This window comes from Nansenia antarctica (assembly GCF_963989245.1).
Source record: "Nansenia antarctica genome assembly, chromosome: 7".
NCBI lineage: Eukaryota > Metazoa > Chordata > Actinopteri > Argentiniformes > Microstomatidae > Nansenia > Nansenia antarctica.
In genome coordinates this window covers 7,750,529-7,818,455 of record NC_137677.1, presented here as the reverse complement: position 1 = coordinate 7,818,455, position 67,927 = coordinate 7,750,529, and the positions used below count along the sequence as shown (strand labels likewise).

General features: G+C 45.3%; 6 protein-coding genes across 6 annotated transcripts in view; 2 read left to right on the top strand and 4 right to left on the bottom strand.

Annotated features, from left to right (window-relative positions):
- The window catches only part of ap3d1 (adaptor related protein complex 3 subunit delta 1), a 35,963-nt gene extending 30,456 nt beyond the window's left edge, over nucleotides 1–5,507 (bottom strand). Inside the window, exons 1-3 of the mRNA XM_080537109.1 lie at nucleotides 5,377–5,507; nucleotides 797–892; nucleotides 116–197 (exon numbers count right to left, since the gene is read on the bottom strand). Coding sequence (XP_080393235.1) covers nucleotides 116–197; nucleotides 797–892; nucleotides 5,377–5,472 — 274 coding nt within the window. The 5' untranslated portion in view covers nucleotides 5,473–5,507. The remainder of the gene's footprint in view (nucleotides 1–115; nucleotides 198–796; nucleotides 893–5,376) is intronic.
- Nucleotides 5,508–8,204: 2,697 nt separating this feature from the next.
- On the bottom strand, nucleotides 8,205–15,283 carry hdgfl2 (HDGF like 2). The gene is made up of 16 exons (XM_080537094.1): nucleotides 15,192–15,283; nucleotides 14,379–14,455; nucleotides 13,643–13,781; nucleotides 13,119–13,409; nucleotides 12,729–12,851; nucleotides 12,525–12,608; nucleotides 12,131–12,365; nucleotides 11,661–11,751; nucleotides 11,228–11,519; nucleotides 10,968–11,101; nucleotides 10,750–10,817; nucleotides 10,311–10,381; nucleotides 10,008–10,109; nucleotides 9,703–9,859; nucleotides 9,396–9,561; nucleotides 8,205–9,183 (listed from the first exon to the last, which is right to left on the bottom strand). The coding sequence occupies exons 1-16, from the start codon at nucleotides 15,261–15,263 to the stop codon at nucleotides 9,099–9,101; spliced, it is 2,187 nt and encodes a 728-aa protein (XP_080393220.1). The 5' UTR covers nucleotides 15,264–15,283; the 3' UTR covers nucleotides 8,205–9,098.
- Nucleotides 15,284–16,916: 1,633 nt separating this feature from the next.
- On the top strand, nucleotides 16,917–24,559 carry ubxn6 (UBX domain protein 6). The gene is made up of 11 exons (XM_080537099.1): nucleotides 16,917–17,109; nucleotides 17,394–17,542; nucleotides 17,753–17,805; nucleotides 18,398–18,529; nucleotides 18,782–18,879; nucleotides 19,005–19,080; nucleotides 21,061–21,151; nucleotides 21,367–21,586; nucleotides 21,915–22,045; nucleotides 22,508–22,656; nucleotides 22,932–24,559. The coding sequence occupies exons 1-11, from the start codon at nucleotides 17,021–17,023 to the stop codon at nucleotides 23,055–23,057; spliced, it is 1,314 nt and encodes a 437-aa protein (XP_080393225.1). The 5' UTR covers nucleotides 16,917–17,020; the 3' UTR covers nucleotides 23,058–24,559.
- A 973-nt stretch (nucleotides 24,560–25,532) lies between these two features.
- chaf1a (chromatin assembly factor 1, subunit A (p150)) lies at nucleotides 25,533–37,275 on the bottom strand. The gene is made up of 14 exons (XM_080537096.1): nucleotides 37,105–37,275; nucleotides 36,803–36,862; nucleotides 36,437–36,681; nucleotides 36,210–36,270; nucleotides 35,886–35,954; nucleotides 35,575–35,792; nucleotides 35,153–35,327; nucleotides 34,770–34,856; nucleotides 32,296–32,400; nucleotides 31,332–31,572; nucleotides 29,965–30,109; nucleotides 29,225–29,552; nucleotides 28,470–28,557; nucleotides 25,533–25,760 (listed from the first exon to the last, which is right to left on the bottom strand). The coding sequence occupies exons 1-14, from the start codon at nucleotides 37,189–37,191 to the stop codon at nucleotides 25,630–25,632; spliced, it is 2,040 nt and encodes a 679-aa protein (XP_080393222.1). The 5' UTR covers nucleotides 37,192–37,275; the 3' UTR covers nucleotides 25,533–25,629.
- A 6,147-nt stretch (nucleotides 37,276–43,422) lies between these two features.
- Nucleotides 43,423–48,512, top strand: scamp4 (secretory carrier membrane protein 4). The gene is made up of 7 exons (XM_080537107.1): nucleotides 43,423–43,464; nucleotides 44,321–44,360; nucleotides 44,504–44,632; nucleotides 45,529–45,685; nucleotides 46,640–46,741; nucleotides 47,051–47,168; nucleotides 47,636–48,512. The coding sequence occupies exons 2-7, from the start codon at nucleotides 44,354–44,356 to the stop codon at nucleotides 47,816–47,818; spliced, it is 696 nt and encodes a 231-aa protein (XP_080393233.1). The 5' UTR covers nucleotides 43,423–43,464; nucleotides 44,321–44,353; the 3' UTR covers nucleotides 47,819–48,512.
- A 923-nt stretch (nucleotides 48,513–49,435) lies between these two features.
- LOC308162945 (semaphorin-4E) overlaps nucleotides 49,436–67,927 on the bottom strand; it is a 19,883-nt gene continuing 1,391 nt past the window's right edge. The window contains exons 2-15 of the mRNA XM_080537093.1: nucleotides 63,331–63,742; nucleotides 62,530–62,672; nucleotides 60,108–60,170; nucleotides 59,678–59,776; nucleotides 59,177–59,276; nucleotides 58,634–58,744; nucleotides 58,024–58,175; nucleotides 56,930–57,102; nucleotides 56,556–56,712; nucleotides 55,505–55,727; nucleotides 54,013–54,128; nucleotides 53,519–53,688; nucleotides 51,836–51,888; nucleotides 49,436–51,237 (exon numbers count right to left, since the gene is read on the bottom strand). Of these exons, the coding sequence (XP_080393219.1) occupies nucleotides 50,465–51,237; nucleotides 51,836–51,888; nucleotides 53,519–53,688; nucleotides 54,013–54,128; nucleotides 55,505–55,727; nucleotides 56,556–56,712; nucleotides 56,930–57,102; nucleotides 58,024–58,175; nucleotides 58,634–58,744; nucleotides 59,177–59,276; nucleotides 59,678–59,776; nucleotides 60,108–60,170; nucleotides 62,530–62,672; nucleotides 63,331–63,439 (2,442 nt within the window). The 5' untranslated portion in view covers nucleotides 63,440–63,742 and the 3' untranslated portion in view covers nucleotides 49,436–50,464. The remainder of the gene's footprint in view (nucleotides 51,238–51,835; nucleotides 51,889–53,518; nucleotides 53,689–54,012; nucleotides 54,129–55,504; nucleotides 55,728–56,555; nucleotides 56,713–56,929; nucleotides 57,103–58,023; nucleotides 58,176–58,633; nucleotides 58,745–59,176; nucleotides 59,277–59,677; nucleotides 59,777–60,107; nucleotides 60,171–62,529; nucleotides 62,673–63,330; nucleotides 63,743–67,927) is intronic.

The following is a 67,927-nucleotide window of genomic DNA, read 5'->3' as shown; positions in this document are numbered from 1 at the left end:
AGCATGTCAGTCACCTGACCTCAACCGAGCAGCGTTTCATACCAAAAGACGTCCCCACATACTGTACACACACACAGGAGAGAACCTCGTCTCCTCACGCCCTCCGTCTCCTCACCTTGTAGGTGAAACTTGGAGGAGCTCATGACTTCGACGATGTTGAACGCGGCCCAGCTGACGTCATAGCCCAGCATCTGCAACTGTTGACGCACACGGAGAAATTCAACTATTAAAACGTGAACTAAACGTACGGCCTCCGTAATTATTGTTCTACCTCCCCTTTCTGTCATTGTCTTTTTAAACAATTTTGTGCTTATATAGTGTTGTTTTATTATATTGTTGTTCTTATCTTTATGTCCTATGCACCGACCACACCGAGTCAATTTCCTGTATGCGTGAATACACTTGGTAATAAAAAGAATTCTGATTCTGCATTAGACCGTCCCTGTGTCCAGAGAGCTCACAGACTGAATGGATGAGCAAAGAGCCCTTACACTCAAATGTAAAAGTGTGTGTGTAGGCCCGGACATGGCTATATTTAGCAAACAGTGTTTCGGTGTTTTTATGTTTGTGTCTGTCTCTCTGTGAGCAGGCCACGGGGGCGTTACTCACTACAAGCCCGATCCGCAACATACTGTGTCAGTGGTGCGGATATTCTATTTTGACATTGCCTTTTTTTCCACCACTGTTTCAGCAACTATGGTGTATGCATAACCAGGACTAGCACAGCACAGATCAGCTCGTGCTCAGCTCTCTCCGGTGTAAATTGGGGTTAAGTGAAGGGGTCCTGGTGTCTTACGTAGGTGAGCTTGCAGACAGCGTTGGCCTTGACGGCGATGTTGTCCTGCTTGAGCTCCTGCTTGATCTCATCGATGCAGGTGGAGATGTACTTGGCCTGAGGGACGCACAGAGAAAGACAAGAGGGCACATCAGACAACAGAGCAACGACACAACAGCCCCACTTAATGGTAAATGGTCTGACTTATATATCGCCTTATTCCAAAGCGCTTTGCAATGGCCTCTCATTCACCCGTTCACACACACATTCACACACCAATGGCGGCAAGCTATCATGCAAGGCGCCGGCCCGCTCATTGGGAGCAATTTGGGGGTTAAGTGTCTTGCCCAAGGACACTTCGACATGTGGCCAGCCGGGGTTCGGACCGCCGATCTGCCAACCTTGCGATCATTAGACGCCGGCTCTACCTCCTGAGCCACAGCCGCCCCCCACATGATACCAGGTCTGGTCTGGCTGGAGAATGTGGAACAGGAAGAAGGGGACTGACTGTATCATTATGACAGACGTGACATTTAGCCACGCTGTGTATTTTAGTCAGGGCCTAAATCTCTGGAATCAAGGGTAAAAAAACTACGCTTTAGATGGTGTTTTTCACTCGTTGGTATTTTCACAGTATGTCTAAGCGCTGGACGTCGTTTGAATGGGTTAGCGAACGCAGTTGTTGCTCGTGCGCAACGCTGATTAAAAACCTTCATGCACCTCTGCTGGAGAGAGATCTGAGTTCCATCTTCAGATAGAGCAGAGGATCGTTGGGGAAATAGAACCACACATGCGCGGGCACACACACAGACACACACACAGACACACTCACACACACACACACACACACACACACACACACACACTCACACTCACACACACACACACACACACACACACACACACACTCACACACTCACACACTCACACACACACACACACACACACACACTACACTGCAAGTGTGCTGGTCATGTGTCTCCAGTCATGAGACAGCAGCACAGTGACAGGAGGTGGAGGGGGGAGGGGGGGGGGGAATTGCATTCTGCACATTAGACTCCTGCTGGAAGGCAGGCAGAGTGAGAGAGACACAGGATCACCAGACCTCCTCCACCACCACCACGCTTTTCTATCGCATTCTTGTCCGAAGGCTGATTCAGTTTCCCATAACTGGAATAGTTGTCCCATGGCCAAGGCCAGGCCTTCATTCTGCCCACACAGCAGGTTCTACCGGAGGTACGGGGGGGAGACAGGGGAGGGGGGAGACCTTCTCAGAGAGACACACACCAATATAGGAGGTGTGATATTCTTCCAATGAATGAATGAGAGAGGGAAATACCTAAGTAAGCGTCACGGTCGGTTTACACCTAGTGCCTATATTGACACAATATAGTTGGCGGAAAAAAGTATTCAACAACCTGGGGAATCTTATGTAAATTATACAAGTTTGCCATCAGACCTTTTGGGGATTTTGGGGCTGGTCTATACACTGGGGGAAGCCTGAGGAGATGGAGCGGGTTAGCCAGGCCAATATCCCTCAGCACACTCACACTATGTGAAAGGCAAACAGAGCGAGTTCATGGGAAACTGTGGGCAGGCCCGTGAACGAGTGGAACACACAGACACACAATTAATATTTCAGTGAGCCTGTCAACTGTTGGCTGGGTAACCTACACCTTATCTAGGGGGAGAAAAAGTCTCGGGTTACACACAGGGAACAGCACCAGCACCATAACCTGAATTAAACGATAGCGGACTAGTACTAGTACTAGGATTCATGACAAATTATTAACCTAAAGCAGAGTGACCGGTAGAACTCTGTCGACACCACAGCAAGTGACTCAACATGACGATATTCAGATGTCTAAAAAACGCCAATGCAGAGGAAGATCTAGACGCAACATCTTGGCCTCGATTCTCATTCAAACTGTGAGGAGGAGGACGCACGCAGGCTTCTCTCAGCCGGATCTGTAGTATCTACCATGATATCCACACGTTCCATATGTCGCCATAACAACAGTGCACTGCCCTCTATTGGGCCTGTAAGCCCCCCCCCCCTTCAGATGCTGCTGCTTCTGTGATGATCGTATTATCTGCTGCACACATTGTCGGTGACATCATGTCTCCACAAAGATGTGACATTGTGGAAAACAGGGCACACCTCCGATCTAAGGAGCAGTCATCTTGAATAAACAATCAATAGGGAACCTGACACCTATTCTAAACAAGGAAATTGGAAATTAGCCTAGTTCACTGAACGCTCAAGCTTTCCACACTTCTCATATTTACTAATGTAACGGTGATAACATGAACTGGTTCAATATTGCTATTATAGCAAGTTATAGCCTATAACTAATAAACCAGTCATACTGGAAGTAATAATGGTGATCAAATATAGGCTAGACTACATTGTAAACAGTGGGATTCTGTCAATGCTCACAATGAATGACACTGTTGAGCTAAGGCACAATGTGGCGATGGTCACAGGTGAAATTGGATGTTCATGACAAAGTGAGGCCATTAGCTTCATAACAAGGGCCTCTGTCTAGTGTTGGTGATGAGGAGCTTCCCTCCATCCACAAAAATGCAACGTTGTCACTGACACATTGGGCGCGTTCGTGAAATACGCTCTGGGAATCTGATCAGCACTCATGGAATGCCTCTGGTCCAATCAAATGACTTGGTCCCTTTATGACGTTGAACCCCATTGTGCGCTCCGGCGCTCTCAGAGCGAATTTACGAACGTTGCCCCATTGTATAGATGGAGACTTCAGACTAGAACGTCGTCAACTCCTTGTTAGCACGTCCCTCTTAATGTTGAGGACTTGGGTTACTGCAAAGAGAACACACACCACCACTATGAAATATTAACCGTTATACGTATAACTAATCCTCCTTGTAGAGTCATCATCATCATCATCATTGATATGATGCGTTTTGTGTAGATATGTGCAAGATGCTGTGTGCCTATCAAATATTGCAATACTCATTGTGTAACCTTAAACATACTTTAAGTGTGTCCACTCTCAGGACATAAACTGACCACTCTGAGTCAGCATGCGTTTCTGTAACTGGACCTGAGCCAAATATAGAGATGGGGACCAGTTGGGATATAAGGACAGGGGAGCCTTGTGGTGGTCAGCCAGGTGGTAGACTTATATGGGTACTGGGGTCAATAGATCAGTATATTTGGGAACGAACGGTCAGCTGACTGAGAGTCAGGTAACTGGTGACCGGAACAAACAAACCGTTATGGTAGGGAAGCAGAGGCAAGCTAGCTTCTAACTTTAGTATGTAAACATGTATGACGGGTGACCGATGATTGGCAAGGGACAGCTGTTTCCGGTGTCAGCGGAAAATCTAGCATATAAGGCCGCTACAAAGTGTCATTAGGTGCGAGTCTCTCACCGTTGCTTGCCGTGTGTTGAGAGAGGCTGGCCCAGCGCTGTGTATGGAATAAACTATTATCTTAATTGTCTATCTCGAGCATTAATTAATTATCATAAGGAAGCAACACCTCTCGGTCTCCGCCTTCATCTGACATTCATCTTATCAAATATCATCCTCGTCATCATCATCATCCTCCTCCTCATCATCATCATCATCCTCCTCCTCCTCATCATCCTCATCATCATCCTCATCCTCCTCCTCCTCCTCATCATCCTCATCATCCTCGTCATCATCATCATCATCATCATCCTCATTCCTCATCATCATCCTCATCATCATCCTCCTCATCCTCATCATCCTCCTCCTCCTCCTCCTCCTCAATGTCATCATCATCCTCCTCCTCATCCTCATCATCCTCCTCCTCCTCCTCCTCCTCAATGTCATCATCATCCTCCTCCTCCTCCTCCTCATCATCATCCTCCTCATCCTCCTCCTGTTCCTCCTCCTCCTCCTCCTCATCCTCATCCTCATCACAGGGCTCTCAAGTCTCACGCATTGGGCGTGAGACACACGCATTTCAACCCGTTCACACGCTCACACGCCACACCTTGTCTCACGCCCAATGCGTGAGACTTGAGAGCCTTGATCATCATCATCATCCTCGTCATCCTCATCGATAACAAAACTGCCCACCAAAAAGTTGAATCATGATTTGTTCACGTTGAATACTATTGAAGGGGCTCGTATCAACTGTTTACATATTGGGGAGGGGGGTATTAGGTGGTTAGCTAGCTGCCACGAACCCAGGGCAGGTAATCAAGCTCATTAGCCAAGCTGAGACAGTCAAGGTACTGGAGATGGGCTAACCCGCTAGCGCCCAGCTTTCAATTTCTGGGCTGGCGTTCGTAAACTCCCTCTGACAGCGCCGGAGCACACGCTGGGTGCAACGTCACAGAGCGACCGAGTCATTCGATTGGACGAGAGGCACTCCGCGAGTGCTGATCAGATTCCCACAGCGAATTTATTTTTAGCGAACGCATCCTCTCTGCCGAATGTTAGCTTACCCCCGGCGACCCGCTACACAGGGGCTAGTTGGATAGCTAACGCTATTTGAGAAACGAAATGTGTGTTTTTGAGCTGCGATAAATCCCAGATGGATGTCAAATAAGACATTTCTCTTAAATGAAAACACAGCTAATCGTCTTACTAACCTCATCTTCCTTGTGGTTCCTGATGCCACGTACTAAATCCTGGAGGTTTTTATCGAACATCCGATCGATGCTCCCTTTGACGATCTTCAGAGCCATGGCTGGGCTGTCACTGTGGGGTCCCGGGCTGTCAGACGTGTGTGTACGGTTCTAACCGGTCCACTAGACAAGACAACAGTCTCTCATCCACCCCCCAAATGTTGACTTAATCCCCGGCCAGAGAGAGGCGAGGCCAGATGGGGCTGTCCTGTCCTGTCCTGGGCTGTGCAGAGACACTGCCAGTGGATAATCAGTCTAGGAAATGGCTGAACAAAATGGCGTCTGAAAGTCAGCTGACCTGATTGGCTGTGTTCGGAATGGCATACTAGCATACTGCATACTAGCATACTCAATGAGTATATACTGCATACTGCATACTCAATTAGTATATACTGCATACTAGCATACTCAATGAGTATATACTGCATACTAGCATACTCAATGAGTATACTGCATACTGCATACTCAATTAGTATATACTGCATACTAGCATACTCAATGAGTATATACTGCATACTAGCATACTCAATGAGTATATACTGCATACTGCATACTAGCATACTCAATGAGTATATACTGCATACTAGCATACTCAATGAGTACATACTACATACTGCATACTAGCATACTCAATGAGTACATACTGCATACTAGCATACTCAATGAGTACATACTGCATACTAGCATACTCAATGAGTATATACTGCATACTAGCATACTCAATTGAGTATATACTGCATACTAGCATACTCAATGAGTATATACTGCATACTAATTTAATTAATTAATTTTGCCATTTAGCAGACGCTTTTATCCAAAGCGACTTACAATTACGAATTACAGGGACATTCCCCCTGGAGTAACTGAGGGCTAAGTGCCTTACTCAAGGGCACACTAGTAGTGGTGTGGTTTCAGGCGGGATTTGAACTCACAACCTTCCGATCACAAGTCCAACACAAGTCTATCCACTAGACCACCACTACCACTACCCCTATACTGCCATACTACCACTAGACAGGATATCCTCACTTGTCAGTAAAAACACACTGAGGACCCTATCAGGAGCTCTCATTCAATGTCACTTCGACTATGCCGTAACATCATGGTACTATAGAACCACAAAGGCCCATAAAACAAGACTCCAGTCCAGACAGCCCAAAATAAACTGGTTAGGCTTCTGCTAGGCCTCAACCCTAGGACACATCTAACCGCTGCTCATTTTTTGAGCCTTGATTGGCTACGTGTAGTTGACAGAGTGCAGCAGCTTGCACTGGGCCTGGTCTTCAAGATACGCTACACCACAAAGACACCCAAGTACCTGTCAACATACTTCCTAAAAGTGAACAACGTCCACACATACAACACCAGAGGAAGCTCCACGAACCACGTTCAACCGCGTTGCACCACAAACAAGGGGTTAAACTCGTTTGCAAACTATGCAGTAAAAATGTGGAACGCCCTTCCTATAATCTTAAAGGAGTGCAAAACACTGCCCACCTTCAAAACCACTCTCAAAAAACATTTACAGGAGGCTGCAATCCGTAACTGGACCCTCTAAATCAAAAATCAGATTAAAAGACCCGAACTACCCACTGTACATACTTTGTGTTTTGTCCCCCGCCCCCACCTGTGGTGTATGTCCCCACCTGTCCTACCCGCTGTACATACCTTATGTTTTGTTGTATTGTTCTTCCCATGATGGATGTATGTTTATCTTGTAGATAGTAATAGTTATTTGTCTGTATCATGTAGATAGTACTAGGTTTTTTTGTCTGTCTTACATGTAACGATGAATTGAGAATCAAGGACCCCAATTGAAATAAGCCAGTGGCTTTCTTGGGTTTTTATCCTATTAGTTGACCTTGTATGTAATATGTACTTTCATGTACCTACTTCTGCAAATCTTCTAATAAAGTTTTCAATCAATCAAAAAAAAGACCACCACCACTACCCCTATACTGCATACTAGCATACTCAATGAGTATATACTGCATACTACCTACTAAATTCAGAATAAGTAACCGAAAACCAGCCGACCATTATGCATTATGTTTAAATTTCTCGCATACTCAAAATCTCGCATACTGTACAGTTCGAACGTACTACATACTCAAAATCTACGTCATATCTAGTATGAGTAGTATGCTAGTACGCTATTCCGAACACAGCCCTGATTGTATTATGTGGGATTCTCATATGGGATAGATGAATCAATGAATAGGAAAAAGGTTGGTGCGCACAGCCTGAAGTGTGTGTATGCACTTATGTCAATGAGTTGTCAGTGTTTTTGCTTATATTAATAAGACATCGATGTACTGTAAATGTCTGTTTGCAATGCTCAAGCTTTGATCCATGTTAAATCCACCTATTTCCCACCACCACCAATATATTTAGGTTGGGTGGCCAAACTCTATGCACTGTATAAGATACTGACTTATATATGTCAGTATCTTGTACAGTATATATATATATATATATATATATATATATATATAAAGACACTGACAGCCGTCATTTTCGTCATGACTAGTGTGCATGCATAAAATGGCATGCTGTGTAATCTAATTTCCATGCTCATACTTAATGACTGGACCAAAAGGATGCGACACAACCGACACAGCAAGCATAACATCCTCACCATAGAGGCATTATGGTTTTGCCTCTATTCTTATGCAGTATAGAGAGAATATAGGTACATTAACACAACCTGTGTGTGTGTGTGTGTGATGATCAAGAGACAGAACACTCATGATCAGGACCACCATGCTGAGATTTTTTATTCAAGTCTCAACTAAATGATACAAATGATTTTACCAATTTACATATCACTAAAAACACTGTCATTGTATGTGTGACAAGCAAATGTGAAATGGGATCCAGATGACCGCGATTTTGAAACAGTTTCTTACACAATTTGCGATAAAGATCATATCATTCACTCTGTACACAATGTATATTATACTCCCATTCAATATGCAGGTTATTGAAAAGCCAATGAGGGGAAAACAAGATGACAGGCATGTAATTCCACAGCATTAAAGTCAAAAGTAGATGCGATATCTGAAAACATATCGGTTATAAAAAAGTAGGTGGACCTCAGTTGGAAAACATTTGATGTGTGACTCCATTCAATGGCTTAATAATTCATGGTGAGTCTGGATTAATAAGAAAAGACCAGATAAAAAAAAAAAGGGTAACCAACAATCAACACTCAAAAGAAGAAGCACGACTCTGTACCACACTCATACTGTCCCAACACACTTTACTCTCCAGAAGTTCTATACAGGCTCTCGTATAGTGAAGCCGACAGATGATTCACGCGACTGCACAATTATTTTTTAAAGCAGAACATTCATGACATGACTCCACTCTCCCCCCCCCCCCCCCCCCCCCCTAAATTCCTGTTAGAAGTGCTAAAATGGAATCTCTCAATATACATACAGTATGAAAAGACCAAAGTTAGAGTTCATGACGGAGAAAAATAAAGGCGGGGGGGGGGGTAGCTTGAGAGGAGGAGGTGGGAGGTGGGGGGGGGGATAAGGGACGGGCCAGGTGTTGTATAAAAGGAAACATACAATTGAAAAACAACAACGAGGTCGTCAGCACAGCGCCACGGTTCAGAGACTGGTGAGCTTTTCCTTTTTTGTTGTGGTAAACAATTGTACTCCTTTTTCCGTTAGGCTTCTTCAACTCTCTGCAGACAGAGCCGGCATCTGGTTCGTTTCATCATCAGTGTGCGTCTGCTGCTCAGCAGGGCTGACTGGACTGGCCCTACCATGGAGAGAGAGAGAGAGAGAGAGCGCAGGTAATCAGAACTAGCGCCACAAATAAAAGACGGCACCACAAACGACAGAAAAAGATACATGCTAGAATTCCCCCTCCATTTTGGTGTTGAGGCAACCGATATATCGTGATACAACTATAAAAACATCAGAAAGTCAATTAAAACAAAGATGCAATGCATAAAAAAATCGGATGCTTACCTGTTGGGGCTTGAAGCTGTATGCTCATCATTTCCCTCCTGGACAGGTGACCTAGGTGACTTAGGGGACTTAGGGGACTTAGGGGACTTAGGGGACTTAGGGTTGCCCTCTACCTCTGAACCTTCATTTTTCGGGAGTTCCGATTCGCCGTTCACAGGTGTCGAATCTGAGGAAAGACGCAAAAATCGATATATTGATATTAAAGCGCAAAGAAATGATGGGAGTAAAATAAGAACAACATTTTCAATCTGTCATTAGCCAGTAGTGCCCGAAATAATGCAAATATGAGAGAATAGATAAGAATTACCGCTGTTCTTTGTCTCCTCCTTTCGATCCTCCTCCTCGCCATCGGCTTTGGGTTTACCTGGCACTGGTTCTGCCTTGCCCACAAACTGGAGTTTTAGCTTGTTGTAGACCAGGCTGGCCTTCTCCATAACGGCATTGCTGGCCTTGTATCGACGGATCTGTAACGTCAATCGAAACAGAGCTTTAAAAAAAGAACCGCGTCAGCAGAGTTCATACAGGGATGGAAGAAAAACAAGGTATGAGATTATATGTAGAACAATGTTAATTCCCATTGACAGGTTGTTGTTTTTGTGGGGGGGGGGGCACCTTTTTGAGCGTGGCGATCACGTCAGAGTTCTTCTGTAGAATGTGGCAGGTGACCTGCACAGCCTCGAGCTCGGCCAGGGCTTCCAGGCAGCCCTCAATGTTCTGTAAAACAGACAACATGACAGCTACAGGTCTCCACAGAACAGCGTCAGATATTAGATGCATTGTGACATCTGTCATAACATTTCTGTTGTCTATGATTTTTTTTTTTCTTCTTTTATTCAATCATTTTACCGGGAAGTCCCATTGAGGTCAGGGGAACTTTTTTGTTGTTGTTATGAATAAATGAAGCAAGCCACTCACTGGGTTGTCCACCTTCAGTGCAAACTTAATGTCGCTGTGGAGCTTCTGTAGCTTCTCCTCTGGTGACAGCTCTGTACACGTGCGCACACACACGCCGACAGACAAAGCGAGAGCATGGAAAGAAGGAGGGAGATATCATTTTAGCTTTGCATCAGTGCATCTGACAAACCGTTACACAGCGGTAACACCATGCAAATGAGTTTTCACATGGCCAATAGACAGAATAGAATAGATAGAATAGAATAGACTTTATTGTCCTTGTACAGTTGCCTATACAATGAACTTGTAGTGGTTCTTCTGAAGGTGCAAAAACAGAAAAACATATTCACATATTCACAAACATATACACATATAACATATCACAAATATTACACACTAGACACAAAGACAGGGCTTTCAAATGGACAAACTGAACTCAATAGTTAATGTGAAGTCGGACCTTTTTTCTTCTCAACTTTCTTCTCTGGAGGCCTCTCTGGTCGGCGTTTAGGTTTCTCTGGCTTGGGCCTAAGGGAGAGGAGGGGGTGAGTGATTTGCATGCATACATTTTATTTGGTATGTTTTAGGGCATTTATGCTTTTATTGGGGGATGGAGATAACACCTAATCTAAGATGTTTTATTCTAGTCTCTGTCCGGTTCCGTTAATATTCGTTTACCTCCTCCGGGACCGCTCCTCTGAGCGCTGTGGTTTCCTCTGCTTCGCCTCCTTCTCCTTTTTGTCTCTCCGGTCCTTCTCTTGCTTTGACCTCCCTTTCTTCTGGTTGTCTGAACGCTTGGCCGACTTTTTCACCTGGACAAGGGACAGATGTGATGTAACATATCTAAAATGGCTGTTTACTGAAACAAGAGTAGAGAGAGACAAGCGACATCTAACAACATCACCTCTCAATGTCACATCCACTGCCCTTCTCTTTACCTCAGGTCCAGAGTCTGAGTCAGAGGGGGCAGGGATCGGCGCCGGCGGGGGTTTCTTGGACTTTTTCAGCGGGTGTTCATCCACCCCCTCGTCCGAGCTGCTGTCGCTGCCGCTGTCGCTCCCTTTGTCTTTTTGCTCCTTTTCCTTCTTCCTCTCCTCGTCCTCCTTCTTCTCCCTCTCTCGTAACCGGCGCAGCTCTTCCGCCTCCTCCTTCTTCCGGCGCTCCTCGATTTCCTTCCGCCGCTCCTCGTCTCGTTTCTTCCACTCGCTGATGCGGTCCGGCTCGCTGTCGCTATAGGAGACGGTACACCATAGGGGGACCGTATTAGGTAGCCCCCATTCATAACATACTTATTTATTCATAGACACCATTCATGACGCGTCAACAGAGCAGAACCGACTTGGGACAGACAATTAGGGGCCGGCCGCTGACCTGTCGCTGTCTGAGGAGGAGGTGGGGGGTCTGGCAGGTTTGCTCGGGGGGGGTTTGGCTTTCCGTGCTCTGGGCTTTGGTGGAGGCCTCTCTGGAAGGGGCAGAGAGCAGAGGACACGAGGTGACACAGTGACATATACAGTTATCTACCATCACCTAGGTGACACAGTGGCATATACAGTTATCTACCATCACCTAGGTGACACAGTGGCATATACAGTTATCTACCATCACCTAGGTGATACACTTACCCCCCACTTTGAGTGGGTAATGAACAATGTGCAATTGGTAGTGTTTTTTCAACATCTGCTCTCCCAGTTTAATTTTTTTCCCTACAAACTTGTGATTGGCATTTATCTAAAGGCCTGCGTACCGATAATACCACACAGCAACTTAATAACTGGTTAACTGTAGAAGAAATATGACAGATCGATCTTTTCCCGGGGGGCCAAATATTCCCGGAAACTCACCTTTTTTCCGTGCTTGGGGCCCCTTCCGCGGAGGCGGGTCTGAGTCGGAGTCGGACTTTGAGCCAGACTTGGATTCTGACCCAGACAGGGCAGGTCGTGGCTTCTCGTCCTCCTCTGAGTCACTCCCACTCCCACTCCCTTTCCCTTTCCCTTTCCCTCCTCCTCCTCCTCCTCCTCCTTTCTGCTCCGACTGAGAACCGGAGTCTGAATCAGAGTCTGAGCCAGACGAGGCCTTCTGCAGCCCACACAGAGAGAGAGAGAGAGAGAGAGAGAAAAAAAATAAAAACACCATGAGAGGAAAGTCACACGAGACTCACTGAGTTCCAGGCGTCCTTGGTTGAACCTCCGAGGGCTGTGTTCTGTGTTCTCACGCTAGGCTGTGTGGACGCCTCACCTTCTTCTTTCCTCTGCCGACAGCAGCTTTCTTCCCGCCTCCTCGCCCCGCTGCTGCTGATGACTTCTTCTCAGGTGTGAAGTCCTACAAGGTCAAACCAGAAAAACACACATAAACAATCTAGTTTGTGATTGTGACGCAATTGTGAACTGCTGGGGTAGAACACACAACTATGTGTGTGTGTGTGTGTGTGTGTGTACTGACCTGGTCACTGTTCTTCCCAGAATCCGAGTCACTGGGGGACGGGTCTGGCTCCGAGGGGGAGCCGCTCTCCTCTCCGTCCTTCTCGCTGGACGAGCCCCGGGCCTTCTTCGAAGGAGGGGGGCGCTAAACGACAACAGCGGAGATTGAGCGGAAATTACATACTGTTCATAGTCTCGCTTTTTTATACATGTTAGAATAAAGTTCTGATCATATCTCATATCTGATCGTATCTCATATCTGATCATATCTCAAGGTTTTGGCCTTTTTCAGCACTTTTTGGCAGTTATACAGCATTGAGGAATGTGTTGAGTAACGCCACTTCAGAGAAAAGACTGTTCTGTACGGTGGCCCTTAGGTTCCAAAGACACTGACGATGGAAATTGCAATCACCTTGGCAGCAGGGGGCTTCCTCTTCGCACCTCTTCCTCCTCCTCCTCCTCCTCCTCCTCCTCCACCTCCACCTCGTCCTCCTCCTCGTCCACCTCCTCCTCCTCCTCCTCCATCTTCACTTCCGGAATCAGAGTCAACCTCACTCGCTGTGTCGGCTTGTTTACGTTGTTTCCTGGGCACCACAGCTTTAGCTTCCTCATCATCCTCATCCTCATCACTTCCTTTACCTCCTCCTTCTTCTTCAGCTCCTCCATCATCATCATTGCCTTCACTGTCAGAGGAGCTGTTAGGCTAGGGAGAGAATAGAGGTAATGCCACACACACAAGTCATCAACTTGGAGGTCTTATTTTGGACAATAAGTTACCGATGTAAAAGAAGCATACAGAAAAAAAGAAAGAAAGCAGGGATAACAACACTATCAGGACACAGGGCACACAGCGTAAATAGACTAAGGTCAGGGTCATGGAAACAATATTGATCCGAGGCTCGGTCACATGGATCCCAGAGGAAATGAGGAACTTACAGCACCCCTGCTGTAGGAGGCATGGGGGTTGTTTTGGATTTCCCATAAGCCTTCGTTGAATCCCTTCCTTTTATTGGGCTTTCCGTAGCGATCGCTGTATATCTCGTAGGCAAAAAGGTCCTTTGGTGCAAGGAATGCACTAGGAAAGAGAGAGGCTGTGTTTTATAGACAATGTGATGGTACATAGCACTGCACTGTAATTCTAACAGTCAAGACATACCATGAAATGGTATAGAATGGCAACACTGACACTGACAGACTTTCTGTGCCACCTAGTGGCAGTTTGAGAACAGCGTATACCATCTTGCAAAACAAATCCTCTAACAACATCATAACAAAGCGGACAGCATCTTTCAGAGCACAAATATGATGTCATACACAAAGCGGTAGATTAAAAGCACTTCAATGGGATTCAAAGGCAATGAAGAAGCAGCATAAGAAAAATATGACCATGGGGAATACACCGCAAATACTGGCGTACAGACTCCAGAATAGCCCCAGGTGGAACAGGATTACCTAGCTAACAGTGGTGTGAAAAGCATCTCTGACTACCTCAGTATAAGACGGAAGACTTGTCTCCCCAGTGCTGTAACACATTTCTTAAGTAATAAGGATTTGTTGAATGCGGGCCTATTAGTTACAGTTAAATGTTGGATACATCAGTCCATCCATGTCCATTAAAGGAGGAATTATCTTCTTTTTCTAAATCAGTAAACAGGCACACAGCAGCACTTACGTTTCGTGGGTCCCGAAGAAGAAAATGGGGATCTTATTGGGGGGTGGTTTCACTGCCCCCTCTGCCACATCCTCAATCTGGGAGACAGAGACACACAGGAGAGACTTTGTATTGTAGGGTGCTTATTGCATTAGAGGTCAATAATACTGTATATTCACTAATAAAAGCACCTGACATGAGTTTTTAAACATAGCTACTTATGATCATAAACATGTTGTGTCTCCAGACTCAAAACAAATCAACATTCCTCCTCTAAGACTTCAAGTCAAAACCATTCATTCAGATTATTTGGCTATGGCACAACACATTACCACCAGTTTTCCATGACAAGATCAAGAAAATCTAATGTGTTACTGTGTTCAACAATAAACCTCAATGAAGTGTAGTAGGATTTGATTTGCATGATTTGCATGATTTGCAGGTATTAGTGCAATGATTTTAAAATGTGTGCATGATTTGCAGGTATTAGTGTACAAAGTCAAAGTTGCAAATTAGCCCACAGTTCAATGCACACACATCAACAGTAGCCAGCCAGCTTGCCTTAGCACTGGACTTACATATGGACCAAATCCATGCACAAACAAGGCCATTCTGGAAGTAGCCTTGGCCATCATTGCACTATGCAGAGATCACATCCAGATCCAGCCTAACATCCAGCCTGATCGACCCCTACACCTCCCCAAACACGAGGAGAGGCAAAGCTACAAAGCTAAGCTGGCTAAAACCAAGGATGCACACACACAGCGAGACCTTCCAGGGTCCCATAGCCGCCCACCCCCTCACTGCCTCGGGATCAGGCTGCCTGGCTCTTACCCTGGCTGGCCAGTGGGGGTAGCCCTTCATTTTGGCGAAGACCAGGCCTCCCGGCTGGAAATTGTGCGGCATCCTTCTCCTCCTCCTTGCTCTCCTTCTCTCTCTAGCAGCCTTTTCTCCCTTTGTGTCGCTTATCTTTCTTGGCGTTTTTGCAGGCCGACACGAAAACCCTGTAATAACGATGTAAGTTAGCTCCCAAGCTAAGATCGCGAAGCTAACAGCAGCGCGAGACGAGGCAGGCTAAGCTCTCGCGAGATGAGTTGAGAAGCTAACTCTCATTATGGCTGTGTTCGAAATGGCATACTAGCATACTACTCATACTAGATATGACGTAGATTTTGAGTATGCGAGAGCGTTCACACTGTAGATTATGTGAAATTTGAGTATGCAAGTAATGTATGTAACTAGATTTTCGGTCGGCTGGTATTGGCATACTTATTATGAATTTAGTAAGCAGTATGCAGTATGCTAGTATGCCATTTCGAACACAGCCTCATTATGAGAGAGGAGAGGAAGTCCCTCCCACTTAGCTTGGCCTTATTGGCTGTTTCTTTGTGTTGCTCCACCCTGCTAACCAATGAAAGGCTATAATGTGTAACACTGTTAAATGTGCGGTAAGGACATTCTAATCAGGCGCTCCCTTCATTCATTTGCAAATGTGCAAAAATGTGACGTTTATGACGTTAGATTGTGTTTGATATTACAGACAAGTTGATTTGGCCCCATAGCTCTTCTTCAGGTCGCATAATATTAACATGAATGCATCACACACACACACACACACACGCACGCACACATTACATGCACAAGCACACGTACACGCACACGCACAAAGCGACAGCCTCTGTGACACGAAGACGAGTGAGTCCAAAAGTAATCCTTCCCTCTGGCATTGTGATTGGCAATGGCACCTGGTCCTACCATAAAAATGTAAAAATACAAAATGTACATGACTGCTAATTGTCAAACATGTAAATGTAAAAATATAATCCTAAAAATGTAATGTGTGATTTTTATTTCTTTTGTTGGGTGGGATGTATGATCTGGTGCATGTCATTATTACAGAAGTTCCCCTTCTTTTGGCAAATGATATTGGATATGGATGTCATTTATGTAATATCAAACGTGTCCACTCCCAACTTCCATGCACTCCAACCTATTCAACACACACAAAAAACTTCAAGTTTAACATGATACGATGCAGTGTACAATCTGTAATACATGAACATTCTACTTCATGCTGATTACGTTGTTATTTAGTTTATTTATTCATGTTCAAGTAGAAATCATTCTACACATTTCGTGAGCTTAGAATGATAAGGTTCTATCTCCGTTTAGGGCAGTTCAGAGATATTGAGCGTCAAAGTTTTTACATTCCATTATGTTTTGTGAGATGGAACCTTTGTATTTTATTAATTACTAACTCAAAAATGTCAACATTTGTAAAAATAGATTATGTAAAAAAAACTCAATTTTGACAAAAATGGAGATAGAACCTTATAATTCTAACGTCACGATTAGTATTTCTACAGTCCTGTAGAATTATAAGGTTCTATCTCCATTTTTGTCAAAATTGAGTTTTTTTACATAATCTGATCCATTAGGTGTTTATTAATGCCTGTGTGGTGTTATTTTTTTACCACCACTGGGCTTCGCTGTTTAAAACATTTCCCCTTTTTTAAACGTCATTTCCTGCGCACACTTCCTTCTTCCGTTCTCGGGTTTGATGTAAACAAGCTTCTCTTCTAAGCTGCTCTCTCTCACACCTTCTTAGTCACCTGGACTCTTTGATCGCAGGCTATTTTAACTGCCAACGTCAACTAAGAGAAATGAAGAAATTCTTTGATGATATCAAGAAAGATATCAAGTTCAAGTCAGCAGGACCTGGGAAGAAACTGACAGCAGAAGAGGGCAGCAGGTAAACAAACTTCCCCGAGCGTTAGACGGCCGTTAGACGACCGTTAGCCTGAGCGTCTGACGCTCCAGTCCGCTTGCCTGCAAATAACCTGGTGACGTCATCGACCCGCTATTTGGTGATCATTATGATCCCTCATTATGATCTAGCACACTGCTTCACGCCTGTACGCATGATCTGGCATGAACACCGCATATCAAATGGGGAATGTCACGTGAAGTATCCACATCACATGATGATGTTGACATGGTTCTTCTCTTATCCCCCCCCCTGTCCTCTGCCTGTAGCTCGAAGCACCAGGTGGTGCAGAGCAGTGGCCCTGCCAAGCCCCGCCAGGCCCCCTCTGATGGCAGGGCAGGGGCCGCAGCCCAGGCCCGGGTGGAGCAGCAGCACCGCCCACGGGTCCAGACCTCCCAGGATGCCATCCGGAACCAGGGTGAGAGAGGGATACATACACCTATGGTTTCATCGTTGCTTCAGTCTTATTGTACCCTATTCCTTGAAAGATTGTAGAATAGAATAGAAGGATATTGTATTGATAAGACTGTCAACTGTTGACAAGTCCGACAAGCAGTGTAGCCTGGCTGAGAGGATTAGTGAGATTGCGTTTTGGGTCTCGTGGTCTGACTTAATTCTCTTTTCATAGTGAAGAGAGAGTTGGAGGCAGAAGCTGCAGCAGTTGCAGCTGCCCAGGATAAGGTAACAGTACTTCATCATGTTGAAAACACTTAAACTTCACAGTTAATACCTTTTATCCACATGACATGCATTTTCTGTCCTGGGACACACCAATTGAATTATTATTTAACTAATTCATAATGTAAAACATATAATAGGATAATTCATTATCATTCCAATTGGAACAAGATCGCCTGACTGTCTTAAGACATTGACATTCAGTGTCTTAAGACACCTCAAGATGTTCTGTGTCTTCAAGACACAGAAAATATGTCTCTTATGCTCCATGTCTTAAGTGAGTGCATGTCTTCAGGTTAGGTCTTAAGACGACTTAAGACGTCTTGACAGACAAAAGTCTTATTTTGGTTAATTAAGACATCTTAAGACATCTCAAGGCAAGGTGATGGCTGGGTATGTAGGAGTAGGGGCAAGGACGCACATCTATACAAATCAAACCAACAACTGTGATTTTATAGCACATTGTGTACACACTTTTGCAATACAACGCTCTTTAAATGTTTTTTCAAACTCAAGACTAGATCTATTCTACACATTGACTGACCAACAAAGTACATGTGTTTACTCATTGTTGGTAATGTGTCATCTTTTACAGGACACCACCACGGTGCCTGTTAAGGATCCTGCCTGTCTCTCAGTGTCAGGTGTCTATTTCACCTGCCCACTCACCGGAGCCACCTTAACTAAGGGCGAGAGAGATGTTCACATCAAAGAGGCCATTTTCATGGTAGGTCTGAAAAGAGATTCACATTTTTTTAAGCTTTAAACGAATCAGATGAACTCAACGGCGTTGCATGATCTGACTGTGACTGACATGTACGTTCATGTGAAGTGTGAATTAATTGACTCATTCATACGTGCCATTCATTCATACTATTCGCGGGAAATAAATTGCACCACAAGTCCTCACTGACATGAATGGAATTGGTCCTAATTGAATACCCCCCTGATAAAAAATTTGTCTGGTCATGACTAACAGCGCTTTGAAGAGGACCGAGTGGAGGCCTCCATCATGATGGTGCATACCTTCAACAAGGACAGAGAGAAAGTGAAGGCTGCGGTGGACATCATCAGCAAGTGAGAAATGCGTCGATGTTGGCAGGAGTCTTTCATAGGAAAGGTTCTCGTGTTGTCATGTTACGGACTGATGTTGTAAGTGATTATTTCATGCCCCCCCCCCCCCTCTCTCTCTCTCTTGCCAGGTACATTGAGAACATATGTAAGAACCCCACAGAGGAGAAGTATAGGAAGATCAAACTCAGCAACAAGGTGTACCAGGTAGGTGTTAGACATTTACATTTACATTTTTGGCATTTAGCAGACACCTTATTCCAAAGCGACTTACAATCAATACATTTGAATACTAAGCATGTGAATCAGCAGTCCACCATTCGTTGCAGGAAGAGTACTCTAGCTCGGGCCCGGGGCCACTGATAGAAGGAAAAACCTTCTCCCTATTATCGCCTTCTACTAATTTTATTATTTATTTTTTTTATTTTTTCTGGAGGAACAGAGAAACAGTACAAGGGGGGCAATAGAAGTTCTTAGGGACACAGTAGAGGGGAAAGCGGGTGTCTTTAGGAGACGTAGTGGTGAGGGTCAGAAGATGTCTCAGGAAGAGCAGTTAAGATGTAACCTGAAGAGATGGGTCTTCAGTCTACGGCGGAAGATGGGTAGTGACTCTGCCGTTCTGACAGCCGTTGGGAGCTCATTCCACCAGCGGGGAGCCAGTGTTGTGAAGAGACGTGATCGGGCAGCCCGACTGCTGTGTAGAGGAGGTGGGGCCAGTCGGCCAGCCGAGGTGGAGGAGCGGAGTGAGCGGGCAGGGGTTTGGGGGGTTACGATTTCCTTCAGGTAGGCAGGGGCTGTCCCTTTAGCTGCCTGGTATGCAAGCACCAGGGTCTTGAATCTGATGCGAGCTGCTATCGGGAGCCAGTGCAGGGTGCGAAGGAGAGGGGTGACATGCGAGTATTTGGGGAGGTTGAATACCAGCCGGGCAGCAGCATTCTGGATGAGCTGCAGAGGTCTAATGGCTGAAGCGGGGAGCCCAGCCAGGAGTACATTGCAGTAATCCAGGCGGGAGATGACCAGTGCCTGGGTCAAGAGTTGCTCTGCCTCTCTGGTAAGGAATGGTCGTATCCTTCTGATGTTGTAGAGGAAGAATCTGCATGAGCGAGCCGTTGCTGCAATGTTCTCCGCACAGGAAAGTCGGTTATCCAGGATCACTCCAAGGTTCTTGGCTGTCAGGGAGGGGGTTACAGTAGAGTTCTCCACTGTGATGGAGAAGTCTTGGAGAGGGCAGGCTTTCCCGGGAATGAAGAGGAGCTCGGTCTTGTTAAGATTAAGCTTGAGATGGTGGTCAGCCATCCAAGTTGAAATGTCAGCGAGACATGCTGAGATACGGGTTGCCACGTGTACATCAGACGGGGGGAAGGACAGGAAGAGTTGAGTGTCGTCTGCGTAGCTGTGGTAGGAGAGCCCATGTGAAGAGATTACCGAGCCAAGAGACTTGGTGTAGAGGGAGAAGAGTAGGGGCCCTAGGACGGAACCCTGGGGTACTCCAGTGGAGAGGGTTCGTGGAGAAGATAGCGATTCTCTCCAGGTCACCTGGTAGGAGCGGCCCGCCAGGTAGGAAGAAAACCAGGAGTGTGCGGTGCCAGAGATGCCCAGGTCTGAGAGGATGGAGAGAAGGATCTGGTGATTGACTGTGTCGAAGGCAGCAGACAGGTCAAGGAGAATGAGAACAGAGGAGAGGGAGGAAGCTTGGGCAGAGTGGAGGGCTTCCGTGACAGCAAGGAGCGCAGTCTCAGTGGAATGCCCAGCCTTGAAGCCGGATTGGTGGGGGTCTAAGTGATCCATCTTCCGGAGATAGTCAGTCAGTTGTTTAGATGCCGCGCGTTCAAGGGTTTTGGAAGGGAAGGAGAGAAGGTATACAGGTCTGTAGTTGTGGACAGATGATGGGTCAAGGGTAGGTTTCTTGAGGAGAGGCTTGACTCTGGCTATTTTGAAGGCCGCTGGGACAGATCCAGTGGATAGGGAGGAGTTGATTAGGGTGGTAAGGTAAGGAAGGATGTCGGCGGAAATGGATTGGAGAAGGGGGGTGGGGATGGGGTCAAGAGGGCATGTGGTTGCCCGCTTTGATGTGATAAGTGTGAGAATCTCATCGGGGGAGAGACATGATGAACCTGATGAGAAACTGAATGTGTCTGTCAGGGCCGTCCTTTCAGCCCTCTCTCTCTCTCTGGTCTGCCTCCCCAGGAGAAGGTCAAGCCTGTGGATGGGACTCGGGAGTTCCTGCAGGCTGTGGGCTTTGAGAGCATCATGATGCCTGTGGATGTGGATGGACAAGGTAAACTCACCCAGATGCAGCGTGTGCGTGTGTGTGCGTGTGCGTGTGTGTGCGTGTGTGTGGTGTGTGTGTGGTGTGTGTGTGGTGTGTGTGGTGTGTGTGTGGTGTGTGTGGTGTGTGTGTGTGTGTGTGTGTGTGTGTGTGTGTGAGAGAGAGAGAGACCGTGTGCACAGGTAACCATTGCGATGTGTCATTTCTTCACACACACATCCCAGAGGAGAGTGAAGAGTTCCTGGTGCTGGCAGAGTTCAGCCCTGAAGCCCTGGAGGAGATGAGGGACAGGAGGGACCTTCTGCAGGTGGGAGAGCCTGTCAGGGCCCAGCTGGACCGGCAGCCCCAGGTCTACCGCTCCTCCCCCAACGCCACGCGCTTCGAGCTGCCCCAGGACTTCTACAACCTGACAGCAGAGGACATCAGGAGGGAGCAGATGCAGAAGTATGTAGACTCACCCAGAGAGACTCACCAGAGAGACTCACCTACATATTATGGCTCATTGTGCTCGATCATAAACTGCACCCACTAGCATTACAGCATGACAGGTTCATCAATCTCTTTTTCTGTGTGTATGTGTGCGCACACATGCCTGTGTGTGTAATCGACAGGGTTCCAACCCGGGTCTCCCATACTCCAACCTAATCTTGTCCTGAAGCCAGCTGTGTAAGACGTTGGGTTGGTGTGTGCGGGGGAAGACCCCCGGGGTGGAATCCTGCGGGTTTCCAGGCGTCTCTGAACAGCTGGTACCTTGTGTCCGTGTGGTTGTCAGGACGGAGCAGGTGGAGCGGAACGCCATGCTGCGCACCAAGGCCATGCGGGAGAGGGACGAGCAGAGGGAGAGGAGGAAATACAACTACTCCCTGTTGAGAGTGCGAATGCCAGACGGATCCCTCCTACAAGGTCTGTGTCTATCTGTTGACAGCCACCTTCCTGGGTGTGGGTAAACAGCTCTAGCTCTTTTAGGGTAGTAGTTCACAAGGACGTGAAACTAGGGAACACCTGCACACACTGGAATCACTAACGTTTGAATTCATAAGAACTATTCTATGATGGAAGCAGTGGAACGGAGATTAAATACTGACAATGATTAGAGTACAGGTTTTGTCCATGTCGCTTCGATAGAGAGGTATTCATCAGTGAAAGTTGACTGTACCGTGCTTCCAGAAATGAAGGTCACAGACCTTTTCACAGCCATTCCGATAACTATTTGGCAGTGACCGCTGCCTCTCTAATCTCCGTGTTTTCTAGCAGTGTTGACGTCTGCCTCTTATCTCTCTCTCTCTCTCTCTCTCTCTCTCTCTCTCTCTCTCTCTCTCTCTCTCTCTCTCTCTCTCTCTCTCTCTCTCATAACGCCCTCTGCAGGCACCTTCCTCGCCTGGGATCGGGTGGCTGTGCTCTTCCAGTTTGTCCGGGAGGCGTTGGTGGACGACTGGCAGCCCTTTGAGCTGGTGGCCCCGGGGGGACACAAACTGCAGGAGGACAAAGAGGTGGCCCTGAACGAGTGCAGCCTGGTGAGAGACCAGGACACCTCAGAGCACATCTCCAACTCTGGTCCTGTAGAGCTTTCAGGAATGCAGGCTTCTGTTCTCAACCCAGCACAAAAGCACTGGTTGCGACAAAAAAAAATCATGTATATTAGCATCATAAGTCGAAGCTCAGCTGGAACAGGACCCTGCACTCCAGGATTGGAGTCGCAGACCCCTGCCCCAGAGCAAATATGGAAGCAAACAAAATGAGATAAATTTCATCAAATCTTTGTTTGTTTACCGTGTTGTCTCTCTTGAAGGTCCCGGCGGCCACGCTGACGTTCTCCTGGGACGCCTCGGTGCAGGCGGACATCGCCGCCGCCGGCAGAAAGAATGCTGCGCTCCTCAAGCCGGAGTTACTGGAGAACATTCGGACCCTCAGCTGAGCACAAAGCCACATGTTGTCCTTGAACTCTCCCTGCTGCCTCCCACTGATATTACTGAGCGTCCACAGCCCCCCCCCCTCCCTCTTCCCTACCTGGAGATGACACTACCCTGTAGAAATACACTACTAACTAACCCGTTAAAGGAAGGTCCGTCATTCTGAAGAGGAATGATAAATAGCTTATTTACCAATTACCACGCAGTGTTTTATTTTTATTGTTCCCTGAATGTACGTACCGGTAGGTTGACTGTGGATCTACTCCCTTACACATGTATGACTAGGTCATCAGTCAACTCGGCGTGGTATGGAGAGACGCCGTTGTCATGGCGTGTCTCTACAATGCCCATCTCCCATCTACTCACCCTGCTAGCACAACATATGTGTTGACCCAGATGCTATACAGTAATGTCGGTACAGTTTTGAAGAGTGGGTGGGTGGTCGTAGCGGAGGCAGATGCTAGACTTGCTAACCCAGTGGTAAGGGTTCAGTGAATGTGGTGTCGTCCTATCTGATAGTGGAGCAGCCTGATCTGATAGGACTCCTGAATGAAGCCTATTTCAGGTCAGGTATTTTTGTTTTATTTTATTTTTGACTTGATGTGATTTGATGTGAGTGTTATCAGCTGCAGACCGCAAAACAACGTAACGGTTACGCTATTTTATTTAAGGTGAATCCTGTAATATTGTATTTGAGTCATCCCAAGCACTTTCAAAGATAGCAGCAGCAAGTTTTTCAATTACCTGAACGTAAAATTGATTGGACTAAAGCTCCTGGCAATGAAGAGACCCGTTTGGCGAATGGGGGAAATAAACCATTCTATAATGACAGAAAGAGTTGGCACTCGTCTTGGCATACATGTTGAAATGTCAGTTATGTTGTACTTGCCTGGACATAATCTGTAGGGGCTTGCTGCCAGAGCTTTGGCTATGCATCATTTGCAAGTATAACCAATCTATCCCATCAAGCATTTATGAAATTTATTTAAAAATGACTTGCAATTCTAATTAAATCGTTCTGAGTTTGCTGTCGTGATGTTGGCAGCATGGAAATGTGTTGTTTTGTAGTGGTTGTGTTCACTTGCAGTCAGTTTCAGTTTGTATGTAACCAACATAACTCATTGTGGCAGAGCAGTATGTATAGAGAAATGTATAAATGGCTCTTTTGTTTTAAGACTGAAATGAAGGGACATACACACAACATGGTGAGACAGTGTTGATCCTGCGCAGGTGGCTGGGATGACAACAACCTACCTCTCCTCACAGTACCTGTCCACTGCTCAGTGTACCATGCACACGCTCAGCCATATTCCTCCAGTGTTTCAGCCACGTCAGGAGTCTGTACACAGTGCTACTGTCATCTGCTAACCATAGCAAAGCTCATTGGTTCATTTACGTTGTTTTCTGAACCAAAATGTTAATGTGTCCTAACTTTGTCTAGGATGACTAGCTGAGGATAGCATGCTGTCTACTTATCAAAGCTCTGGAGTTATATGTTGCTTTCTAACCTGCCTGTAATAAAGAAGATTGCATTATGGTTTTGTTATTATAAATCACACATAATGTACACATCATACTGCCTGCTTGGGAATAAGTGTGAACCTCATTGAAATAAAATGTGGTTTATAAGGCAACGTTTCGTTCACCCGAAACATTATTCGGTACCTGTCGATGCAGCACATATCAAAGGCATGTTTCTTTTTTAAATAATGCTTTATTCAAAGACAAATTGTGAGACACCTTTATTCATACCTGCAGACTGCAAAACAGTTGGACAGGAGAGCATTCTGAATGACCCTGCCACAGAAAATGAAAGGCAAACAGCAACGTTTTTAAATGGACGGCTATTTACTATTCCACCTCTAAACCATTATCAAAAGAACACACAAAATGGAGGTTTAGAATAGTAAGACAAGCACTATGCATGTTTAGCAGCCTGATAGGCAACAGAACTTGCCGGATGTTTTCTAAACCCATTAACAAAAACAGAACATTTCTTGATGTATGTGTGGTGGTGGCATGTCGATAAAGGCATCCAGATAAGGGGGCGGGGGGACAAGGGAGGCATATAAAAGTGCAGTACATTTAATCACATCATTACTATGTTTTAATGAATTCAACCAGTTTCAAGTATGTTCAAAATACATATATATAAAAGGTCAGGATGATGCTAGGACTACTGCGGTGCAGCAGACAGCAAACTTCTCCACTCGGTACTGATAAACCCAATCTGTTGTGAGTGACCTCAGAGTCATGGCTGCCTGAGTCACCTTCCACCCCTCACAAAACCAACACATCCTAACAAACATGTCTGACAGAACCAGCCAAGCATGGGTGGATGAACGTTGGATGAAATTAGCCTGTTGCCCTACTAGAACTTCTGGGGTCAGACAATGTCATTGTACATATTACATTTTACACGTAGAGATGTCTTGACACTTAGAAGGAGCTGGAGGTGTAACACTTGTGTGCATGTGGGCTTGACAAGAGGCCACCGCAACCAGCGTTCTCCTGTCTTGATTGAAGATCCTGACGTTGTCTCTGACACCACCACACGCCCAGAGTCAGGGGCGGGGCTCAGGCCGTGGTGGGGGCGGCACAGGGCAGGGGGACAGCAGCAGTGTCGGAGGGCGTCACCTCCATCTGGTCTGAGCCCTCTCCGTCTGTGGGGGGTTTTGAGGCTGTTGCGGTGTCCTTACTTAAGGATCCTGCATGGGGGAGGAAAGCCAGTTACTAAGTGTCCATACATCAGCAGGGCTCCTGCATATTTCAACAAGTCAAAAAGTATGAAGGAAAGAAGAAATAAGTCCCAGAATGTATTCACGTTCAACACAAGAACGTACGTAACAGTAAATCTATTCATGTTCAAATAAGAACAAACAGTAAACAGAACTGGTGCCCCATTGACATAAGGTTTGGCAGAGTTGTGTAATGTGTGGAGTCCACAGGTCCCCACGGCAACAAGCTGAGCACCTCCATCAGGGTTCGACAGTGCGACTGTTTTGGTCGCATTTGCGAGTGAATATATTTCTGTGCGACTTGGAAATACATTCAATCGCACCAGTGCGACAAAATTTTTTTTTTTTTTTTTTTCTTTTTTCCTAACACCAGGGGAGTTACCCCTCCTAAATTTCGTTGTTTGGTACCTGCATTATAGCAATGACAATAAAGACCATTCATTCATTCATTCATTCATTCATACTGTGAGAGCCTCTGTGTCCCTGAGTAAGAGATCATGGGGATCATGTCCCTCATGATCACAAGTGACCATAGGAGATAAATCACTGAACTTGTCAACATATTAACTTCGGGACCTGCAGCCAAAGACAATCACAGAAGCCAGGTAGGCTTACCTGTGTATGCTGCATATTAATGGCTGCTATACGGTTTGCATATTCACTGCTGTTTGGCTGATTGATTACTGAGTTGGTTTTGGAGTGCTGGCATTAACCTGGTTGGGCAGACTCGGAGCTGTGTTGTCTAGATGCTGTCAAATAAGGAATCTCCGCTTTGTCTCTTTGATTGATTGATTGATTGAGTTTATTCATGGTTCGACAGTAAGCAGTAATCCAAGGGATGACATGTGAAAGTGTGAACACCTATTTCCAACATGGTCCTTTGATATTAACATACAAAGTCTATCTCCGTTTAGAATGATAAGGTTCTATCTCCGTTTAGAATGATAAGGTTCTATCTCCGTTTAGAATGATAAGGTTCTATCTCCGTTTAGAATGAGAAGGTCTATCTCCGCTTAGAATAAGGTTCTATCTCCGTTTAGAATGATAAGGTTCTATCTCCGTTTAGAATGATAAGGTTCTATCTCCGTTTAGAATGAGAAGGTTCTATCTCCGTTTAGAATGATAAGGTTCTATCTCCGTTTAGAATGATAAGGTTCTATCTCCGTTTAGAATGATAAGTGCTACCTGGGGAAAAGGTAAGCGTCAAACCCTGACCTCCATACTGTTCCACATGCGTGTTCCACATTGACATCTTCCCAGACATGTTGACCGGCACCAATTTTTTCTAATGGAAACCCTGATATTGTTGTCTTAGCAGTTGGTAAAAGAACAGGATTAAAATAAACATATATGAGCTACAGCAAGCACAATGAAAAACAACTTGTTACATCTGAAGCTACAATACTGGGACCATTCCTGACTGGGCTACAGGCAGTCAAATATTAGGCGAACTTGTGTGTGTGTGTGTGTGTGTGTAAGACATGTGAATAAACGAATAAACTTGGATTTTATGCATTTCAAGTGGCATCTTTGTAATCATGACGACAGACATGTATAAGAACGCATTTCACCATGTAAATTCCCAAAATAGTGATAATAATTAATTTTTAATTAATTAATTAATTAATTTTGCCATTTAGCAGACGCTTTTATCCAAAGCGACTTACAATTACGAATTACAGGGACATTCCCCCTGGAGTAACTGAGGGCTAAGTGCCTTACTCAAGGGCACACTAGTAGTGGTGTGGCTTCAGGCGGGATTTGAACTCACAACCTTCGGATCACAAGTCCAACTCACTATCCACTAGACCACCGCTACCTCCCTACCACTGCTCATCCGTGATCAGACTTAGCTGAGGTGCTGCAGCTGAAAAGTATCAAATAGAGGGCAAAAAAGCAGCATCTGCACACTCAAATCGTTGCTTTCGGTCTCTTCAGGCAATCGGACCATGTAAACAACAACTGTATGACGGATTTGTATAACAGTTTGACGAGACTTAAGAGTCGCGCAATGCAGTTTGAGGAAGTTGAGTATGAAAAGTAGCCTCACGCCGCATACTCAGAAATGTGGGTGGATCTAGTATACATCCGGGCATTTCTCACGTACACAAATTTCACATACTATGCAGTGTGAACGCACTACATACTCAAATCTACGTCATACATAGTATGAATAGTACGCTAGTATGCTATTCCGAACACAGCCCAAGCTGTTTGCTACCTGGGTGTTCTCCGAAATGTTCTCACCTGGGGCTGCAAAGCTAGTGTTTATTGGTTCCAGACCTATTTCCATGGGGGTGGCGGAGGGGAATTGATAGGCTAATTACGATACTGCTTACGTTGCAGACCGTAACTCTGCTTACGTTACAGTAGAAGTTCTCGCAACTTCCTAATCCGAATACATTTTTAAGACCTGCCGACTCATATTTAAAGACCTTACGTTCTGTTTGGCGGATTTATGATTTTTAAAGACCCGGCGGGAACCCTGATCAGAGGTTGTTACTGGGGTTGTGAGATGTTGTGACGTGTAGGAGGTTATCCTTTGTGACCTGGCAGTGAGGAAGGCACCGCCTGAGTAGTTAGAGAAAGTCGTATTGAGTGGACTTGGGATGGACTTGGGATGTCTCCCACCCTTCCTCTCGTCCAACGCTCAGGGAGTGATGTGCTTATGGGACTCACCATTCTGAGGGTTCACGATGACACAGTCTGGGTCCTCCTCATCATCCTCAGTGTCGGCCTGGAACCCGTCTGTCTCCATCGCCTCCGTCTGGGAGAGAGAAGATGTCATGTCTAACACTCTGCAGTCAAATCAATACGATCAAGATGAAACACTTAAAAGGGCCACACTGACACCGCCGATCTTAGAACCTCAAAGTCATGTTCCGGATCACCTTACGAACATGTTGGCAGGTGAAAACCGCTTCTAAATGTAGATAAAGAGCTTGGCATCACTAGTCTGAGGATGTTACCCTGAGCGATGTGTTTGTGGTAACCACAAGTTATTTTTTTTAAACTACAAGGACCTTTAGGGAGGAGTTTCCAAAGAAGCTACTGTCTGGTTTGTTTCCATCCATACGCACTGCGCTAGCACATACATCCATCATCCAACATTTTTATACCAAAGGTCATCTTAATCTTCAGTGTGTCTCTGTGGCTGGCAGGGACGCACAAAGAACCACGCGTGTTGTAGGAGTTTCATCACTTTGTGCTCCAATAAAAGCTGTTTTCTCAGAGGTATACATTTCCTGGCTATTTCGACAACAAAGACCACTAATAACTTGCTGTAGAGTTGTGGTGACAATCAGTGAAACGTTCCATTGATGTGATGCATCCGTAAGGCCAGAGGTTTTTCCTGTCCACATGGGCCTGTTCAGAAACACACTGGGCCCTCTACATGAGACATCCACCATAGGTTCATTAAACTGTTTCCTTACCCGCCCTGGGTCAGCAGCACACTTCTTCATGAACTTAGTGATGGACATGCTGCCTGTACTCTTCCTCTTGTTGGAGGAGGAGGAGGGGGTGGAGGTGGAGGAGGCCTGCGGCGTGGTTGGAGAGTTGCCCTGGGAGCCTGTGGCCCCTGGGGCCTCTTCGCAGGGCGTCTTGGCCCCCGGGGTGAGATAGTTCCACTGGCAGGGCACAGGCAGGTCCGCCTGGTTGTGATTGGCCAGGACGTCTGAGTGGACGTACCAGCAGAGGCGTCTGTATGCCGAGCGCTTCTCGTACACGGCGGTCCTCTTGATGAGGCGCTTCACCCGTACCCTAGGGAACGGGAGGAAGTGGAGCACGGCTTAGTATATAAACCTGAACACCATTAAGCCAACAGGCTACTCTATTTTACTAATGGTCTGCATCTGTGCCTGGTTAACTGAGACAAAATGTGTCCACAGTATATGGAAATAGAAGACAAAATATAGCAACAACAAAAAGTCCCACTCATATTTTTCATTTTTATTGACAGTTACAGTGAAGATTTAGACAGGAAGGATGGGTGAGAGAGAGAGGAGGGATGACATGCAGGATATGTCCCCGGCATGAATCGAACCGGGGACCCTGCGGTTACATGGTCAAGGCTTAACCCACTACGCCACCTAAGCGCCCCATTCTGGGAAATGGGAGATACAAAGTGCTAGGCTAAACAGAAAGTGCTCCAGGCAGCAGGGCCTGTAGTTACCTGGTAGGGATGGTAGGGTCTCCTGAGGTCTGAGGGCTGGAGAGGGGGGAGGTCGTTGGCTGGCGACACAACTCCAGGTACTCTGTGATGATCACCTTACTACTGTTCACGTTGCCATGCAACAGGGGAAGCAGCTGAGACAGCACTGTGAAAAGAATGGCAGAATTATATATATATATATAATTATTATTTTTTTATTGCTAGTAGTTTGAACAGAGATAAGAGTTTCAACTATTATAATATCTGCCCTGTGCTTTCTCTGTCTAAAGCTCCCGTCAGACTGTGTGATTTTGGGCGGTCCCAGGCGAATGATAAGTCGTGGCAATATCTGTGGTGGTGGGGCCAAAACGGTGGTCTTACGCCGTACTGTGTGTATGGTTCAGAGATGACTGATGTTATGCTCTTGCGACCAAAGATAGCCTGCGATAAATATCTGACAGTGTCAGAAATTTGGGATGATCGTCTGTGAGCGTCTCGCAGTGTGAATGCTGCTACGACCTACGGCAACTAACCAACAAATAGAAATGCAGAATGGAATGACGCAATGATCAGAGCGACAACACAGGCGCTAAACTCAAATGCAATGATGATTAAATAACGTGTGCTACAAATTATATACATTTTAGTCTAAAATGAATGCACATGAACGCCACTATTGGAAGTGCACTCTTGTTGCTAGGCGCCATTGTTTATGTTTATCGCTGCTGCCTGTTGCCATGGGAGCCGGACGCACACTGATGACGTTTAACGATGCCGCTCCCTCGTAGCCTATGTAGCCTCGTAGCCATGTCGCACCGTGTGGCTTGCAATAAACGTATAAGATTGCAAAAATCTCAGTGTGTAGGAGGCTTAAGTCAGGTCTTCTCTAGAGTGTTGTCATTATGCTGACGATCCTCAGCCCTGTGTTGACAGTTAACATCACCTGACCCAGAGGAAGCTTACGAAGCACGTCTGGAAAAGATAGGGCTCTCTAGACTCTGTTTGACAGACCAGACAGTCTCCCCTACAGTCCAGACACGATATCTGCAAATATATTTCGCTGAAAACCTGGCACAGTAGCGCTTCTACCCAGTGTGCACTCATTCACTCCCCCTCCTACACCTTAAAGCCTGGGGTTGATGTAAGCACAGGCTTGAGGGACTTAGTTCTCACCATACTTCTTAAACCCATCCTTTCCCTGTGGGAGAGTAAATAACAGCACAAATCAGGGAGAACAGTAGCTAGACACCTGGGGGGGTATTCCATCGACATCGCTAAAGGAAAAACCTTTCACGAGACCTATCAAAATAAGCCTAGATTTTCCTTTAGCAACGTTGATGGAATACCCCCCCTGGACCTCAGCCAAAGTCTAGCTTCCTAGGACTCACACTGCTCGTCGAGTTGCTGTTTGTGTGTGTTGTCCTCCGGGGTGGTGGGCTCCGGCCTGGGCAGGGGCGCCAGCAGGCACACGGCGTAGCGCTGCAGCAGCTCCAGGGGAGGGCCCTCGTCTGCCCACAGGCAGCCCTTCACCACGGCCTCCAGGACCTTCACCTTCCGCTTGGCGATCAGCTCGTCCCACTCGCGGGCCTTGAGCTTCTGACGCACCTTCTGCTTCTCCAGGTCGCCGCCCTCCTGCACAGGGACCAGAGAGCTTCACTTCACAGCTCATGTTCATTTATGCCATTTGCATTTTATTTTTTATATATATATATATATATATATGCTTTTAGGGCATTTCTGCTTTATTGGAATAGAGACAGCGGGGATTGACAGGAAAAATGGGTGAGAGAGAGGAGGGATGACATGCAGGATAAGTCGATGGGCGGAATCAAACCAAGGACCTGCGATTATGTATGCCTTAGTGAGCTGCTACACCACCCAGGCACCACTACTGACACAAGCCCCAGAGATTAGAGAGGGGCGTTATTTTTTGATCAAAACAGGCCGACACATTGAGAGAGATGAGGAGGAAGGAGGTAAATGACTGAAAACATGCTTTGAGGAGATACGACAACCGATTCTTTAGAAGAATATGAGTGGGCATGTAGTGTAGTGTGTTGCCAGTTGGGCAATGTTGCCAGAGAAGGAGAACAGAGGGACGGTACAAAACGAACTAGTCTCTCTGGCTCTTACTGTGGCTGGCATGGAACACACTGAAGACTGGCCCAGGTTACCGACAAACGCAAACACAAAAGTAGAACCCACTCCACTGTGACCATATACTGAAACAGCTCGAAAATCACTTTGGATAAAAGACTGAGCTAAATGGCATATGTTATTATTACATTATGTAATGTAAGGAAAACAGTACAGGAAACGAAAGTGGGGATGTCAAGTGTCATGGCCTGATACCTCTTCCTCCTGCAACGCCCCCTCGTCGTCTGATAGGTAACCGTGGGGTACGAAGAAGCCATCGTCGTCCTCGTCATCGTTAACACGTCCTTCATCGTCATCGTCCTACCAGTGCAACAAAAAAAAGGAGGAAAAAAAGCAGCCAGTTAGGTTACCATAATTAGCTGCTATAATTCGGTTACATGTCTTGATATCAAACTTCAGACGGCAGTTTCATGTTTCTTATGGTGACGAAATCTTAGCTGAAACTAAAAAGCATTCCCACTCCATTCATATGAGGCATACGGGTAAAATTGTTTAATAAAAGAACATCTCAAATGACACTATTCCCCATACAATTCACTTCTTTAGACAAGACACTGCAGCACTATAGGGGATTATGGTGTAATGCGCAGTGGTTGAGTTCACGTGTGATACATTTTGATGTATTGGCCATGGCATTCAATTTCAAGTTCCAACTGTTTAGATTTAAATAGGCTCTCTGCAATTATGCAAAACGTCTCAGCCATCCTCCTAACCACACTCTCTATATCTGCCTGTCTGACTCTCCCCTCCAAAATGCATTTGACAACGGGCGCTGTTGAAGAGAGGATAATCTCTTATGCCGCTTTTCCACTACAGGGCCAGCCCGGGTCAGCCCGGGCTGGCCTGCTTCTTTGGCGCTTTTCCATTTGTCGGCCCGGGTCGGCTCGGTTCTTTAGCTACCCTTCACGAGCAGGAACTACAGGGCGAAAGGTACCTTTTTGCCAGGCTGCGTGTGACGTGTGACGCTGTTGATTGGTCAATGGAAATCGTCATCCCATGTTCATAGATTTCTTCGCTATCCGCCATCTTTAAATACCACAACAGATTTCGCTCTCGGAAAATGTCACTTACTGTTTCTGTAATAACGTATTAATAAAGATTAGAACAATTATGAGAACCATCGTATTATCTTAGTTTAATGTAATTTCAATGCATCATAGAACTTTTATTTACAACAAGCATAACAAAAAAAAATCGCTATTATGGCGATGTCCTGTGCCTATGCTGTTCCTCAGTCCAGCGGCAGTCAAATGCCGGTAGATTCGCGTCTTGCTCCCTTTAACACATGTCGGTTTCCCTGGTTGCGAGATCTAAACTATTAGAACTGAAAGCGGCAGGTAACAGGCACGTAACATCCATATGCTGTATATATAAATAAATATATTTGACTACTAGCAAGACACCGGAGCACTCGTATCTATAACAAACGTCCGCTTGATTGTATGAGCCACACGTCAGTCAGCCTTTCCGTAGAAATACATCGCTCCGTTATATATCTAACGTTACATGTTTTAAGGCTGATCTGTGCATGATAGTGCTGCATTATGTTGATCTATTTATATCGATCTATTCTTGCCAATTCCTTATTACCAGTGGAAAGGGGGAAGGCTATTACACTTTGAATGGAATAGATAGGACTTTCCGTTCAATGGAGGAAGCATGATACTCGCGAGTTCATCTCGCTTTTCCCCCCGTTGATGTATTAAACAATCTAAGCAATCTAATCAGAGCAGTTGTTATTATGTCATATTATTGATGGATGTGCCATTTTTGATGGAGAGCAGTGAGCGGATGACTGGATGGGAGCATGTATTTGACTAATGCCGATAGATTCGCGTCTTGCTCCGAAACCGGAGCTGTCTACAGCGGATTCTACAGCGTTCCTTCAAACTATCGTAATTCATGAACTATATGCCCAATCTAAAAAATTCAAACAGTTTCTGAAAGCAGAGAAGTTGCACTTTTTGAACAGTTTAACTTATTACGGTAGTTCACCAACAAAAAAAAGCACAGTGCTCAAAGTGTCAGGAGAAATAAAAATAGAATCGTGTCGGCATTTCCCTGGTTGCGAGATCTAAACTAGTCTACTAGAACTGAAAGCGGCAAGTAACAGGCACTTAACGTTACATGTTGTAAGGCTGATCTGTGCACGATAGTGCTGCATTTTGACATAATTCTTATCGCATTTCCCCCCGCTGATCTGTATAGTGGGGGTATCTTATGACGGCACGGCTCGGATACAAATGCGGCCCGGTTCGGGTCGGTAGTGGAAAAGCGCCATTATAGTATACAGCCATGTTAGCAAAAACATGTCTCTGCTTCTGCAACGCTCAACACAAAAAGTTAGTCTCAAAGTTACAGTAGCTTTCTAAATGTCCATGTGTTAAATTAGAACACAGGTGACTATATCAAAATGCATATTTTTCTTTTTTCTGAGTGGGGCAGTCCCACTCATATTTTTCATTTTATTGATAGATACAGTGAATATTTAGACAGGAAGGATGGGTGAGAGAGAGAGGAGGGATGACATGCAGGATATGTCCCCGGACGGAATCGAACCGGGGACCCTGCGGTTACATGGTCAGCGCTTAACCCGCTATGCCCCCTAAGCACCCCCAAAATGCAGATTCTGAGGGGCTGTGTTTTGAAGATAATCTGTGGAGACGTACCCCCTCCCCCTCGCTGTGTGACAGGGACTCTCCTGGCTCCTCCTCTTCCCATTCGTCATCGCTGTCCACCTCGTAGTCCAACTGGTCCTACAGTGGAGACAGACACGCATTTGATGTCACTACTAGTATACATTATAATATGCCTGGGTGGCACAGCATTAGAAACTTCAAGGGGCATCAGTGGATGAAAACAGAATACATGGAATGGTTTCCCAGACACAGATTAAGACCAGTCCTGGATGAAATCAGACTTTTAATGAACAGCGATAAGATCAAAGGTTCCTCAATTATCCCAAACTTCTCAAGGTGAGTGAAAGGCCTGTAGTGGAGCATGTTCAGAGTGTGTGTTTGTGTGTGTGTGTGTGAGAGAGGGTCGGCCTTACCATGTCCTGTCTCAGGGGGCAGCGGGGGGAGACGTGGGTGCTCTTCTTGCTCCAGGTGCCCCAGTAGGCCGGCCGGTGGTTCTCACGGAACTGAAGGAGCTTCATGCGACCGCAGAGCTTGCGGTCTGGCACGCCGTCTGGTTTAGGGCCGTCCTCCACCATCACCATACACTCCCTGTAGAGAGGACACGCAGAGAGAGGCCCACAGGTGGTCAGTATAGGATGACGCATCGAAAATTGCCTTTGCACTAGAAATCCCTGATTCCCGCCGAGACCATATATACTGAAAAATGGATTCGGATAAAAGCGTCAGCTAAATGGCATATTATATTATATTATAGAACGTCCCTGAGAGGGCTGATTTATAGACCATCAGCTATGACGATGTTAGAAGATGTTAAGAGAACGTGATTGGTCCTCACCCCGTAGAGTCTTCTCTCCTGCGCTTGGTTGGACCGGACCTGCGGGGTTTGTTCCTGGTCCAGTCCCTCAGGCCGTCCAGGGTGGCGTCGGGCTGGTCGAGGTACTTGTCCAGTTCCTCCAAAACCGCCTCCTCACACTGGACCCGGACCAGCGGCGCCAGAGACATGTGCTCTTTAACCTCAAACGGAGCAAACTTCCCACAGGTAGATGCCAGGGTCTGGGGAGGGAGACAGGTTTTACATTAAGTGGCCCAGGCCTTTTGCAAGTACGGTAGTTTTTTTTATTTCATGAGATCTCTTGAGGCCCTTACCTTTGGGGCCTGTTGAGTCTTTGGTTTCTGTAGAAACCGTGTGATCTCTGATTTCCCTGCTTTGATCCGCTTGATTGGGGGAACAATAAGATATGTAACGTTATCAGGTGATGCACTGAGAATTAGATCAACATCTGATTACTTTCAGAGAATAGGCAAAAAAAATCAGTTAACCCCTCTGCTAAGTCTCACTAGGACGTGTGTTTCAGGAGTTAAATGACGCAAGAGCACAAAGATGTATACAAAGAACAAAATATAGACTTTTTAGTTTTTCTGGAGACACATTTTCCAGTGAGTCCATGAAGAATGATGAGGCAAACTCACATCTTTCTCTTCTTTCAACCGTTTCTCCTCCTCTTTCTTTCTCTTTTCTTCGAGCTTAGCCCTGGGACAACGTTTGAAAGAAACGTTAAATCGACTGAAGGCCAATTATCATAAGCAATGACTTTAATGTCATGAGTAAACATGGCAGCATCACACACTGTGAAAAGGAGGGTCAACATCAAGGTGCCAAGATTCAGTGAGCGGTTTTTTGACCCGCTGAAACTCACTCTTGTTTTGATTTACGTTGGTCCTCCTTCGCCTTCAACTTCTCTGCTTTCTCCTTCTCCTCCTTTTCCTTTTTCTCTCGCTTTTCACGCTCCTCTTTCTCCTTCTTCTCCTTTCTTTCCTTCTCGCGCTCCTCCCTCAGTTTCCTAGCCTCTTCCTTCTTCTTCTCTTTAGCAGCTTTGGCCTCGTCCCGCTGGCGCTCCCTCTCCTGGCCTCTCCGGAGCCTCGCCTCCTGCTCCTGCTGACTCTGCATGGGGAGGGGGAAGCACAGAGGGAGGCACAGTGTCAGTCTGAGGTACTCAGAAAGGCACTCCCACATGAACATACGCTTACTGAAACCTGAAGTGAGCTGTTTTGTTTTTTTTTACCTTCAGAGAGCGCCTTTTCACTGCTCTCTCCTTTATGTTAGGGGTGGTATTTGGCTCCTGCTAAGAAAAAGAAGGATATATGGGCATAGAGATCAAAACATTGTACAACATATAACTATGACAACATCAAATCACAGAACTCGTGATTTGCTTTACTCTCTTTGAATCAACCAGACTCCATATCATAACAGTTATTCCATTCCAAAGAAGATCAGAGAGAAGAGACACATTCACTCCAACAACAGTGATGCAAGTGTTAGTTCAGAGTACAGCAAGTAGTTTATCCTCAGCCCTCTACTCACTGTGGCAGGTGGAGTGTTCTCTGTCTTTGCAGGCTCTGGGGAGCTCTCCACTGCAGACAGAGAGCTATTGGAGGAAGGCGACAGCATGGACGCATTACCCTGGCTGGATATGTCAGCCTTTGAAGACTCTTCCTGTTCTTCTTCTTCTTCCTCCTCCTCCTCCTCCTCTTCTTCCTCCTCCTCAGACTCAGATCCCTGTGTGGTGTCCAGCTGAGAGATAGATGCAGTGTCCTCCCCATCCTCCTCTTGTTCATTTACCACCTTGCAGTCTGTGGGGCTTGCCTTAGCAGTGGGGCTTGCCTTAGCAGTGGGGCTTGCCTTAGCAATGGGGCTTGACTTAGCAATGGGGCTTGACTTGGCAGTGTGGCGTTTACTTGAGGAGGCTTTAATAGCACGTGGGGTTTTGTTCAGGTGGTTTTCCTGTGTGGGGGGACAAGATGCAACAACAGGTGTCGCAGGTAGCTGCTTTGGCTGGCCAGTGGAATTGGAGTCCTCCGTGAGATCGATGACAACGCTGTTGGAGGCGCGGTTGGTACGACTCATGAAACCGTCTAGGGGTCCGCGGCCATTCACCAGGGCCGGTCCGTGGCGGACGGGGAGTTTGGAGCACTCCAATTCATTCTCCCCGTCCGAGACCCCCTGCTCTGGGCAGGGAGGGGTGCAGGTTCGTTTGGGCTCAGGGCTCTCCTTGGGCTCTGGGTTAAATAGCCTCTTGAATGGAAGGCGAGCTGAGGAGAAAACACTTTGTGTCATAATCGCAGAGTTGTCTCATTCACAAACTACTCCACTCCCTGACTGTTATACATATCTCAGAGACATACAGGACTGTCAATGTACACATTGTATGAATTAGCATCGTTTCATTAGTAAGTACCTGGCAAGTAGTCCAAAACCCTCTTGTACAAAAGGTATCAATTTAATATACAGCCAAAAACACATACTGATTGAACACTTACCCTGAACAAGCTTCTTGCTAGCATTTTTGGGTTTGCTGATGCAATTCATGCCTGTAAACAAGAGAGCGCAAGATGAACAGTCAACAACTATCCTCCTGTGGACTAGCACTGTTAAGTGTAGGTAACTTGTTTCCTGAAATTAAAGCATTGTTTTCTATGTAACTAGCCTCTAACTGTACCATTCGAAATTGCAGTTTGCAACAAAGGGCAACTAAGAAATATATCTAGAAAGATAGTTTGTACAACCATGTTTTTATTTAAGAGAATGGCTCTTTACCGTTTTGTTTTAACCCTACTATTACCGTTAGCTCACCTTTTGTTATACCTCGAATGGTAAATCTGGTTGCAATAAACTCGTCAAAAAAACTGGGAAAAGTCTTAATTTTGGTGATAAAAGTTTGAAGTCAACATCACTGTGACATAACTGCCAGAAAGTAAGTTACCAAAATATACCGAATATCATTACAGTTCTACTAACTCGACTGTAAATCAAACTAATCCCAGATTATGAAAGCTTTTCGCTAACTATGGGAGGTGTTTTCTTTGCTCTCCCGCCATTCGGTGACTCCAGCCCGGTGCGAAGGCCCGGATGGAGGCTTACAGAGAGACTGTTGCTTGGCCAAGACCAGGGCGACAGTAGCTTTATATTGGCCAAATGTTCCAACTAGTTTCATGATAACTGGCTAAATAACGGCTTCACAACAGCTATCTAACTGCACATTGTCTGGGACACTGACATGTTTTTCCATTTCATATGAAATCTACAACAGTGAACAGTTCTTCAGCTAGCTAGCAGAGTATGTATGGGCTGGTACAGGGGAATGCTAGCTTAGCTAGTTCTGGTAGCAACTGGCTACTTGACAGAGAGGGGTCTGACTAATACCTGCCCAAAAGTCGAAACATTCAATGGAAAGCGTGGAAAGTAGAGTAGGTGTAGTAATGTAACTTCACAAACCACTCAGCTAAACAAGAAACAACAAGAAAGAAAAGTAATTGTTGAATTGTAAAATGTTCATTTACGGTTTTTCATAACTCATATCGTTATGAAAAACCCATTACATTCCAACAAGTACACTGACCCCCCCCCCCCCCTTGACAGCTAGTTCGGGAGTAGTTACCCCACCTAGTACATGTCGTTAATGGGTGTTCGTTCATGCAGCTTAGCTACACACTTAAACGCCGCACAATTAATTGTATTTAACATTTAACAATCCCTCTTTAGCTGGGCTGGTTAGTTGAGTTACCTCTTCTCCGTGGAGTGGAGGCCATCCCGGGGTCTTCCGCAGCCAGCATCACGGCCACCATCCCCAGGCGAACTCACTGTCCGAATCCTTGTGCGGAAAACAGTGGCAATATAAACAGTTAAAACCAAACTATCGCTAGGTTTTCCCACTAGAATACTAACATACTACGAATATATAGCGAATATAGTATATTTGTCTGCGTTTATTTACTTAGTATGACTGAGGAGAATCTATTCTTTCCGCATCTCCAACACACGGTCGTCAAGTCAGAATTTGGCGGGAGTGGGTTAGTCGCTTCAGAACCCTCCGCTGATTGGTCCGGACGTCAGATCGCTAGGCAAGACTGACGTGAAGGGCGGGGCTTAAAGATTTTTTTGCCAGGATACTTTACTAAGCCACGCCTTCTTCACTGGATTTCTTGCCTTTGTGATAGGTCTCTCGTTCTGTTTTCAAGAGAGCCATTTCAGTGATTGGTTGATGAACCACCCCCCAAAAAAGTCTACAAATTTGTGATTGGACCGATTTTACAGACGTGAAGGGCGGGGCTTAAAGTTTTTTTGCCAGGACACTTTACTAAGCCACGCCTTCTTCACTGGATTTCTGCCTTTGTGATAGGTCTCTCTTTCTGTTTTCAAGAGAGCCGTTTCGGTGATTGGTTGATGAACCACCCCCCCAAAAAGTCTACAAAGTTGTGATTGGACCGATTTTTACAGAGTTGCTGTCGAGGAGTTTCACCATGAAGTAAATAGAGTAAACATGTGTATCATAGTAGAGTAAACCATGTCTGTGTTTCATGAGCTGTTCATGACCATTTCAAAAAGAGGCTTAATACCAAAAACAAACATGCATGCAGTGATACGGGAATAGGAAATTCATGAATGAATGAATGAATGAATGGTCTTTATTGTCATTAATACAGTACAGGTACCATACAACGAAATTTAGGAGGGGGGGCTCCCCTGGTGCTTGGAAAAAAGACTAAAAACAAGAGAGCCAAGGGTAAAATAAGAAAGAGAAAAGAGCTGGTTTACATAAATAAAGGCTATGTACACTATCTACTATACTATCAGAATCAGAATCAGAATCAGAAGACTTTTATTGCCATGACATGTAAACATGTTAGGAATTTGGTTTGGTACCATGGAGCACGGTTTACAGAAGGACAGGTGCAAGACAGGACAAGACAGTGCAACCAACATCAAAGTGCAAGAGTCATAATTAATATAAATATAAAGTGCAGAGATTCAAGTGTTCAAGTGTTCAAGTGTTCATATCCAGACAGTGCAAAGCTCTCTGGGTGGGGGTGGAGGGAGGGTAGATAGATAGGGGTCAGGTCAGGGGGGGGGGGGGGGGAGGGGAGCCAGCGGCATTTAGGAGCCGGATGGCTGTGGGGAAAAAGCTGTTGGTGTGTCGGACCTTCACAGTATTTATGGACCGCACCCTCCTGCCTGAGGGGAGCGGGGCGAAGAGACCGTGTCCTGGGTGTGCGGGGTCAGCCATGATCTTCCTGGCCCTCCCCAAAGCCCTACTTTTAAACAGGGCCTCAAGGGGGGGCAAAGGGCAGCCAATCACCCTCTCCGCCGAGCGTATCACCCGCTGCAGCTTGGCCTTGTCCTTGTATACTACTATACTATACAATAAAACACTGTGCTGTACTCTATGCTATGCTATAAATATCCTAACTTTTTCCTATATCTGAACCTTATGTACACAAGGGTTGTCATATTGCACATAGTATTTGTTGCACATTCATTAAAGTGTCGCAGTTAGCAGGTTTAGAATGTTCACAGTTGTGTTAACATGAGGAATATTATACTAGATATATCATATTGAGGATAAATCACATGACAACACAGAGTTGATTATGCTCTTACTAGAATGTAGATCCCCAAGTTATGAGTTTCAATCTATGTATTGACTTCAACATGATAAGATATCAGATGTGATAAGATATCAAATGTGATAAGATATCAAAACAATGAGATCAATGAAGACTCAGTGACTGAAACTTCAACTGAGAAATGATCAATGGTAAGGAGCATTATTTCTGCAGCACTATAGATACAGTTTGATAATCTAATTTACCAAATGTGTTGTTGCCACTTGCCAAAATGTAAGGTCACTTTCTACAATCTAGAATAGATTAGATTAGGAATAGACGGCTGACACAGCTGCAGTTGAGGCGTTCCTCTACTCCAGGCACATCACCCCTTAGACATTGTATATCATAATTATTTATCAGTGTTGACAATTTCATCACCATATTTCTGACAGCACTCTGTATATAACTGTATAATTGTGTAACTGTATATATGTCATACTGTACATATCACTATCACTGTCATGTTTTTAAATCTAGTTTTTTTTATCACTATTTGCACTTCTGGTTAGATGCTAAACTGCATTTTGTTGTCTGGTTTCGTTGTCTATGCAATGACAATAAAGTTGAATCTAATCTAATCTAACTTTGATAGCAGAGTACAGGTCACTTCCTGTCAGTACGGAAGGAAGGAAGGACGAGAATCAGAACTGCCTGGGGAATCATGGATCTTCTGAAACTGGGCGATGATGTTGACACATCTGGTTTGACTTTGGTTGCTCCCGTCTGGAGAGTTGGGTCTGGGTTTACACACCAAGTCACTTTTCAGTTGGTGCACTTTGAACTTTGAATGGGGGGTCCACTACACTGCTCTGTCCTTGACTAGTTATGTATTTGAAAAAAAAAAAAACGAATGGAATTTCATTAAGCTACAATATATACATTAATTCACAGTGTATTAAAATCCAATCAGCTTGAATGAAAACATAGATGTTGATGTGAGGAAACCCAAAATTAGGGACTTGACTTGACCTGAGATCAGGAACTTGGGATATGACTTGAGACTTTCCCATTATTACTTGGGACTTGACTCAAAGTTCGACTTGAGACTCTCTTCGGACTGGCTAAATTGTAACTTAAAGGTTCCATATCAGATAACTGTATTTGGAGAAAGGTAGCTAATCCTGGTGCATCCAGGTTACTGTCACAATATTATGTTTGAGGCCTGTTGAGGCCTTTCCTTTTCTGCTTTGGTGTGTCCCTCAACTTTATACTCATTTTTGCCTTCAGTGACACTCAGTCCAGCTGTTGTGTGTAACAAGTTTACAATGCAATCCGTAAATCTCAAAAGTGACTTCAGCTAAACATAGACATCCTTTATGGGTAATGTATTGTATCAGGAAAAAAAGTTAAGCGTTAAAAAAAGTACTACCTGAGTCAGCCTAGCAGTAATAGGCCTATGCCTTGCCTATGTTATCCTACATATTTCCAGGGCTGTCTAGTTAACTATCTAACTGGACACTGACACTGATTGGACATGAATGAATGAATGAATGAATGAATGAATGGTCTTTATTGTCATTAATATAGTACAGGTACCATACAACGAAATTTAGGAGGGGGGGGCTCCCCTGGTGCTAGGAAATAAATACTAAAAACAAGAAGGGAAAAGAGCTGGTTTACATAAATAAAGGCTATCCACTATCCACTATACTATACTACTATACTATACAAATAAAACACTGTGCTGTACTCTATGCTATGCTATAAATATTCTAACATTTCCTATCTCTGAACCTTCTGTACACGAGGGTTGTCATATTGCACATAGTATTATTGCACATTCATTTAAAGTGTCGCAGTTTGCAGGTTTGAAATGTTCACAGTTGTATTTCAGTATTGCACTTGATTACAATCTAGTAGCTGCCATCAAATTGTCTAGATTGTCCAGGGCTTGTCCAGGGTTAACTATCTAACTGGACACTGACACTGGTTGGACATTCGGTGGGGGGGGGGGGGGGGGAGCAGGGTAACACACGTCATACACTAGAAAAGACTCGACAGACCCCAACTGGGGAGTCCAGAATCTATTTATCCAGGAGGAATCATCTAACTGTCTCTCTCAATTGTTGCCACACTCCCGTCCGTCCGTCCGTCCGCACCCTTCATACATTAAGTGACCTGTAGTTTCACACGGTCGGAATTACACTCAAACGGGTTGTGCTTAGAACTACCACTCCCACAATGCACTGCGGTAACTTTCACGGGACTTCCACAGCCACTTTCATTGACACTGACCCCGACGCATCCCGAACGGATTTCTGGAGCTAACGGTGTTCAGGTAAATTAGCTAGCATAGCATTGCGTTGCACTGAATACGGTTGCACGACAATATATGTGTTACTTTAACATCTCTTTAATCGTTTAGCGTCATTATATCGACTCGTGAGTTAACCTGTTTATATGACAATTCAGAGCTGAAGACGTCACGTTGAAATAAGAAACCGGCGCCATTTTGTGTCTTCATAGGGGGGCAACTGTGAATAGGGTTGAGTAGAGACGTTTGATCCACAATGGCGGATGAAGTGTGACAGTTTCTATCCAGTGCTAGCTAGCGTTAGTGAGTGGACCATCAGTTTTTAACACACGTTCTCCAGTCGTTTGTAAAGGCTTTTGATTGTATATTATTCCTAAATGTGGAGGTGGCTGTTGTCTTTCGTTGCTGCCCCGTTATGTCAGTTGGTTTGCTGAGCCATACGTGTACAAAACGTCAATATTATTATAGGTCTGGAGAGCCTCACGTGTTAGTGCTGACCAGACCAAACTAGAAGACCATAAACTTATATTTCTGGATCTGTTAGTATACCTAGTAGAAGTCTATCAGACAGATCGTGACGTTAGAATTATATTAAGGTTCTATCTCCATTTTTGTCAAAATTTAGTTTTTTTTACATAATCTGATCCATTAGGTGTTTATTAATGCCTGTGTGGTGTTATTTTTAAAATGTTGACATTTTTGAGTTAGTAATTAATAAAATACAAAGGTTCCATCTCACAAAACATAATGGAATGTAAAAACTTTGACGCTCAATATCTCTGAACTACCCTAAACGGAGATAGAACCTTATCATTCTAAGCTCACGAAATGCATGCATGTTGAGATCTAAGTCATGTTTTTTGATGTCTCTTACTTACAGGAACGAAAATACAATTGAGATCCAGTTTGCAACATGACAGGTTTGTATTTTAACTCTGACTGTCTTCTAAAACTGCCAAGTTCAGTTGTGGGGCAGAATGCATGAATGAAAACCCACAATGCCCCGTAGAAATCTTTGTTTTGTGTTTCCTGCACTGACATCCTGTCTGTCACCGTGTTTCAGAGAGGGTTAACAACTTCCCACCGCTGCCCGGGTTCCTGCGCATTAAGCCCTGCTTCTACCAGAATGTGGAGGAGGAGATCCCACCCCCTCACAGACAGCTGGTGCGCCGGGTCTACAACCTCTGGATGTGTGAGTTATATCACCTACACTACTACAGAGAACTAGCCTGTGTTGTCATGGTTCAATAGGTATCTATGCACTATGCACTATGACATGCTAGTAAGCGTCAACAGTGTTATTAATAATTAGATTAGATTAGATCCAACTTTATTGTCATTGCCGTGTTAAAGTACCAGACAACGGAATGCGGTTTAGCATCTAACCAGAAGTGCAAATAGTGATATAAAACATGATATGGTGGTGGTGGAAGAACTATGGAGAAGTAGGTGTTGCTTATTAAATTTGCTAAAAACCAGACAGACGTGTGAATGCATGAGGAAGAAGGAAACATATATGGATGTGTTGTTGCCAAGGGATATGGGGAAGGCATAGTGGAAACTGTTAGAAACAGACTGCCATGCTTGCAGCCATTAAAAGAAGTAAATAGAACATACAGTGCCCTCCACAATTATTGCCACCCCTGGTAAAGATGAGTAAAAAGGGTTCTAAAAAAATGCACCTTTTGGTGAATTAGCTTATAATGTCACACTGAAAAACATGAAAAACAGACAACCTTTTAATTGAAGTACATTTATTCAGAGAAATCAAAATCTGTCATCAAGAAATTATTATTTCGAACAAAACCACGAATATGGGGAGAACCAGTTGAGGGAAACGCTTACCTGTATCTATTCAGTGGTCCGCTAAGGAGAAAGAGTTCTAAGCGGAGAGAACGACTCTCTAATGAAATGCACTCTTGGACATGCCTGAAAGCAGGATTCGGTTTGGTCAGTTTTCACCTGTTGAGTGTGTGTGTGTGTGTGTGTGTGTGTGTGTGCGTGTGTGTGTGCGTGTGTGTGTGTGTGTGTGTGTGTGTGTGTGTGTGTGTGTGAGACCATAACAGTGACGGTGTCTCTCCTCTCCAGTGTATTCGGCCACGCTGTGTGTGAACGTGATCTCGTGTATCGCCTGGTGGGCAGGAGGGGGCAGTGCAGTCAACTTCGGCTTCTCCCTGCTCTGGCTGCTCCTGTTCAGCCCCTGTAGCTACACCTGCTGGTTCAGACCGCTCTACAAGGCCTTCAGGTAAACACCCACATGTAGCTACACCTGCTGGTTCAGACCGCTCTACAAGGCCTTCAGGTAAACACCCACATGCAGCTACACCTGCTGGTTCAGACCGCTCTACAAGGCCTTCAGGTAAACACCCACATGCAGCTACACCTGCTGGTTCAGACCGCTCTACAAGGCCTTCAGGTAAACACCCACATGCAGCTACACCTGCTGGTTCAGACCGCTCTACAAGGCCTTCAGGTAAACACCCACATGTAGCTACACCTGCTGGTTCAGACCGCTCTACAAGGCCTTCAGGTAAACACCCACATGTAGCTACACCTGCTGGTTCAGACCGCTCTACAAGGCCTTCAGGTAAACACCCACATGTAGCTACACCTGCTGGTTCAGACCGCTCTACAAGGCCTTCAGGTAAACACCCACATGTAGCTACACCTGCTGGTTCAGACCGCTCTACAAGGCCTTCAGGTAAAGACCCACATGCGGCTGTGGCTCAGGAGGTAGAACCGGCGTCTAATGATCGCACGGCGGTCGGCGGTTCGATCCCCGGCTGGCCACGTGTCGTGTAAGACATTGAACCCCAAATTGATCCCGACGAGTGGGCCGGCGCCTTGCATGGTAGCTTGCCGCCATTGGTGTGTGAATGGGTGAATGAGAGGCCGTTGTAAAGTACTATAATATAAGAATAAGGCGCTATATAAGTGCAGTCCATAAGCACAGCAGTGCCCAATGTGGGAAAAAAACAACAACATTGAATTAAAGCTGAGAGTCTCTACTTTGACCCCCCATAGTAAGTGTTTGATCTTAAATCCAATCTGTTGGGACTAGACTGTATAGAAGGCAAAATTCTTCTTTCCAATACTTATGGAGGTGCCCTGTGTATCACTGCCTGCCAAACCTCCAGACATCTCAGTCTCAAAACTTGTTTCCTAACTCACTGGTTTCCCCTCTTCTCCTCCTCTTCAGGGCGGACAGTTCCTTCAACTTCATGACATTCTTCTTCATCTTCTTCCTCCAATGTGTCCTCGCCCTCATTCAGACGGTGGGCATCTCTGGTTGGGGCACTTGGTGAGTAACATTGTTTATTTCTCCATCATTAGCATAAGATAGTAGTCGTTTTTTTTTTTTACGATTGTAACGGCTTTGGTGCGACTTCCAACACCTTCAACACCCCCAAGAATGTACCAGATGCTTCACAGCCTTGGCGACACGAATGTTCTGTTGTTTCTCTATTAATGCACTCCACCTCTCTCACTTTACTCACTGCATTGTGTGACGTTTTGGTTGTTGAACAGCTGAATGTGTAACTCGATAATCATACCATTGCCAAATACTAACCCCACTACCCCACCATGCCTCTCACCGACCACCCCAAAGCGGCTGGATCGCCACAGTGCTGTTCTTCAGCACCAACGTGGGTTCGGCTGTAGTCATGCTGTTCTCATGTCTACTCTTCACTCTGGTGACTGTGCTAATGGGAGTGGTTCTGATCAGGGTGAGTTCAGAGTGACGCACACACACAAAGACACACACACACACGCACACGCACACGCACAGGCACACACACAGGCACACACACACATACACACACACACACACACATTTTAAATGCATACATGTACAATTCTAAAGGACATAAATACTAACAGTGCATTTTGATATCATGGAAACAATCTGTTACAGTAATGCTGAGCCAACAACCAGTTCTGCCACACACAGGATGTTATTCACACCAGATGATACCAGTGGGTTGACAGATCCAGTATCAATACTGTAAAACAGACAGTATCCAGCTCATGGGTACAGGAAGCACCGCCTTCTCCATATTGAGCGGCTACCAATGACACACACACACACACACACACACACACACACAGGCACACAGGCACACAGGCACACAGGCACACACTCCTGAATAAAATAGTACGTTTTTTATGACTGGTCTCTGTCTGCGCTCCTCAGGTCCACAGAATGTACCGTGGCGGCGGCGGCAGTATGGACCGCGCAAAAGAGGAGTGGAGCAGCGGCGTGTGGAAGAGCGCCCCCGTGAGGGACGCGGGGTTCAACGCCATTTCTGAAACGGGGCCAAGCCTCCCCCAGTACCCCGCTGCAGTGCCAAGCTACCCAGACAATGGACAATGGTGATACCCGAAGTAGCCACTAGATGGAGACACTTAACCTTTTCCATGGCAGCAGGATATCTGACCCTCTTCACCATGTCACAGTTTCACCATGACACAATGCATTGCTCGATTTTTTTAGTAAGACTTGTTCTTTTAAAGGAGAAAAAAAGAAAGAAAAAGAGGATAATCAAATGAATTTGTACTTGGAAGTGTGAGATTTAAAGAGGCCTGAAATATGAAATATACTGTCTACTGAAGAGTGGGTAAGCCTTTTCAGGAACACTAATTTAAGCCTTATTGTTGAGGAGAACGTGATGGATAGAGAAATATTGACCCATTCCATTGTATCTGTGTTTACATTTGAGACTGAAAGAAAGAAAAATGTGAGATTATTAATTTGTATATATTTAAGTTTATCAAGGAGTTAGCTGCATATTGTCAGGATCGTTAGGGTCAGTAGCAGCGTTGAGACTGTGTAGGATATCAGTATGTCAAAGGCTTGTGCCTTATGTCAAAACAAATGCCTGAGATACAGAAAGCAGGGATGTTCCACAGATAAGTCCTTTCACCAGTGCTGACTGTGATGAAGTCTTGCCTATACAAACTGCATGAAATCAATGTAAAGTATTTGTGTTACTGGACAAGGCAGATAGTAAGGACCTTTGCAGCTGAAGAAAGAAAGGAAGGGTAATACAGAGTGCATGATTTTAAATAAATTTTGTATTATTATCGGATCTACTTGCAGCATCTCACAAGTGTTTTGTTTTTCATACTCTCAATTCATCTGCGTTTCCTCCTTTCTAAACACCTTTTTTGTTGAAACTAAACACAGCCTTAGTACATGCAGCCCTTGCATGTAGAAAACGTTTAGCTTGACTGTTGCCTTAAGTAATGCTACTAACTTTATGTTCGGTGTAACTGGATAATGCCAATAATGCAAGTTGCTAAAAACACATTTCCATCACTATTCTGCACTGCTAGCAGCTCTCCCATCAAGGCCTTTGTTTGCACACTGATTTCACTATTTGCTTACTTGCGGTCGGTGCTCTGTTTGTGGAAGCACCTTTCTCTCTAGTCAGTGTTCCAAAACAAATCATCCTAGCATGTTGGAGGCTGGAGTTTTGTGTTTACAATGTGGCTAGCAGAGTGGCAGCCACTTACCTGTGGGCTTGCTTCAGCACGTCCAGCTATAGGCGTCCCATGTTCATATTAGAGTGTGAAAGGGTAGAGGACTGGGACAGAGGTGGATGGCTGAAGTGAGTACACAAGTTTCTTCAGAAACTTCACCTTTTCATTAGTTGAATCAATGTCATGTGACTCAGTTTCTTTTTTATTGAGGTGTCCCACTACAGGGTAAACTGCCATGAGGATTATTTGAGTTTTTTTTTTCTTCTCTCTAATATGTGTCATGTAATTAATATTTGATAAAAAAGAAGACATTCATTCTTCAATTTCATCAGACTTGTTGGTGCACTAAACCTTAAAACATTTCAGTAAACATTATTATTCAAACCAGAGTTGTGTGTTTTTCTCTTCCTTACTTTAACCTAGTTGCATGTTTTTGTATAACACTTGAAAAGTATCCATTGTTATAAAACAGTTTTTATAACACATACTATACACTTACCCCTGGGACAGGCTACAATTTGTAAGGAAGCCACAACTACCTTATCTGTCCCTCAGTTACACAACAAAGACAATATTCATAAAAATACATGTATTTAGTGAACATTATTGACAATACAATCAATAGACGACACTGCAGCTTGCCCACTGGGACCAAAACCTTTGTTCTTGATAAAAGTTGAATCTGGGGGGTATTCCATCAGCGTCGCTAAAGGAAAATCCAGGCTTATTTTGATGAGTCTTGTGAGAAAATATGCCTGGATTTTCCATTAGCTACAATGATAGAACACCCCCCTGGTTTAATAACACTGTGCTGTTGAGATAATGAACGAAAGAAACTAACGAGACTTATTTGACATAAAACACAAGGCAACACTGAGTGTAATGACAGTGTTTGGGGGGAAAAATACAGAGGAGTAGAGCAATGCTCCTGTAATTTGGTTTACTCTGAGACATTCACACTTGACAGCACACAGAACAACAACATCATCATCTCAGGAAAATGTACACACAGAGTGTTGTTGAAATGTCATCACCCATACTGTCTGTTGTCTTAATCTTCAGAGCGAGCTGTGGATCAATGAAAGGTGATCGTTACCCAGAAAACAAGGGCAACTTCTCCCCAGAATGAAATGTTTCGGATACTGGTTAATCATTACATTTTACACAAATTAGTTGAAATATTGATATCATTGTCATTCATACTCAATTTCATATCCTGATAATGGGAAAGTTGCTAACTGAAATCTCACGCACGCACAAATAAATAATATTTGCAATATATCACGACTGTACAAAATATATTCAACACATGGATGTATATTTGCCGTATTCCATTACGACTAAACAAAAATAATTTCAACACAGCCTCGTGTAGTGAAAAAATAGGTTTTCTTTCAGGGGAAATATTCATATTCACATGGCGTTATCAGACATCCTCTTTGCAGGATCTGACACACCTTTAGTCTTAAGTGAGAGAGAGAGAGAGAGAGAGAACCAAGCCCAGGGAGTGGTGGCGTCACACGTCTGACTCAGACGGGGGTCAGATCTCTGACTCATCCTCAATGAACCCGAACCCGTCCATGGTCGACACGTTGACCCCGGGCGAGAAGTGGTGCTCCCTGTTGTTGCCGTTGAAGCCGATGGAGGAGTGGTTATTGTTCGAGTTACAAGTGGGCGTGGCCGGTCCCAGAGGTTTGTTCTCTGAAGTCCTAGCCTGAATCTGAATGGGTATGTACTCAGCTGACGGCTTCTTCACCTGGCCGGCCCCCGAACTCTGGGAGGAGATGGCGCGGCCCCTCCAACGGCCCGTATACACGTTCCAGGCCAGCAGGGCGGCCAGGGCGATGGAGAGGACCGCCACCGCCACCTGCAGGCCTACCAACCTGCCGTCACTCTGGGGCTCGGGGAGGAGAGGGGGCTCCATAGTCTGTGGTTGTGGGTCTGTCGGGAGCTCTGGTGGAGGGGTGGAGTGATTCTCTGGGGACTCTGTCGCCTCGTCGTCACCCCCAGAGGGCACACTCCCGCCCTCCTCTTTACTGCTGCTAGGCTGCAGCTGTAAGTGATACACGACCACAGTCTTGGTGTACGGCCGAAGTTTGCCCGGTTCTACAGAGTTACAGGCGTACAGGCCGGCGTCTGCGGCGGAGGCGTTGAGGACGAGGAGGCCTCCGGGGTAGATGTAGTACTTGTCGCCGGAGTGCAGCGGCTGGCCGGAGAAATACCAGCGCACCTGCGCCAGGTTGGAGTCTGGCTGACACTGCAGCTTGATGTTGTTCCCAGGAACTAAGGTGTTGTTCTCCGGTTTCACCCTCTCTGGAATACACACACACACACGTACACACACACACACACACACACACACACACGTACACACACACGTACACACACGTACACGTACACGCGCACACACACACACACGCACGTACACGTACACGTACACACGCACACACACGTACACGTACACGCACACACACACACACGTACACACACGTACACGTACACACACACACACACACGCACACACACGTACACGTACACACACACACGCACACACGTACACACACACGTACACACACACACACACACACACACACACACACACACACACAGGTAGACACACACACACACACACGCACACGTACACGTACGTACACACACACACACACACACACACACACACACACACACACACATACACACGTACACACGTACACACGTGTACACACACACACACGTACACACACACACGTACACACACACGTACACACACACACACACACACACACACACACGTACACACACGTACACACACACGTACACACACCCACCACAAAAAGTTGAGTGGTGACTTTGTTGGTAAAGGGGGCTGAAAGTTTGTTCAGTATATCTATTAGCTGTAATGTCAATTTACCTGGCTTTGGACACTGTGAGATATCCCCATCTTTTAGGCTTTGAATCATAGTTCTAAAAGATAAGGAAACAACTAGCCATTAATGTACAACTCTCTTGAAATGGTCACACGATAATAATCAATGTTGGAGGGGATGATTGCTCATCGATGTGTCATACATTCATCATACCTGCACCTGAACAATATAACTGAATCATGTTTTGTTGACGTCACAGCTGGGGTGTTTATTATTAGTCAGGGGTGATTGACAGTGAAAGGTGATGTGTGTTGGAGCTGAAGAACTCCACTGCTGCGACATGTCAGGCCTAATGCTATGCAAGCTGCCTCAGGTGTAAATTGCTGTTGATGAAGCTGTGCATTTCCCCTCTCCTCCGTGTGACTCTGCTTATCAACACACTGCTGTCTCGGAGCTGTCTGAGTGGTCTACCACGTCACCGCAAGGTTCAGGGGTCTATTGCGATCTCTCCTCTCTCACATCAGTGTTTCCTCTATATGCATTGATTCGTGGCGCGCCGCCACGAATGAATTTTCTCCGCCACTAATTGATTCATTGATTCTCGCGCAACGAGAAAGGCAGCGAGGTATTATGAAAAAAAAAAACAGATTGAAGCTAGATGTAGGCCGCTTTCAGACCTACATTTCGTTCTGATTTAGGAAGCAGTAAGTTACAATGTTACAGACTTAGGTTATCGCCCCCACACGCGCGAAGCGACGCGCTTGCAAAACAGTTTTGTGATTGTTCCAAATTTCGCGGGACATTTGGATTTCAGGAAATCCATCTCCTCTCTCTCTCTCTTCGCCTGTCCCTTTAATCCCGTATCCTAATCGAAAATGCAACATCATCAGCGACGACTGTGGGTTATTGCATTTACTGCTGTTCTCTGGTTCATGTTCTTATACCAGTGCTCAGTATACAAGTATTTTAAATGAATATTCGTAATGTAGTCCGGTTCCATGTGTACTCTTGTGTACTTCATATTCGATGAGCTGATGATCTATCTGTGTGTGCTGGGCGTATCTGTCAGTCACATGTATATTATACGGTAACCTATGTACTGTATCCGCGTTCCGCATGTTCTGCTGCTGCTGTAGGATATCTTGGTATTTGATCACCTTCTATATAAAAATCACCTGCGTGACTTTTTTTTCTTTTTAATGTGGCCACCCTCTAGTTTTTGGTGAAATTACGTCTTTGTTTTGAGCGCTATGCGCGCGAAAAATAAACACCCCGCCACTAATATGAAAAATCCTGGAGGAAACACTGCACATCCTTCCTGTCTCTCACACACCTCTACTGTCTCCAAAGTCTCCTGTCTGTCTCCCTCTATGCTGTCTGTCTGTCTGTCTGTCTCCCTCTATGCTGTCTGTCTGTCTGTCTTTGCAGGCCCTGTACTTGTTGTTTGGCCCCAGGACATCTGGACCGGTCAGGAGTTGTGTATCTTTTGAAACTGTTACAAACCCTAGAACAGCCCAAGGCTGCAGAGATAATGACCTCTCTGTCTTCTCAATCCCCAAAAAACTTTCCACTTCGTCTGTGACGATTGTCTAATGAGGTAAAGATTGCTTTCCCGCGGGGGAGAACTTTAACTCATGTGGGACAATGGCATATGTGTACTCTTACTGCAGCGATAAAGCCTTCCGACTCCTCTGAAGGCTGAAGAAGTCCCTACAGAGCGTACATACGTTTGTGACTGCGCTGGTGAGCCGGGCACTGGGGAGCAGCGGGCAGTGGAGCGGTCCCAGACACAGTAGGGGTCTCTGGCCAGGACACAGTCCACACAGGACCCGGAGCGGCCGCAGTCACTGAGAGGCATCTGTACCGCACCGTACTCAGAGCCTGCATACAGCTGGCCCTGGGGGGGCAACAACACAACACAACACACACACACACACACACACACACGCACACACGCACACACGCACACACGCACACACGCACACACACACACACACACACACACACACACACACACACACACACACACACACACGTCAGCATGAGGAGGAAATGAAAACGTGTGATTCACCTCGAACGTTATAGTATAAGTGCTGCTTAAATGATTAACTGAGATATACACTGATCCCGGGTAAATCATTATGGTGATATCCATGAATGGCATAATAACAGCATAACTGAATTGGTGGATCCGTGTTTGAGAGTTCCTGTGGTCAGTTACCTTGGTGGACGAGAGACGCAGGATCCTGATAGGCTCGGAGGCCTGGAACAGCTGCACCTCCTGGATGATGAACATCTCCCCGCCGTAGTTCACTGACTTCTGCACAAAGCCGTTCTCTGGCAGGAGAGAGAGAGCAGGGCGCTGGTCACTGTCTGACCTCAACAACAACAGAACCACTTCTCCACTGAGGGACGAGCTCATAAAATGGTGTTTCCCTTAAATTACAGTTTAAGACACAGCCAGCTTAAGGAGGGTCCTAGAACAAAACTGTTTAGTAACTACTGTCTAAATAGAAGAGATCAGTTTCAGGGCTGTGTGTGTGTGTGTGTGTGTGTGTGTGAATGACTGAGTGAATGTGTGTGAGTGAGTGTGAGTATGAGTGTGCGAGTGTGTGTGTGTGTGAGTGTGTGTGATTGTTAGTGTGAGTATGATTATGAGTGTGTGAGTGTGTGTGTGAGTGTGTGAGTGAGTATGTGAGTGTGTGAGTGTATAAGTGAGTGTGTGAGTGTGTAAGTGAGTGTGTGTGTGTCTGTAAGTGAGTGTGTGTGTGTGTGTGTGAGTGTGTAAGTGAGATTGTGAGTGTGAGTGTGTAATGCGGGGTACACACATAAGGAGTTTTTGGCCGGTTTTGGCACGATTTTCGGAAGTCTGAAAACGACAGAAAACGCCCGGTTATCAGATGGATCTTAACATTTTCCTATAACAAAATCCTGGGGTGTGAGGTGTGTTAAGAGTCAATTCTCTTCAATTGTCAATCAACTCTCAACCTGCTCGGAAAATGGGCGTGGGGAACGACAGATTCCAGACTCTGTAGTCTAGAGTCTCGTTCCCCAAGCCAGAAATCTCGCGTGAACCCATCCTTTTAATATTGCCTTTAAATTACAAAATAATTAAATTAAGATTATATAATGATTAAAGCACTTTGAGCCGCAACGTTTGCAGGAAAAGCGCTATACAAATAAAGTTATTATTATTAAGACGAAGTCAGCTCGCTTCTTGATTGGCGAGCAGGGTTGCCAGATGGGAATGACATTTTCCACCCTAACCACTGTCTAAAACCGCTAATTCCACCAAACAATCTGGCAACCCTATGGTTTCTGGTCGGAAGTATTGAACACATTTCACATTTACGATTGCCGGCCACGCCCATTTTCCGAGCAGGTTGCCGGGAGAGATTGACTCTTAACACACCTCACACCCCAGGATTCTGTTATAGGAAAATGTTAAGATCCATCTGATAACCGGGCGTTTTCTGTTGTTTTCAGACATCCGAAAATCGCTGAAATCGCAGAAAATCCGTATGTGTGTACCCCACTTTAGTGTGAATATGTGTGTGTGAGTGAGTGTATGAGTGAGTGTGTGAGTGAGTGTGTGAGTGAGTGAGTGTGAGTGAGTGAGTGTGTGAGTGAGTGAGTGAGTGTGAGTCTGTAAGTGAGTGTGTGTGTGTGTGTGTGTGTGTGTGTGTGTGTGTGTGTGTGTGTGTGCAGGGTACCTGTGCCTATGAACATGACAGGGTGAGTCTCTCCGTCCAGAGCGAGCACGCTGTCCACCACGATGCGTGTGAGCATGGCTCCCTTCTTGACCAGCACCGGCGCCCCGGTCAGCGGGCGTACCGGCTCGTCCATGAGGGGCCGGTCCCGGATGAACTGCAGGGTCTTGTCAGGCAGGTCCAGAGAACGCTTCATCCCCTGTTTCCGCATTGCATTGTTGATACACTTGGAACACACAAGCCCAGGGAATGTTCCTGTTAGTTCTACGTACGTATGCTGTATTTTTGTTGTTGTTGTTTACTTATTTTATCTCTTTCTAAGTATTCATTCATTCATATAAATCAATAATAATATAATATATGCTAGTTAGCTGACGCATTTGTGACTGCTCCTGGTGTTTCTGGACACCTCTCGGAAATGAGAAAGACGTCAAATTCGTCTTGAAAGTTTTTTTTTTTTTTTTCAGATTTTCGTTTTTTTAGCTAACATTCAACTCGAAGATGTGAAGTACCCACTCGTTATTTTTCCGAACAGTTTTACGTTAATTAAATAAGTGTAATCTATAACACAATGACTTCGTTTCTTGTTGTTTGATGGGGATTCATTATATTTGATGGGGATTTTCTGTGCTTAGTGATTTCAGGTGTAGCAACTTTCAAATACTCATGTCGTCTTCAATTTGTTTCCGATTTCAATGTATGATGCATCATTTGAAAGCTTACAATCTGTAGTTTAAGCACATGTAAAAAACAGAAAAATGACTTCGCCTACAGGTAGCCCTTTTCATTGGCCTGTGTCACATTTATCCGAAGCAACTTACATTGCAGTGAGTGCATACATTTTCCCGTATATATGGTCCCAGCGGGAATCGAACCCACAACTTAAGCGTTTGTTAGCACAATGCTCTACCTACTGAGCCACAGAGGACCACTGGTAGATGAAATGCTCAGTTTTTGTATAACAAGTTTGTTCTGTTCCGTGTTATTGGTCAAAAAAATATCCTTTAAAAAAAAAATCTCTGAAAAAAAAAAAAAGAGTGATTATGAGACTCACAGCTCCAGGCCTTGGGACGGGCAGCTCTCCGCTGTACATGACCCACTTCACGTGGGACGTCTCCACCGTCACCGGCGTCTTAAACTTCCCCTCGTCGAACACGTCCCCGATGTCCGCCACGCTGTACTTACACACCGCAGACATGTCTGACGAACTCCTGGTACAAACACACACAATCAGAAACACATGAAATACTTTTTACAAACGTTTGATTATCAGCCGTGGCATGAGAATGGCGTATCGCGGTGAGGTATGTTGTTTGCGTGGGTTTAAAGTAACCAATGTAAACAGACCCGAATTTCTCCCAGATAAGACTACATTCCACAGTAACACACCAGCCAGTCTCTAGCCATACTACTTAGTCGGTTACTTACGACTGGGGAGTGAACACGGCGTAGAAAGCGCTCTTCCTCCAGTCGTCGTTCTTCAGCAGGAAGACGTCCTGCACAATGGAGGGCAGGCTGGGCCCGGGCAGGGAGCAGTCCAGACGGGCCTTCAGGAACGACGTCCACTTCCTCTGCAGGGTCCTCTGACCACCCATATCCCCCTGGACGCCCCCAACCACGGGGAGAGAGAGAGAGAGAGAGAGAGAGAGAGAGAGAGAGAGAGAGAGAGAGAGAGAGAGAGAGAGAGAGAGAGAGAGAGAGAGAGACAAAGAACGACCTTAATCATGGAATTAACCTCCAGAACACACTTAAGCTTAATAATACTCTTAAAATGTTTTTTTACAACATTTATCCTCTCTTATCTCTTGTCTGTTATTTATTATGTTTAGTTTTATCCGCCAATTTAGTAACTTGCATCTGTACTTGAAGGCCAAACAGAACAGTCCCAGACAGAAAGTAACTCCCTAATACCTTATAATTGGTCTTGTGTAGGGTACCAAACTGATAACGTGCCTATTAAAATAGGAAAACTGATAAGATATCTAACTAACTGGTGCTAGAAGAATGAACAATAAAACCTTTGAAAGAAAGATATATCCTAACACATCCGTGATCAGACTTAGCTGGGGTGCTGCAGCTGAAGAGAATCAAATAGAGTGCAAAAAAGCAGCATTTGCATACTCAAATCAGTGCAAAATTGTTTATTGCGAGCTTTCAGTCTCAAGGCTCTCGGACCATTGTAAACAACGTATGACGTGTCACTTATCAATCAAACCAATCGACGGTCTGCAGCGTCACATCGTAGCACGGATCAAATCAAATCAAATCAAATTTTATTTGTATAGCGCATTTCTTACAAGATGCAACTCAATGCGCTTCACACAATGAACATTTTCAGTCAATCAGTCAATCAATCAATCAATACTGACAGAATGTCACATGTTCCAAGGTTTTGTAAAGACCTCCTGGTTAAATAAATAAAAAAGTAAGAAATAAACGGAGCAGACATGGTGTCAATCCAATCCTAGTCAGACGAGAAAGTACGGCACCTTCGGAGCGAAGCGTCAAATACGGTACGGTACCTTGCAGACCCGCGCCACCCGAGACACCAACAGCTTGTTGTAGAAGTCGTACTCCATGGCGTTCTCGCTGAAGAACAGATAGACCTTGTCGTCGTCCCCCTCTATGCTGTTATGACTCTCAGGGACAAGGTTCATGTACACAAAGTTTGGCTCTGAAATCATACAGCACACAGCACATACACACCAGAATGAGCACCCCGGTTCTGTTCTGTTTGTTCAATTGCGATTGAAAACACCACTTTGACCGCTTAAGTCTAACTGCTTCAAACTCATGTTGTAGGGGACATTCTTCATGTTGTAGGGGACATGCTTCATGCGACACAGCCACATTTGACTATTCGCTGTCCTTCTTCAGCTGTTTGGCGATGTCACAGATATCTGCTATGTCGACATGGGCTACTGTCACAGTACATGGATGTCAGGGGAGGCCAGTGGGGGGAGACACCGGAGGGCAGGCTCATTGCAACGCACGGAATGGAATAAGGAATGATACCATTCCTCATTCCATTCGTCACAATGAGCCCCGTCCTCCGATTTCTACCTCCACCAGCCTCCTCCCTGATGGATGTCTATGGAGACAGCAGGAGGAGGAGGAGGCGGGACAGCTTACCGTTGAGCCAGGAGCTTTTGAATTCAGTGCGGAGTGCAGAGGGGGAGCTGCGGAGGACCACGGGCTCAGAGCCCAGGAAGTTGATGGAGGTAGCAGAGTACAGGTCACTTCCTGTCAGGACGGAAGGAAGGAAGGACAAGAATCAGAACCGCCTGGGGAATCGTGGATCTTCTGAAACTGGGCGATGATGTTGACACATCTGGTTGACTTTGGTTGCTCTCGTCTGGAGAGTTGGGTCTGGGTTTACACACCGAGTCACTTTTCAGTTGGTGCACTTTGAACTTTGAATGGGGGGGGGTCCACTACACTGCTCTGTCCTTGACTAGCTTTTACTTCATCAATGTAGGGTTACTTATTTACGTTACTTATTATTATTATTGTGTTTTTTGTATCTGAATGCTGCAATGCCAATGTTGAGGAACCAAAGCCAAAGAATTTTACTCATGTGTACTTGAGTAACAGAGTACAGTGAGTTGTAATCAAAGCGATTCTGATTCTGACAGCTAAGTATGTGAGAAGAAGAAAAACAAAACAGCCACATACCAACCATGACGGAGGAGTATCTCTGGAACGGATCAAAGGGGCATTTGCCTTTGCCCTCTTCCTGCTTGTCCTCCAGCCTCAGCTGTCCTTCCGAGTAGGTCTGTCAGAGACCACACACAGAGGCTGCTTAGCGGTGTTTACTCTCAGGTCGTGGTACTGAACACACACACGATTACTGCTACCGCTTGTATTAATGCCTCGGAGGTGTAACGCGTGGAGAGGTCTTAAAATGTAAGTGGTGTGACGCTGCCTGAGGAGCCGTAGTTGACAGAGGGCACGTGGCTCAGGTGTCTGAGGTATGAGGTATGAGGTATGAGGTGTCAGAGGTATGAGGTGTCAGAGGTATGAGGTGTCAGAGGTATGAGCACATTTCAGCGTAAATACTCAGAGGAGGACAACTGCCTGTAGTCAGTCACATGATATATAGTGTCAAACGTCAACAGCAGGGCTATTCTTACAGGGAGATTCCCGTCCTGCCACGCTATGCTATGCTATGCTTACCATGTAATCACAGGTGGGGCTGAAGGCGTTGGTCCCACACACGTACATTCTGTTGTCGCTCACTGTGTGCAGGGTGCGAATGTAGTTACGGCATTCAACCTGGAACAGGAGGGACACGGAGGGACAGTTTTCAAGGCCGGAGATGTATTAGTGCAAACACACACACACACACACGCGCGCGCACACACACACACACGCACACGCACGCGCACACACACACACACACACACACACACACACACACACACACACACACACACACACACACACACACACACACACACACACACATACATCCTGTCACACACAAACAGGCCCTCAGGAATTTAGTTGGAAAGCACTGGTCAAGGTTGTTTCAGTAATTCATGTAAAAATAAATACTTCAAAGAGTGATTTGTGTAGAGCTCTGTTTCATGATGGATCTACTTACCTCTGCATGTTTTCCTTTGTACGTGCATTCTCTCTGCTTCTCCTCTGTCACATTCCAGTACACCTGCAATGACAGGGAGCCTCATGTCAAAGCGTACTCCAGTCCACGTCAGTGTAACCTACATGGCAGGATCACTTCTTCTTGGGTTGCAACAAAAGGTCTAAACTATGGCAAGGAACAGGCTTTCTTTTTTATTTGGAGAAGTGTCTTCGGAAAGTATTCAGACACCTTTACTTTTTCCACATTGTGTTGTGTTATAGACTCAAGACTCCTAATTTAAAATGGATTAAATTAAAATAATTTGCCATCAATCCACACACAATACCCCCGATTGACAAAGTAAAAAAAAGTTTTTTGAAATGTCGATAAATGTATTAAAATTGAAATACAGAAATACTGTATGTACATAATTATTCAGACCTTTTGCTATGACACTCTTAAAAGTAGCTACAATGCAAACATAAATAAGGATAATAGTCAATGTCATTTTGGAATGAATATCTTTGTTTTTATAGGGTCCCTGATTTGCATAGGAATCAATTACACACTGTGTGGATCAGGTTGTCATTACAAAATGAGCAAATGAAGAGAAACAAAACTGCTCATAGTTGGGGGCCTTAGGGATATTTTTGTGCAAATTTGTGCAAAATATTTATGAAATACTATTTTATGTTTTTTGACTATTAGAAACACATTAGAATGCTTATATTCATGATTGGGTGTGTCTGGACCCCTAATTTGCATAATGCATATTTTTTAAAAATGTTTTGGCTTTTGGGTCAGGTCGATTGGCAAATGTCAATGTCCTTGCTGTGACGTATTGCGTCGGTCTTGCAGGTGTGATGGGTGCCGCCAAATGCATTGTACTTCTGACATTGACATTCTCGGTTGCAGGTTGGCATCTTCTGTATTAGCTGCACAGGGTTTGAGGAACTCTGGACCATGGAGGACGATATCATTGAACACTCGTAAGGGTTCAGCAACAGATGTTGTGAGACAGTTGGACAGGAAGGAGCCGTCAAATGTGTGGCCTCGTTGTAAGCAGTACTTGTGTAAAACCAAGGTGGCCCTCATCAACAGAATTGCCTCATCCTGAGCCAATTGTTCCTCTTAGCCACTTGCAATGTAGGTTTCCCTCCCCTTCTGGTGTTCACTCTATTCAGGCAGATAGCTGAGGAGATGTTGCTTGAATGTTGTTTTGTGGGGTTCATAATCAGACACAAATACCTGTGTTTTTTCATAAGGTTCCTATAGAGTTGCCGTAATAGGAGATTGTGAAGGAGGATCTGAATCCTCAACCAGAGCAACAATTTGTGCAATAGTTAGATGGTCAAAGGTTGTCCCCCACTCACTGGTAGATGCTTCCCCTTCTGACACCCTGGCCTGGCAGTGTCATGAGATGCTTGCCGTTTTGCAAAATATCGCAACATGAGAACATTTGGCATGTAGTACACACCTGCTGCGTGCACATCGGAAGCTTGTGTAACTAATCTACCAAGAAGCTAAAAATGTTTACAGGATTCTGCTCAGATTTTCAGATTGGAAGCAACATTATCTGTTACTGCCTTGTGAAGGTCATCCATATCTCCCCCTCTAGCGCCCTGGCTAAATCATTAGAGCATACTCTGAGCTACATCTGGGCCAAATATGGTGCTTTTGCACAAATTTGCACGAACATAGCCTCATATAGCCCTAAGGCCCCCAACTATCAGGAATGAGGCCTGAGGGAGGACTTACAAAAATCTACAGAGTTGAATGGCGGAGAGGAAGAAGCACAGTCGATGGGACAACATAAGTTCAGTCACTCTCCAAAAGTGTGTGTTTGTAACAATGAATTCAAGTGATACAGCAAAGAAAGTGGCTGTAAATGTGTTTGGTTTTACTACAAAGTTAAGCAAAGCAAAGCTTAAGTTTAGTGCAAATCCAGCACGTGCAATGCAGTTTCTGCACCATCTCTGGTGTGAAGAATAGTGGAGCTGCATAAAGTTATGGGTATGTTTGTCACTGGCAGGGACTGGGGAGTTTGTTAGGATCAAGAGAAGAGAGAGCCTATTAAAGTAATTTGTTGATGACATGTTTTCATATTAGCTCATTTTATGGGTGTCATAGCAAAGGGTATGAATACTTACATACATGAGGTATTTCTCTACTTAATACATACAAGAAAAAAAACATGTTTTCGCTTTGTCATTCTGGGATATTGTGTGTGGATTAATGGCAAATTATTTTAATTTAATCCATTTTAAATCGAGTCTATAAAAATGTGGGAAAAGTGAAGGGGTCTGATTACTATCCGAAGGCACTGTATAATACGTTGGGGAACACTATTCATCATATTCAAATCCTGTAAACGGTTCTGGGTTTGTTAACTGTTAACTTAACTGTCCCGAGTGTCCGCAATACACTTGATGAAGATTCTTACCCCAGACTTTTTGACAGATATGTTATTGATGTCCAGGGCGAAGACAGCCTCCCGAGCCCCCAGCAGCAGCAGACCCAGGTCCTCCCTCATTAACATGGTGGAGTAGTTCCAGAAGCCTTCCTCTCTGAACAGCTTCATATTGTCTAAACAGGAAAGAAAACACATCAATGCTACCGGTACTACCCCTGTAGTCTCGTGTAGCTATAGCCTCCAAATCACCTTGTTCTCACGCCTTTTTTAAAAGTTCTGGAGAACTTGAGAGATTAGGCGGTCTGGCTTGGATTGAACTGGTCAGAGCGATGGGAGAATGTGCTGACGATTTGATTGGATGTTACATTCCCAGAACCCTCCCCAACATGCCCGTAGAATGGTTGCTTGTTGTCATATGTGTCGTCTTTTCCTGACCGGGTAGGATTATTTTGCAGAAATTTTAAGAAAACCTGAAGGAAAACTAAATGTATTTTTGCGGGGGAGTTCCGCCCCCAAGCTGGGTTAATTTAATTGGTTTAACCCATCGTGAGGCGTTGCACATTTCAAACAGGTTTGTTACTTTCTGCAGGATTTCCCCAGGCCTTCCCGAACTAGGAAAGCCGGGTCTCAACATGGTTGCTACCTCTGTCACACAAATCATGCTAGTTCCCAAATCAAAACGGAATAAGACATGTCATTCTACGCCTGCTGCTCACTAGTAATAAATATCAAAGCAAACCCTTAAAAAACGGAAACTGAAAGTCCTTTCATTGTTATAGGAAACAGATGCCCTATCAAGGAAACAGGAAGCGGAAGAAAGTGACTTCTTACTCTGGTAGAGGACGGTCTTCCGTGGGACACAGTGGAGAGAGTTGTGTTCACTGAGTGACAGAGGGAGGAACAGTCCACAAAGCACGCTCAGGGCAGAGAGGGGAGACATGGCTTGGTGCCCTGGGGTGGGCTGGGGTGGGGTTGAGCACTGCTGTTTCTCAGTCCTGCTCACGCACAATAGCACCACACACACACAGCAGATCAGGGACAGACCATGGTCCTGATAGAGGCTTCGGTCTAGGTGTCCTGGTGGGTAGGTGTTTAGGTCGGTGTCAGCCTCCAACACAGGCGTCTGGCACTGGTGCTGCCTCCTCTACAGGCAGGGAGGGGAGCCATGGTGTCACTGCTCCTGGTGGAGGAGGATGGGGAAGATCAACCCCCCAGTACAGGGGATCTGATTCTGGTCCAGAGGCTGTGGATGAATTAGAACATCATGAATTAGAGAGAGAGAGAGAGAGAGAGAGAGAGAGAGAGAGAGAGAGAGAGAGAGAGAGAGAGAGAGAGAGAGAGAGAGAGAGAGAGAGATAGAGAGAGAGAGAGAGAGAGAGAGAAAGAGCAAGAGAGAGAGAGAGAGAGAAAGAGCAAGAGAGAGATAGAGAGAAAGAGAGATAGAGAGAGAGAGAGAAAGAGCAAGAGAGAGATAGAGAGCAAGAGAGAGAGAGAGAGAGACAGATAGAGAGCAAGAAAGACAGAGAGACAGCGAGAGAGAGAGCTGGAATACACAGTAGCATAGTCTGGATACGTACAAGTAAATAGAACACAATCATGAGGAAATATAATATCATAATGTTATGATCGTGTCACAAAAGCCCTAGAACAACAAACAATACTGGTTTTGTCAGTAGCAGGCCTGCGCTACTGTACAGGGAAATGACTCAGTACAGTACATGTGAAAAAGGAGAACACTAATGTCTGTGCCTGAGATTCAAATAAAGAAGATTTCACTCGGCGCCTCTTCCACTCTCTCTTCCTGGCTTCCCCCCACCGCCCCCTCCCCACCCCACTGATAAGGAGCTGAGTCTGCTGCTTCCTACTGATTAGCAGCTGTGTGGATAATCTCAGGTTTGGGCATGCAAGCAGATCAGATCACAATCACGATAATCTCTCACAAAGTTCCCTGTGTGAGATGTTCCCACATGGAGGCTAATACTTAGCTAGTATCTAAGTAGCTAATTCTACTGCTATGAAAACGCAAACGCACAAACAACTGTAACTGGCTTCTTTCACAGTGCAGAGACACTGTCAGAAGAACTAAAAGAAACTAAAAGCACTAAAAGAGAAGGATCATTCACTGTGAGGTGAGCCTTCTCTCCACACAGCTCCTGACTTGCTGAAAGAGCCACAACATATCCAAACGTGCTCTTAAGAGCTGCACACACTACTGTAGGTACTCTAAAAGCCCCACGCTAGGAGCCCCCACACACCCCTTCAATCATGGAAGCGCCCCTACCTCCCAACTGTCATGCGGGTTCCTTCCTTGTTGTTAGTTCAAACACAAGAGGAACGAGCCGGTGCTTGCTAGAGGCAGCTCTCGACTGTTGGCAGAGCGGGGATACTTGACATACTTTTACGCCTCAGGCGCTGGGGCTAAAGTAAAGCGCTACAGCTGGTTAGAGTGACTGACTAGAGTTATTATTCACTGTCTTTGACAGATATTTCCAAACAGTGAGGACAGGCAGGTATGCCTACAATAATAGAACACAGCAGTTGTGTGTCTCTCCCCCCCCCCCCCCAACTCATCCCATGTGTTACTGGTGCCACAAACAGTGCATGTGGTGGTGGTGGGAGGGCGAAACTAACAATGGTAAAGAAGATCTATCAAGCTTAATGAGGCCTACAACCTACCTTGTAACAACGACTCACCTTACTGAATTTTCTTTATGAGACATAAGAAAACATACGGCATTAAATCCTCCAAACCTTTTAAAACCGCAGACAAATGAGGCATCGAAGCTATGGTCGTCCGGTCATGCTCTGTGAAGTTTGAATGTACATGCCCCTGCACAATCCGCCCCCCTCCCACGGGTTGTGACTCAAACTACAACGCAACGCACCATCTGAAATGATGTCATTGGCCTCCAGGTAATAGGTCACCATTCAAATCAGCCCTTCGATGTGAAGACACCTAAACCCCGTGATCAGTCACCCTCACCTTCAGGTGTGCTTTTAAATGAAGCATAAAAGTATGCGTGAACACAATGGTGCGAAATCCAATGGTGTGTTTTTTATCTAGGGGATTTATGCTCATTTTTCCTGTACAGCGAGCAAAACCAGCTTGAGCATTTATGCAACACAAAATATAGCATCGCATAGGCCAGGTTGTATCATCTGTACAACTGAAACACCTCAACTTTTCACCTAAACTGTTATTAGCCTACATATTATCATACTATCAGTATCATAAAATCTACCACCACAGGCCTATGTAAATATAGTAACCACAATGACCTGTGCTCATGAGCATATACAGTATATGAGCTATCAATGTCAACAATGAAAAAGAAAAAAAAAGGGAGAAAAGTGGAAAATGTCCAAAGGCTATCCATAATCCAGCACGCTCCGACCGCAGAGAGATATCAGGTAATCACTGAACACACACACATTTACCTATTCATATGAATGCATAACGTGGAGGAGTGGCGGAAATGCTGTCAAAACTCAGACCACAGGAGGAGATACCATCAGACCTGTCCGCCTCTCAAAACAGGTGCGGTGGACTGCGTCATGGGATATCATCTGATAGCTTTAGGCGACGATAACTACAGGCCCACTCCCATATCACCAGGCACTAGGTAGGCCTACTCCTAGCAACTCCCATATCACCAGGCACTAGGTAGGCCTACTCCTAGGGACTCCCATATCACCAGGGACGACTAGGCTATTGGCTTTAACTTTAACTGCCTCTTCATTTGAATCCATTCTAGAATGCCTGACTAATCTTTTACCGGCCAGACACAGAGTGGGACTATAGTCTAACTGTAACTGATTAACCAGGAGGGCTGAATGGCCGTGATACTGTGTTCCATCAGGCAGGGCTTTGAACAGGAAACTGGCTCTGGGAGGGTTAGTTCAACCTTTTGACACTCCTTGTGTCATAGCCTCTGTTGTGAAACACTCGTCTGTGGAAACTGAAACACACCCAGTTCAGGCCCGGGCTATGTTTTTGCTCCCAGATAAGTAAAATAAATCATTTTAGTCATAGTCAAAACAGTTCACCAATTTTCGTTTTGAGGGCGAGAGGGGGTTAATCAACTGGAATAATAATAATAAAACAAATGTAGGCCTAAGGACTTGTCATACCTACATGGTCTCAGAGCCAAGGACCGAGATTCTAAACGCTTTGACATTCAAATTTAACCACTAATTGTGTCAAAGTTATCGGCGTTGTTGTTTTTTTCCGCAATGGGTTGTATACAAAAGCCTGTGTACTAACAAGTAACAACTTCTTCTTTCAAAGACGTAGGCTACTCCTCGCCTACCAAATGTAGCCCAAACAGAGGAGCATGCCTGACTTGGCAGGGTACACATGGGCAAGTCTCAGCAGGAGGAACCCAGACACAAGACGATACGAACTCCCTCGAATCTCCCTCACAGAGTCACACTCAAACACAAACACACACAACACAGCTCCATGGAAAAGAGAAACACCCATCCCAAGCCAGCTCAGACACACAACAGAGACCGGGGGGCGATTGCACCAATTCTTGTAATTAACTCTTATTACTCAGACACCAGTCAACCGCGACAAGTCTTTTTTATTTATAAATAAAGAAGCTTACATCTGTCTCTCATGTATACCATTTATGTCTCCACAGAAGACCTGTTTGATCACACCCCAAAATCCAGATGTTACATTTGTAACATTGGATGGGGTCAGAGACATCGAATTAGACTAGTATAACTAGAGATATTGTACAACTCTGTAATGGTCTCTATATGCAACGGATGGTACTCAGACCATACCCATTGGCAACTTTATTTGCACCGTACAATCCCAAGTCTATCAAAAGATTTGTATAATTAATACCATCTCTATTCTCTACAATGTTCATCTTATAGCTGCATGGCTTAGTGGAAATTGCGGTAACATTGCATTACAATCTCCCTGAACCTAACAGCCATGACATAACCTAGAAACCTAGATGCTAGAAAGATACAAAAACATTGACACGTCAACCATGTCAATGTTCAGCCAATAGAACATTAATCAAATTCGAACACCTCTCGGCCAATCACAACACTTGTTTTCATCCACCCATCAATGGATATGGATAATGGATACTGATAATGGATATTTAAGCCCTGGGGGGGACTAAAAACATACAAATTAAGAGTAACATTTACCCCTCAAAAACTACTTTTCCCAATAAAACTTGCAGATGGTGAGATATTAGACATATTCACGCAGCAAGAAGACCTCACTGTGCATGAATTGAGTGAGCTTCATCTCTCTATGTTGTTTCTGATTGGAGAAAAGCAGGATGTTACAATTGACCCCTGTTATTTGTCCTCGATCTCCCCCACAGCCTGGTCCCCCTTAGGCACTGGGGTCATCCACCATCTGTGTCAAAGGCTCCACTTGTAGAATCGATACATA

Excerpts from the sequence above, each read along its gene's own strand:
- hdgfl2 (XM_080537094.1), bottom strand. The coding sequence starts at position 15,263 with ATGCCGCACAATTTCCAGCCGGGAGGCCTGGTCTTCGCCAAAATGAAG. Across the intron at positions 13,410-13,642 it reads CCTCCTACAGCAGGGGTGCT|CCTAACAGCTCCTCTGACAG; the intron begins GTAAGTTCCTCA and ends TTCTCTCCCTAG. Across the intron at positions 12,366-12,524 it reads TCGGCAGAGGAAAGAAGAAG|AAGGCCTCGTCTGGCTCAGA; the intron begins GTGAGGCGTCCA and ends TGTGGGCTGCAG.
- ubxn6 (XM_080537099.1), top strand. The coding sequence starts at position 17,021 with ATGAAGAAATTCTTTGATGATATCAAGAAAGATATCAAGTTCAAGTCA. Across the intron at positions 17,543-17,752 it reads GGATGCCATCCGGAACCAGG|TGAAGAGAGAGTTGGAGGCA; the intron begins GTGAGAGAGGGA and ends CTCTTTTCATAG. Across the intron at positions 19,081-21,060 it reads TCAGCAACAAGGTGTACCAG|GAGAAGGTCAAGCCTGTGGA; the intron begins GTAGGTGTTAGA and ends CTGCCTCCCCAG.
- chaf1a (XM_080537096.1), bottom strand. The coding sequence starts at position 37,191 with ATGCTGTCGCCTTCCTCCAATAGCTCTCTGTCTGCAGTGGAGAGCTCC. Across the intron at positions 36,682-36,802 it reads TGAAAAGGCGCTCTCTGAAG|AGTCAGCAGGAGCAGGAGGC; the intron begins GTAAAAAAAAAC and ends CTCCCCATGCAG. Across the intron at positions 29,553-29,964 it reads GACCCTACCATCCCTACCAG|GGTACGGGTGAAGCGCCTCA; the intron begins GTAACTACAGGC and ends CCCGTTCCCTAG.
- scamp4 (XM_080537107.1), top strand. Across the intron at positions 44,633-45,528 it reads GGTCTACAACCTCTGGATGT|TGTATTCGGCCACGCTGTGT; the intron begins GTGAGTTATATC and ends TCTCCTCTCCAG. Across the intron at positions 45,686-46,639 it reads CCGCTCTACAAGGCCTTCAG|GGCGGACAGTTCCTTCAACT; the intron begins GTAAACACCCAC and ends CCTCCTCTTCAG.